This window comes from Dasypus novemcinctus, chromosome 10, assembly GCF_030445035.2.
Source record: "Dasypus novemcinctus isolate mDasNov1 chromosome 10, mDasNov1.1.hap2, whole genome shotgun sequence".
Taxonomy (NCBI): domain Eukaryota; kingdom Metazoa; phylum Chordata; class Mammalia; order Cingulata; family Dasypodidae; genus Dasypus; species Dasypus novemcinctus.
Genome location: NC_080682.1, coordinates 15,804,645 through 15,876,733, shown reverse-complemented (window position 1 = coordinate 15,876,733; position 72,089 = coordinate 15,804,645). Strand labels below are relative to the sequence as shown.

The 72,089-nt window shown below is 38.4% G+C and overlaps 2 protein-coding genes across 2 annotated transcripts; both read left to right on the top strand.

Annotated features, from left to right (window-relative positions):
- The first annotated feature begins 26,300 nt into the window (after positions 1-26,300).
- Positions 26,301-38,949, top strand: LOC101418326 (membrane-spanning 4-domains subfamily A member 3). Its single transcript, XM_023584505.2, has 7 exons — positions 26,301-26,391; positions 29,484-29,640; positions 30,342-30,479; positions 33,148-33,204; positions 35,970-36,125; positions 37,389-37,490; positions 38,019-38,949. The coding sequence occupies exons 2-7, from the start codon at positions 29,500-29,502 to the stop codon at positions 38,115-38,117; spliced, it is 693 nt and encodes a 230-aa protein (XP_023440273.1). The 5' UTR covers positions 26,301-26,391; positions 29,484-29,499; the 3' UTR covers positions 38,118-38,949.
- Positions 38,950-57,255: 18,306 nt separating this feature from the next.
- Positions 57,256-71,274, top strand: LOC101417880 (high affinity immunoglobulin epsilon receptor subunit beta). The gene is made up of 7 exons (XM_058306192.1): positions 57,256-57,446; positions 58,472-58,586; positions 59,149-59,283; positions 61,203-61,259; positions 61,822-61,977; positions 62,269-62,371; positions 71,120-71,274. The coding sequence occupies exons 1-7, from the start codon at positions 57,379-57,381 to the stop codon at positions 71,272-71,274; spliced, it is 789 nt and encodes a 262-aa protein (XP_058162175.1). The 5' UTR covers positions 57,256-57,378.
- The last annotated feature ends 815 nt before the right edge of the window (positions 71,275-72,089 follow it).

Sequence of the window (72,089 nt, the reverse complement as noted above, 5' to 3'; positions counted from 1 at the left end):
ACAAATGAGAAAGCAGACAGGTTAAATCATTTGTCCAGGTCACACAGCTGGTTCGTGTTGTTGCCAAGAATCAAAATCAGGTGTTCTGTCTTCAGCTCTGTCTCTGCCACTAACCCTACACTCTACTGCTCAACTAGCTATGTTCTCTGACTAGAAAACCATTATTATGATGATATGGGCTATGGGTGGGAGGCTCTTTGTCTCTTCGGAGATAACCTAAGCTGTCTGTCCTGACTCGTGGGTGTGGGACGGTAAGAGGCTGCAGTCCTGCCCTTGGTGACCATGGCAATGACTCCAGTCTCAGGAGGCCATTTAGCAATGCAAACTCTATATACATACCAGTCAGTCCGGGGAGCCCGTGATGGTGGTGATGCTGAAACTTAAGGGAACTTGGACTTGGCCTCGAATGGGAAATATAGCCTGTACATAAATTCAAAATCATCTAATTCTGTATCCAAGTGTGCCTAGTCTCTAGAAATCCAGTTAAGTGATATGGGCTTTGAATGTTCAGAAAGGATGTCAGACTGAATGTGTATTCAAAGTTGCATCCAGACAGAATGTGGGCAAGATGCTAATTCAAGCTCACCTGAAATGTGGGTGATATGTTAATTCAAAACCTACCTGGTACTCAGGCAAACACTTAACTAACAAAGAAAGTAGTTTTCTTTGATAAAAGCACCATTTGACTCCCCACCCTGTATAAAAGGCACTTGAAAATCTTGTTCGGGGCTCAGGTTTAAAACAGAAAGCTCCTGAGTCCGGCCAGTGGTCAATAAACCATTTTTCCTTCTCAAAATCATTCCTGAGTGAAAAATGGTTTATTGACCGCCGGCTGGACTCAGGAACTTTCTGTTTCAAACCTGAGCCCGGAAAAAGATTTTTGAGTCCCTTTTATACAGAGAGGAAAGGCCAAATAGTCTTTTTGTGTCAGTTTTCAATAGGCTTGAATTAGCATGTATCTTCCACATCCTAGGTAAGCTTTTAGCATGGACTTCATACATTTTAGATAAGCTTTTAGCACATTTGGTTTGCATTTTCCCTGAATATTTAAAGTTTATAGACTTTGCATTGTTAAACTGTTTCCTGGGACTGGAGTCATTGCCATGGTCACCAAGGGCAGGACTGCAGCCTCTTACCATCCCACTCCCACAAGTCACAGACAGCTTAGGTTATCTACAAAGAGATGAAGAGCCTCTCACCCATAGTCCACATCATTTTCCCCCCTTATGCCGAAGCTTAACTTGCTAAGCTTTGGCATAATTATTGTTGGAGCTATGAGGTGGGTGGCTGTTTGTTGTTTTGATTAATTACTTATCAATTTTTAGTGTAGCATCCAGGATCCTGTTTTTAGAAGTTTAGAAATTTTTATTCTGGACAGCAGAATCCTGGGGCAGGGCCTGCAGTTATCCTGGGGCCACCGGTGCTCACGCAGATTTCTAGTCAGACTCCAGATCCATCTATTAATTTTGTTTTACCCTTAAAGAGTTTACACTTTTAATCTTAAAGGGGTGCTGAAGGGAGATGATCTCTTTTTTTGTAACTGCTTCCTGCTGGCCATGGGCTGTAGTTATTACCTAACAAGGTGTAAAACTTTTATTTTAACTGGAGGAAGATGGATCTGGCATTTTGTATGAAGTTGGATGAAGTTTTCATATGGTTAATAAGATGTTCACTCTGAAAGAAACAAACTTAATTAAAATTTTGGAATACTCATTTTTAAAAGAAGACATTGGATTACAGAGGTAGACAAGGTTAGGTGCTTATAAAGAGGCACCCCTTTTAAAAAGCTGGTGGGAAAAGTATATATATATATATATACTTTTATATATATATAAAAGTATATATATATATATATATTTAAGTTATTTTCAGAGAGAGATTGTAATGGATACTTAGCTTTGTTTTGAAGATGCATTTCAGGCTGCTTAATAATTGGCACTCATGTTCTGTTAGGTGCTCCTGGTGAGCTAGCACTTTTTGGACAGTTAGTTTCATTCAGGATTAGTGCACTAAGATGGAAATTTTCTTAGTTTTTAGCAGTGGGATTGGATCAGAACTACAGAATAAAGTTTTTTTCTTTACATTTTGGTTTTAATTGTACAATTTCTGGTAATTTTGACTGTTTAATAGGTGGCCTATTATTAGCAAGCAAGCCTCATTTTTGCTCCACAGTAGAGTACACTAGAATAGTAAGTTGGCTGAGCCTGGCTAAGACCATTGCCTTATTTTATAGACATGTTTATTAATTATTTAGAAAATAAAGTTACCAGGAATTTAACATGTCTAATATACTTTTGTACCTGATCCAGAATAGAAAAGATAACATTATAATTATTAGGTATATATTTAGTACACGATAATAGCACAGCACTTTAATATTAATTAATGTACCACTTATTGCATAAAGATTCTGAGTTTTAATAGTTTTAAATTTCAGGATTGTAATACTTTACATGTTATATCTCCATGGGAGCAGGCCATAATGCCAATTGTGTTTAAGTTTTACTTACAGTATTTTGGTATCATGGCTCTACTTAGCATGTTTTTCATGCAGTGAGCAAGTTGAAGCATCGTTGATTCTAGAGAGAGTTTCCAGTATTCTACCAGCCTGGTGCATAGTGCTCTCTGGCACTATGGAACAGTGCCAGTCTGGAGGTGATATCCATTGTACACTTGGCTGTACTGAGTCATCATTGGCTGCTGCAGGATCTTGAAACTGCAACAAAGTTTCCATCGACTTCAGGAGCAGAACCAGAGGCTGATATAGCAAATATTTCTAATTGAGGGGCTAGTGACCAGCCTAGCCAATAACTCACATGGAGAGGCAACCTGTAATGTATTCAAGGCCTGGTTTGAATGCACAAAAGAGTTTGACAATGTTAAAGTTTATTCCTTGTTTTTATATATTTTAAACAATTTAATGCAATACATCATATATCAAACTCTTAGTTACAGTTTTTAATTTTTTAACCTTTAGGTGATTGGATACCTTTATTAATTAAGCTACAAGAATTTTATTAGTAACAATTTTGTGAAGTCCTGCCTTTTCTTAGTAATGGAACAAAGTCTCATCTGCAAGTTATGCATTTAATTTACCAGCAAAAGAGTATTGGCATTTAAAGATTCATTTTAAACTACATTTTTACCTTTTTACTGTGAATTTTTGGGCACCAGCAACTGACAAAAGCCAAACATAGATTTCAAAATGGCATTTCATTTTATTTTTTTCTTTTACCTTTGTAGTCTCACAAGCCTGAAGTTCCCAGCCAGATCATTGAAAAGGCTATCAAGTCCCTAAAGAAACAGCAACATTCCCCAAGTGAAACGGCAGAGACCAAAAAAGAATGAAGGTCCAAAAATGAGCCCTTGATATGAACGACTATGCTTGTGAGCCTGTGCACCTGAAATAGGAAAAAGGCCTACAGCTGCAGGATGCCTAAGAGTTACCTCCTGAGAGCCTCCGTGTTGCTCAAATGTGGCCAGTCTCGAAGTCAAACTCAGCATGTAAATGCGTTGCCTTCCCCCCAGTGTGGGACATGACTCCCGGGGATGACCCTCCCTGGCACCGAGGGATTACTACCAAGTACCAGCTGATGATGTAACTAGAAAATGACCTTGAATAAAAGGGTCAACTTGGATCAGCAGAATATCTCAGTATACATATAATACCAGGAATTAAAAATGCTTTTTGACCTGAATAAAGGGAGAAATGGAAAGGACAAATGAGTTTATATGGCTATGAGTCTCCAAAAAAAGCTGGGAGGTTATCAGAGGGGACTCAGTAGAGTCCCAGAGACAGATCAAGTACATAAAACCCTGGGTATTGGTTCTTCTGAGGGCTACAGAGACCCACAGATTCTATGGTCATGGCAGATGGAGTTCAGTGCCATGTCAGTTGGCCCTTCTTTGGAGTTGGTGTTTCTGTGTGATGGAGCTGGACTCAAATGTGATCTTTTTTCACAAGCCTCTCCTGTTACTTTTACCAGAACTGTAGCTGGTGCTGGGGTTTAATATATGCCCAGGGGATCTGAATCTCTGGACTGACCATATGATAGCCAGGCCCTGAGCCTCAACAGTCTTCAGTTCCTACACTCTGATTTATTGGACTTACCCCACTCAGCTAACATGGAGCTGAAGAAGGTCAACCACCACACCAGGGAGCCAAGAGTGCCTACAACTGAAAGCAGGAGAATTGCATCCAGCATCCATGTGGAATCTAAGCCCCCTCTTGATATAGATGTGGAGTGGACACAACCATTCCAAGGTCCAGAGGATGGAGGAATAGAATATGGATTAGAGTGGATTTACTGATATTCTATTCATGAACTATTGTGATTAGTAATCGAAGAAAATGTGGCATTAGTGTGGAGAAAGTGGCCATGGTGGCTGCTGGGGGTGGGGAATGGGAGGAAGAGAGGAGATGTGGAGGCATTTTCGGGACTTGGAGTTGTCCTGGGTGATGCTGCAGGGACAGTTACTGAACATTGCATGTCCTCCCATGGCCCACTGGGAGGAACATGGGAGAGTGTGGGCTATGATGTGGACCACTGACAACATCATAGCCCACTGACCACATCATAGCCCACCACATCTGAGCAGCGGTGCTCAGAGATGTATTTGCCAAATGCAATGAATGTCTCATGATGATGGTTGAGATTGTTGCTATGGGGGGAGGAATGGGGTGAGGGGGATGGAGGGTATATGGGGACCTCATATTTTTTGAATGTAATATTAAAAAAATAAAGACAAAAAAAGAGAAAAGGCTATCAAGTGATTAGAGGTCTATTGTTTCAAGCGATAGCTTCCTTTCTTCAGACAAGTTTACTGTCTTAAAACATTTCAAAGTATTTCTTTAGTCTTACAGAGAGAGATTCTGAAAAATAAAGAGCCTGGGCAGAATGCAAATGTATTTTGACTTTCGACACCCTAGGGAGGGAACTTTACTTCATTTATTTTGATCTTGCTTTTCATCCCCTTTACCTTCCTCCTTCCAGGCAGTAGGGTACACAGTGATCAAACGGGAGTGCGGCTTATGAATAGAAGGTGTGGACTCACTGGAAAGGGGCAAGCTGCTCCCCCCTTTCCAGCTTTCTGCCAAAATGGGTAGACAGAACCTACTCAAATTTGGCACCCCTCTCAGGGACCCAGCCACCTTAAAAGGGCAGCCCCAACAAGCCTAGTTGTGTGGCATGGACACAGATGACCTCTAAGCCCTGGCAAGGGGTGGACTGGAGATGAGACAGCAGAGCATGTGCAAACATCCAGACTCCACAGTTTTGCCCCATAATCAATTCACCCCCTTGCCAATGGCAAGGTAGGGTTCTAGCTCAACTAAATGCCACCACTTTACATAACCACACAACTCCAACACTAGCATTGAACTGACACAGACAGAAGCACAAAGGTCATTAATCTGACTCACAAGTTTTTTATATATATCTTTTTCAGTATGGCTGCCCCCACAGCTATCACAAACCTTAGAGAGAACACTTAAAATTAATATCTGGTATAAAGCAAATTCATTCGCAATTCAGCACCATAACAAAAGATTCCAGCTAGACCTTTTTCACTATTTAACTTTACACCCAGACCAAGCTTCACTAGAAAAGCCAATTCATTTTCCTGTAACCAAGTTTTTAAAAAATCCAGACCAATTTCCAGGACATTAGGACTTGAACCTATAAACAACCCTTCCTCTTATTTTCAAGCTTCCACTCCTTCAGTGGATATAAGACCAGTACCAGATTCCAACATGCAGTTAGACAAACCCAAAACACCAGGCTTTTTCCAGGTTTTTCTCTAGGACGGTAGGACTCAAACCTATAAAGAGCCTTTCCTATTAAAATCAAGCCTCTACTCCTTCAGTGGATATAAAACCAGTACCAGATTCTAACATGCAGTTAGACAAACCCAAAACACCAGGCTTTTTCCTGGTTCTCCTCCTTTTTCCAGACCTAGAGAGAACAGCTTCTCCCAATTTTCTGGGTCTACTAGGGTTCTCTCGGGAGGTGATCAGCCTCCCTTCCTAGCAATTAAAGCTGGGGTTCTCCAGACTGTGCTCACCCGGGGAGTCTTACCTTCTTCCATGTTTGGAGTTCTTTTTTGTTCCCAGAATCTTTCTCTCCAGACCTTCCATTGCCCTCGATTTTTGTCAGGAAGATTCTGGTGGAGCCCACATCTTTTCTGGATTAAATTTAATCCAGGGGTGCCCAGATTTGGGGTTCTCCTGAGTCCTCCCAGCTTCCTCAGGGATTTGGAAGGGGCAGCAAAATGCTACCATCTCTGGCCTTCGTTTGCAATCTCAGACGAGCCCCCAAAAATGTAGAATTTGAGAGAGGTTCAATTATGTGCTTATAGAAAGGCCAGGACTCAGGAATGATTTTGAGAAGGAAAAATGGTTTATTAATGGCTGGCCAGATTCAGGAGCTTTCTGTTTCAAACCTGAGTCCCTTTTATACATAGAGGAAAGGCCAAATGGTCCTTTTGTTTCAGTTTTCAATAGGCTTGAATTAGCATATATCTTCCACATTCTAGGTAAGCTTTTAGTATGGACTTCATACATTTTAGGTAAGCTTTTAGCACATTTGGTTTGCATTTTCCCTGAATATTTAAAGTTTATAGACTTTGCATTGTTAAACTGTTTCCTGGGACTGGAGTCATTGCCATGGTCACTAAGGGCAGGACTGCAGCCTCTTACCATCCCACTCCCACAAGTCACAGACAGCTTAGGTTATCTATGAAGGGATGAAGAGCCTCCTACCCATAGTCCACATCAACATGGCTCTTGGTAAAACTTTAAAAGGTTTAGCAATGGATAGAGTGTTTTTTTATTTTTATTTTCTGAATCTGGACTAAAATGATCTTATACTAACATTTGGAAGGAATATAGAGTAGGATGAATGATTGAGGGCAAAGGAAATAATTGGGTGTCGGGCAACAAGTTTCTTTTCTCAATATTCCTGTGCTACAAGGTGAAGAGGGATGATGTGGTTGCATTTTAGAAGGGTCACCTGAAGAACCTCCTGTCCTGCCACTTCATTTTATAGACAATACCATTGATGTGCAGGAAGGGGAATCAATGTGTCTTAAATTTATACAAACACAATAGTGGAACCAGGAAAAATCCATGCCTACTTTTCATCTCACAAACTCTCCCACCTACCTTAAGTATCATGGATTCAGTTATTTCTAGTTTATCTGTGTATATTAGTTTAGACATATGAAAGTGCTTATTTTGACATGCAAAAAATGTCATTTGATATGGTGCAATCAAAGATCAGTTTAGTTTCCTTCTCTTCCTCCCTAAACAAAGGAAATATATTGAAGATTAAAATGAGTCAGTGGTTAAACATAAATTAACTCTGATAATTTGTAATTATACAAAGTCCCACTTTGCTTCTGGTAAAAATAAAATATCCATTAATCATGAGAATTGCACTAGGTTTTATATATTTTCTTTGAGGAATTTATATTTATCAATAACTTACTAAAGGAAGAAATAGAACACACATGTTCACAGAGACATATTATTATGGAGAACTTCTCCAGGCTACCAACACTGATATAGTTTTTTTTTTTTTAACATGACACTTTCTCTCTAGATTAGGTCATTTTTTTTTTAAGGATTTTATTTTTTAATTTATTTCTCTCCCCTCCCCGGCTCCTGCCCCCAGTTGTCTGCTCTCTGTGTTCATTTGCTGTGTGTTCTTCCATGTCCACTTGATTCTTGCCAATGGCACCAAGAATCTGTGTCTCTTTTTGTTGTGTCATCTTGCTGTGTCATCTCTCTGTGTGTGCAGCCCCATTCCTGGGCAGGCTGCACTTTTTTTGTGTGGGGCGACTCTCCTTACAAGGCATACTCCTTGCGCGTGGGGCTCCCCTATGCGGGGGGTGCCCCTGTATGGCAAGGCACTCCTTGTGTGCATCAGCACTGCACGTGGGCCAGCTTCACCACACAGGTCAGGAGGCCCTGGGTTTGAACCGTGGACCTCCCATGTGGCAAGCAGATGCTCTATCCATTGAGCCAAATCCACTTCCCTGATACAGTTTTTTATCTTAGTGAAATGAGAAGCCATTAAGGCTTTATAATCAGGGGGAGTGAAATCAGCAACTTAATACCTTGGAATTCTTTTATCTACCCTATGAACAATGGATGAGAGCAGTAGCCACAAGTGTACAAAAGACATTTATAAATATTAAGAGCCAGTGTTGCTGGGAAGATTTGAGTTGGTGCAGTCTATATTTCTATAATTAATTCACAAAATATCTGAGTAAGCCCTTTGCCCTGCCACCCTGCTTTTTCTGTTTCTGTTTGTCCATACAAACTTATGTGCTGGTATTTTAAAATTATTTGGGGGTTTTATAATCCCAAGACTGCTCTTGCATAATAGTTTAGGGCAACTGTCTGTTGTTGGGATAATTGGAATCTAGAAGTGAGTGAATTGACATTGGGGTTCTCGTGCTGCCTCTTAGTTAATAAGTTGGAGCAGATCAGTCAAGGTAGGATCCCTGTAGACATGCATCATTTGTGGCTTGAGGCAAACTATATGTTGCTTTTTACTAGGAAGTTCTATTGCCAATGAGAGAGGAGACACAAAGGAAGGGGGCATAGGGGAGGAGATGCAAATGTGGGGGCCTCTCAAGATGCTGAGCAGACCTGGGGATAAGCAGACAACAATATCCAGTTTCTTCAACAGAAGGGACAGGCTCCTCTGAAAAGTACTTTGAGTAAAAGGAAGAGACACATTTTTTTTTTTTACAATAACTTCATCCCAGGTTCAAAGGCAAAGGGCAGGGAGGTTCACTGCAAGCACCTAGTCAATTTTAGCCTCTGTGCAGAGCTCAGGGCTGGTGGAGACCAGAGCTCTCTTCATGGGCAGTGGGGAGACTGAAATGCAGTGGGGAATAACAGTCATGAGTCCTCTCTTAGAAAAGAGCCCATGCTATCCAGTGGTTTCTCACAGCGGGGGGGGGGGGGGGTAAGTCCAAGAAGGAACCCCAAGTCCAGGTGGGTCCTGAGAATGGGCATTTCTGTGACCAGAGTGGCCCCTTCCTTCAGCAGACACGTGTTTGATCAATATTCAGAACTCATTAGGATTTACCACTTCCTTTCCTAATGGGGATATAAATTTGGCAAGATGTAGGGCTAATAAAGGTTCCATATTATCAAAAACACCTAAATGTGTGATTATGGATCTTTTATACTTCTGAATCTTCCATAGTAGTAGAATATCAAAAGCTGGACAGAATCAACAAAATAGAATTAAATGAGGAGCGATTCTGATCCATCTGCAAGTCAGGGGATTCTGTACTAGGTATAAACACCAGAATATTTTAGGGTCTACTAATCATCTTCTTTAGAAAATATTGAACAGGCATATTAGAATTTCAAGCTGTTTCATTGAGAAATAGAATCTATGCTGTAATAGAATCTATGTAATTCTACAATAATTCATAGGAAAGAAAGTCCAAACACTAACAGAGAAATGAAAAATGGAAGAGTAATGCTTATTCTTACATTGTAGCAGTTAAGGTTCAATCAGGGAAGAAAAACCAGTATGGATGAAGTCTATAAAGGATTTCTCATAAATAATACATTTTGGGACCTGGGAAATAAATATTTTTTTTCTGTTTTTTTAAAAAAATTATTTATTTATTTTTAAAAATTACATTAAAAAAATATGAGGTCCCATTTAACCCCACCACCCCCACCCCCCACTCCCCCCACAGCAACTCTTGCTCTCATCATCGTGACATATCCATTGCACCTGGTAAGAACATCTCTGAGCATCACTGCACCCCATAGTCAATGATCCACATCATAGCCCACACTCTCCCACGTTCCATCCAGTGGGCCCTGGGGGGATCTACAATGTCCTGTAGTTGTCCATGAAGCACCACCCAGGACAACTCGACGTCCCGTAACCGGCTTCACCTCTCATCTCTTCCTCCCATTCCCCAAACCCAGCAGCCACCATGGCTACCCTTCCCACACCCATTCCACATTTTCTCTGTGGACATTGGATTGGTTGTGTCCATTGCACATCTATGTCAAGTGGGGGCTTAGATTCCACATGGATACTGGATGCACTCCTCCTGCTTTCAGTTGTAGACACTCTAGGCTCCATGGTGTGGTGGTTGACCTTCTTCAACTCGATGTTAGCTGAGTGGGGTAAGTCCAATAAATCAAAGTGTAGGAGCTGAAGTCTGTTGAGGCTCTGGGCCTGGGTGTCATATTATCAGTCCAGAGATTCAAATCCCCTAAATATATCTTAAACCCCAGCACCTATTACAATTCCTATAAAGTAGCATGGAAGTCTTGTGAAAAGAGATCCCCTCTGAGTCCAATTCCATCACACAGAAACACAGGCTCTGAAGAAGGGCCATCTGCCATGACAGTGAACCCCATCTGCCATGACCATAGAACCCGTGAATCTCTTTATCCCTCAAAAGAACCAATACCTGGGGTTGTATCTACTTTGTTTGTCTCTCAGACTCTGCTCAGTTGTGCATAAGGGGATTCCTTCTGACAACCTCCAGACTCTTTTTTAGAGACTCACAGCCTTATAATCTCATTTCTCCTTTCCATTTCCCCCATACATTAGGTCAATCAGCATTTTGTTTTTTTTTTTTTTTTTTTTTTTTTTTTTTAATTTTTTTATTTTTTATTGACTTTGTAATAATATTACATTAAAAATATATATGTGAGGTCCCATTCAACCCCACCCCCCACCCCCCCTCTCCCCCCCCCCCCAACAACACTCGTTCCCATCATCATGACACATCCATTGGATTTGGTAAGTACATCTTTGGGCACCTCTGCACCTCATATACATTGGTTCACATCATGGCCCATACTCTCCTCTATTCCATCATGTAGGCCCTGTGAGGATTTACAATGTCCGGTGATTACCTCTGAAGCACCATCCAGGGCAGCTCCATGTCCCGAAGATGCCTCCACCTCTCATCTCTTCCTGCCTTTCCCCATACCCTTTGTCCATTATGTCCACTTTTCCCAATCCAATGCCACCTCTTCTATGTGGACACTGGATTGGTTGTGTCCATTGCACCTTTATGTCAAGAGGAGGCTCAGATTCCACCTGGATGCTGGATGCAATCCTCCCATTTTCAGTTGTAATCACTCTAGGCTCCATGGTGTGGTGGTTGTCCTTCTTCACCTCCATCTTAGCTGAGTGTGGTAAGTCCAATAAATCAGATTGTAGGTGCTGGAGTCTGTTGAGGCTCAGGATCTGGCTATCACATTGTCAGTCCAGAGATTCAAATCCCCTAAATATATCTTAAACCCCAACATTAACTGCACCTCCAGCACATTAGCATGAAAGTCTTATGAAGGGAGATCCCATCTGAGTCCAGATTCATCACACATAAACACCATTTCCAAAGAGGGGCCATCTGCCCTGGTAGTTAACCCCATCGGCCATGACCATAACTCCCATGGGTCTCTTTAGCCCTCAAAGGAACCAATATCTGGGGGTTGTATCTGCTTTATCTGTCTCTCTGACTCTGCTCAGTTGTGCATGAGGGCAAACCTTCTGCCAGCCTCCAGACTCTTTTTTAGAAACTCGTAGCCATATAAACTCATTTCTCCTTTCCATTTCCCCCTTACTTTAGGTCAAACAGCATTTTAAAGTCATGGTATTTTATGTAGACATGGATATTCTGCTGATCCGCTCAATCAGCATTTTGAAGTCATGTTATTATATGTAGACAGGGATATTCTGCTGATCCATATTGAACCTTTAATTCAAGGTGATTTTCTAGTTGTATCTTCAGCTGGTATGTGGTAGTGGTCCCTCGGTGCCAGGGAGGCTCATCCCTGGGTGTCATGTCCCTCGCTGGGGGGAATGCACTGCATCTACATGATGAATTTGGCTGTGAGAGTGGCCACATTTGAGTAACATGAAGGCTGTCAGGAGGAAACTCCCAGGCACAGTGCTACTCTAGGCCTTGTTCTTATTACAGGTGTACAGGCTCAAAAGCATAGCCATTAGTATCAGGAGCCCACTGTTGGGCCCTCCTTCCTTCCTGGTTCTTGCCGTTGCACCTGGGGGACTGCCGCTGCTCCTCCAGGGTCCATGACAGTGACCCTCCGGCCAGGGGCACAGTACCCCCCAGCTGTTGTTTTTAATTGTTTCCACTATGAGTATATCTAGACATTACTATATACCCTGGGCATATGCCCTGTATAACTCCCTGTTAACCCTATATATCTTGTCAATAACATCCTATATCAGTATTCCTCCGCTGCCATTGTTGAACCACTCTGTGATCCAAAACTTCCTGTAAAGTCAATCCCAACAAATTGTCAGCTTCACAAGAGTCTTAGATCACTGAAATTCATATATACAATATACAGTACTTCCCCAGATCCACCATAAAACCTTTTCCCTTCTGCAGCGATAATCTTTTAACTTATTCATATCATATTTCCTGAAACTGATGTAGAGATTCCAAGACAATAGCTTTCAAACAAGGTGACAGCTGTACTTACTATGTGGTCCATATTTTAGGTTGTACAGTTTTCTAAATTTTTTAGTTATCCTATGTTTTGCCTTATGGTTTACATTATTAGTCTGTCATCCCCTATATGTTTTTGGTGTAATATTACATGTTTTATATTCATCCTCGTGTACTCTCACAAAACTCCTCTCTTGCCCCCATATTTACCCTGGTTCCATCCATTCCACATCCATTTTCCCCTCCCCTTGGGACCCACAACACCAGCCAATCTCCATTTCCCAAGAAGCCATGTCCAGAGATACTTGCAGCAGTATTCAGGGCCTGACTTTCTCAACTGCCCTGTTGCCCTGGGAGCCATCCTCTCTCACGAGAGATACAGTTCTCTCTATTTGACGGCATTAGTCTACTCCAGGATATGGGTCCACCCCAACTCTCACTTCTTGGGTCTCTTCCCAATGGTACTACCCACCTTGGCATAATGAGCCTTCAGCTATTCCCCTGGAGTCCTTCCCACATCAGACCATACCCCCTGAGCATCCTAAACAGGTAACCCTCCTACTTATACTTTGATACGAGTTTCTCAACATTTTGTTCTCAACAAACACCTGACACTCTCCCATATTCATATGTTGCCCCTCCCTCCCCCCATTTTTTGGATAATATTACCCCTCTGCCCATCCCCAGCCCCCCTCCAACCCACAAAGCCCCATCCGAAGGCAACCCCTTGCCCCCATTTAGTCCCTTATTTGTGCTCATACTTACCGCCAGCTCATCACAGATTCCCCCCTGCAGACGTTAACTCACATCCTTCCTCCACCCCCCGATTTCCTGTAAGCCTCTTTTCCACACTCTAGCTCTCTGAGGCAGTTTGCTTATTTCATATCATTGAGGTCATGTAGTATTTGTCCTTCAATGCCTGGGTTGCTTCACTCAACATAAGATTCTCAAGGTTCATCCATGTTATCACGTGTGATTGTAGTGTATTTGTTCTTACAGCCGAGTAGTATTCCATTGTGTGAATATACCACATTTTATTGATCCACTCGTCTGTTGATGGACATTTGGATTGATTCCAACTTTTGGCGATAGTGAACAATGCTGCTATGAACATTGGTGTACATATATCGGTTTGTGTCCTTGTTTTCAGTTCTGATGGGTATATACCCAGCAGTGGTATTGCTGGGTCATATGGCAAATCTGTGGTTAGTTTTTTGAGAAACTGCCAAACTGTCCTCCAGAATGGTTGGATCCTTCTGCATTCCCACCAGCAGTCAATGAGTGTTCCCCTTTCTTCACATCCTCTCCAGCATTTGTATTCTTCTGTTTTTTTTCATAGCTGCCAATCTTATGGGAGTAAGATGGTATCTCATTGTAGTTTTGATTTGCATTTCCCTGATAGCTAGAGATTTGGAGCATTTTTTCATGTGCTTTTTAGCCATTTGTATTTCTTCTTTGGAGAAGTGTCTGTTTAAATCTTTTTCCCATTTTTTAAATGGGTTGTTTATCTTTTTGTTTTCAAGATATATGAGTTCTTTATATATGCAAGTTATAAGCCTCTTATCAGATATATGGTTGCCAAATATTTTCTCCCATTGTGTGGGTTCCCTTTTTACTTTCTTGACAAACTCCTTTGAGGTGCAGAAGGCTTTAATTTTGAGGAAGTCCCATTTATCTATTTGTTCTTTTGCTGCTCGTGCTTTTGGTGTGATATTCATGAAGCCATTTCCTATTACAAGGTCCTGTAGATGTTTCCCTACACTGCTTTCCAAGATCTTTATGGTCTTGGCTCTTATATTTAGGTCTTTGATCCATCTTGAGTTAATCTTTGTATAAGGTGTGAGATGGTAATCCTCTTTCATTCTTCTACATATGGCTATCCAGTTCTCCAGGCACCATTTGTTGAATAGGCCATTCTCTCCCAGTTGAGAGGGTTTGGTGGCTTTATCGAATATTATATGGCTATATACTTGAGGTTCTATATCTGAACTTTCAATTCGATTCCATTGGTCTGTGTGTCTCTCCTTATGCCAATACCATGCTGTTTTCACTACTGTAGCTTTGTAGTATGTTTTGAAGTCAGGAAGTGTGATTCTTCCTATTTCGTTTTTCTTTTTCAATATGTCTTTGGCTCTTCGGGGCCTCTTTCCTTTCCAAATACATTAAATAGTTAGTTTTTCTAGTTCCTTAAAGAAGGCTGCATTGATTTTTATTGGGATTGCATTGAATGTGTAGATCAGTTTTGGTAGGATAGACATCTTAATAATATTCAGTCTTCCTATCCATGAACAAGGAATATTCCTCCATTTATTTAGGTCTTCTTTGATTTCCTTGAACAGTCTTGTATAGTTCTCGGTGTATAAGTTTTTTACCTCTTTAGTTAAATTTATTCCTAAGTATTTGATTTTTTTATTTACTATTGTAAATGGTATTTGTTTCTTGATTTCCTCCTGATCTTGTTGATTATTGGTGCACAGAAATGCTAATGATTTTTGCGCATTGAACTTATAACTGCGACTTTGCTGAACTCATTTATGAGTTCTAGAAGCTTTGTTGTAGATCTCTCAGGGTTTTCTATGTATAGGATCATGTCATCTGCAAATAATGAAATTTTGACTTCTTCCCTTCCAATTTGAATGCCTTTTATATCTGGTTCTTGCCTCAGTGCTCGAGCAAGTACTTCCAAGACAATGTTAAATAGGACCGGAGACAATGGGCATCCTTGTCTTGTTCCTGAGTTTAGAGGGAAGGATTTCAGGATTTCGCCATTGTAAACAATGTTGGCTGTAGGTTTTTCATATATACTCTTTATCATGTTCAAAAAGTTTCCTTGTATTCAGATCTTTTGGAGTGTTTTAATCAAGAAGGGGTGCTGTATTTTGTCAAATGCCTTTTCTGCATCTATAGATATAATCATGTGATTTTTTTCCTTCAATCTGTTTATATGGTGTATCACATTGATTGATTTTCTTATGTTGAACCATCCTTGCATACCTGGAATAAATCCCACTTGGTCATGGTGTATAATTCGTTTAATGTGTTGTTGCATATGATTAGCAAGTATTTTGTTAAGTATTTTTGCGTCTAGGTTCATTAGAGAAATCGGTCTGTAATTTTCCTTTCTTGTGGTGTCTTTGTTTGGCTTTGGTACTAGGATAATGTTGGCATCGTAAAAGGAGTTCGGCAATGTTCCTTCTGTTTTGATTTTTTGGAATAGTTTCAATAGGATTGGTGTTAGTTCTTTACGAAATGTTTTGTAGAATTCACCTGTGAAGCCATCTGGCCCTGGGCTCTTCTTAGTTGGGATTCTCTTTGCTTGTGATTGGTTTGTTAAGATCATCAATTTCTTCTTTCATCAGTATGGGCTGCTTATATGTTTCTAGGAATTTGTCCATTTCCTCTAAATTGTCATTTTTGTTGGAATATAGTTTTTCAAAGTATCCTCTTATGATAGTCTTTATTTCTGTGGGGTCAGTGGTGATATCGCCTTTCTCATTTCTTATTTTGTGTATTTGCATCTTTTCTCTTTTTTCTTTGTTAGTCTCGCTAAAGGTTTGTCAATTTTGTTGATCTTCTCAAAAAACCAGCTCTTGGTCTTGTTTATTTTTTCAAGTGCTTTCTTATTTTCTATTTCATTTAGTTCTGCTCTTATCTTTGTTATTTCCTTCCTTCTTCTTCCTGTTGGGTTACTTTGTTGTTGTTTTTCTAATTCTGTCAGAAGTGCAGTTAGTTCTCCAATTTTTGCTCTTTCTTCTTTTTTGATATGTGAATTTATGGCTATAAATTTCCCTCTCAGTACCGCTTTTGCTGCATCCCATAAATTTTCGTATGTTGTGTTATCATTATCATTTGTTTCAAGGTAGTCATTGATTTCTTTTGAGATTTCCTCTTTGACCCACTGTTTTTCTAAGAGTGTGCTGTTTAATTTCCAAATCGTGGTGTGAAGTCTGGGTCTCTGTCCCTTGCAAATTTCCATCTTCACTCCACTGTCGTCAGAGATATTGTTTTGTATGATTTTGATCTTTCTGAATTCATTAAGCCTTTCTTTGTGGCCTAGCATATGGTCTATCTTGGAGAATGTTCCATGTGCGCTTGAGAAAAATGTATATCCTGCTGTGTTTGGGTGTAATGATCTATATATGTCTATTAGATCCAGCTCTTCTAATATACTGTTCAAATGTTTTGTTTCTTTAGTGATTCTCTTTTGAGATGTTCTGTCTAGAGTTGATAGTGGAGTATTAAAATCCCCCACTATAATTGTAGATGCATCTATTTTTTCACTTAGCTTATCCCGCGTTTGTCTGACATATTTAGAGACGCCCTTGTTAGGAGCATAAATATTTATGATCGTTCGATCTTCTTGACAGATTGTCCCTTTCACTAAAATATAGTATCCTTCTTTGTCTCTCACAATTGTTTCTCATTTAAAGTCTATTTTGTCTGATATTAATATAGCTACTCCTGCCTTTTTTTGGTTGTTGTTTGCTTGTATGATTGTTTTCCAGCCGTTCACTTTCAACCTCCATGAGTTTCTGGGTCTAAGATGTGTCTCTTGTAGGCAGCTTATAGATGGGTCATATTTCCTTATCCAGTGTCCCAGTCTGAATCTTTTGATAGGTGAGTTTAATCCGTTGACATTCAGTGTTATTACGTTCAGAGAGTTATTTATGGTAGACATATTTTGGTTTGATTTGTGTTTGTTATATTTTGTTTGTATTATTTTATTTTCCCCTTCTATTTTTGTCTTTCTTGTTGCTTTTACACTCTCCTCCATCTCTGACTGTCCTGTTTTTTCCTTTCTTCCTGCAGAACTCCCTTGAGAATTTCTTGAAGGGGAGGTTTCTTGTTGATATACTCTTTCAGTTTCTGTTTATCTGTGAATCATTTGAACTCTCCATTATTTTTGAATGCTAGTTTAGCTGGATAGAGTATTCTTGGTTGGAAATTTTTTTCCTTTAGTACCTTGACTATATCATACCACTGCCTCCTTGCCTCCATGGTTTCAGATGAGAAATCAGCACTTAATCTTATGGAATTTCCCCTGTATGTGATAGTTTTCTTTTCTCTTGCTGCTTTTAGAATTTTTTCTTTGTCTTGAGCATTGGATAATTTGACAAGTATATGTCTTGGGGTGGGCCTGTTGGGGTTTATGACCAGTGGAGTGCGCTGTGCTTCTTGGATATGTACATCTGTCTCTTTCAGTAGATTTGGGAAGTTTTCCGTCATTATTTCCTGCAACACTCCTTCTGACCCCTTTCCCTTCTCTTCTCCTTCTGGAATGCCTATAATACATATGTCTGAGCGTTTTGCGTTATCATTCAGGTCCCTAAGTCCTATCTGGATTTTTTCTACCTTTTTATTGACCACTTCTACTATCTGTTTGATTTCCAATGCACTGTCTTCCACATCACTAATTCTCTGCTCTGCCTCTTCTAGTCTGCTGATATTTGCTGCAAGTGTATTTTTGATTTCTTGAATTGTGGTGTTCATTTCCATCATATCTGTTATTTTTTTGCGCATGTCTGCAATTTCCGCTCCAAGTGTTGTCTTCATGTTGTTAACCTCTTTCATTACTTCATCAAATTTGTCGGTGATAAATGTTCTGAGGTCTTTCATTGCTTGTGCGAAGTCCTGCTCCCCTTCCTGATTTTTAGTTTGTTGATTGGATTCAGCCATGTTTTCCTGATTACTTGTTTGGTTTGTAGATTTTTGTTGCTGTCTTGTCATCATTTTTTCTTGACGGGTTTAATCAGTTCCTTAGCTTCTTTGTCTAGTCTTGGAGATTAATTAGCTGTTGTTTTTGCATAAGTGTTATATCTTCTCTTTGTCACTTTGTTCTTCTTATTCCAATTTCTTATTGCTGGTTAAGCTCACTTTAAAGGAAAGTATTAGTGCTGGGGAAAGGCAATTGTGTAAGGAAGGAAAAAGTGTGAAGTAGTATTGGTGATATATGTTAACAAAGCAAGAATATGTGTTCTGGGAGGATGGAGGTTAGATCATGTAAATTGTGTAGAGTTATAGTAGTAGGAAAGAACCTATAATGAGGTAGACAACTGAGTATGGGAGGAATATGGTACGTACTAAGAAGCTATTGTTTTAGTGAGAGAGGGAAAGAGTAAAGAAAGGTAATAGTTTCAGGGACGAATACCAGATGGAAAACTAAACAAAGGTATTAGAAATTAAGAGTTAGACACTTTGTGGATCAAAGAATGGGAGGTGGAATATAGGAGAGATAGCAGTTGGTGGAGTATACCAAGTTGTAGGGGAAAGGGGATAGTGTAGATAGGCTAAATCTATTCACAGAGAAATGAGGCAGTGGAGGATGAGGAAACCCAGCAAATGTGTGGTGTTTCCTGTAGGACCTATTGTATTGTTAAGATAAAATAGAATAAGAAGAATACTGGGGACAAGAAAGAGAGGATTAAAAAAAAAAAAAAAGAACAGAAACCTCGCCACCGGGCTCGGCTGGGCTCTCCCGGCCGCCGCCTGCCACGGTTCAGCTGGGCTCGGCTGGGCTCGTCTCCCCCGCCCACCACGGCTCGGCTGGGCTCGGCTCCCCCTCCCACCCCGCCGCGGCTCGCCTGGGCTCGGCCGGGCTCGGCCGGGCTCGGCCGGGCTCGGCTCCCCCGCCCGCCGCCTGCCGTGGCTTGGCTGGGCTCAGCTGGGCTCGGCTCCGCCGCCGGCTGCGGCTCGGCTGGGCTCGGCTCCCCCGCCCGCCGCCCACCGCTGCTCGGCTGGGCTCGGTTCCCTCGCATGCTGCCCGCCGCGGCTCGGCTGGGCTTGGCTGGGCTCGGCTCCCCCGCCCGCCACCCGCCGCCCGCCGCGGCTCGGCTGGGCTCGGCTGGGCTCGGCTCCCCCGCTCGGGGCCGCCGCGGCCCGGCTGAGCTCGGCTCCCCCACCCGGGGCCCGCCGCAGCGCGGCGCGGCTCCGCTCCCCCGCCCGCGGCCTGCCGTGGCGCAGCTCCCCGCTCACCGCGGCGCAGCTAGACTACCCTGGCCGCTGCCTGCCGGGCTCGGTGCAGTGCTAGCTGCCTCGGCTCCGCCTACCCAAGGAGGGAATCCTCCACACTCAGCTGGGATCTCCGTGTATATTTCACAGATGGATCCTCTCTGTTATCTTCCCTCCAAATCGATGTCCAGACACCTCCAGACCAGGAAAAATTCCGAAACAGCCCGGTCCCAAAGAGTCTCGAACACCGCCCAGCCGATTCCCCCCAGGAGCTAGTAACCGGGAAGTTCACTCAGCCGCCATCTTGCTCCCTCTCCCGGGAAATAAATATTTTATGATAGGTTTTTGTTTTCACATCTGATGATGGACCTGAAGTTACTGTAGATCAGGAGGGATGGCCATCTGAGTGAAAAGGCTGATATGAAGTTTGGGGGAGCAGGGCAGGTTGGAACCCACATCTTTGTCTCATTGCCCCCAACCTCAGCCATACAGATGACTTGCAAAGGAGGCTGGTGCCTGTGGTCATGGAGTTGCGCAAGAACCTGACCCACGTCTCAGAAAGGCTGAGATCTGGTGATGGCTGGAGAAGCTGCAGTCCAGCTATGGCCTGGCACTAACAAGATGAGGCCATAGATCAGAGACAAGAGACACTGTCTGCATGCTGCAGCAGCACGTGGCACCCTATACCAATGGTAGCACAGTGGCTGTTGCCTTACTTCTACCCTCCAAATCTCATGCAAAGTTCTCAGGTGGCCAACCTTAAACTAGAGTCATTCAGGAAAGGGAATTCTGGTAAACATAGTTTCAGTGCAGTCAAACTGACACAGGACAACTCCTAGGTTGGTAAAAATAGCCAGATAGTACCATGGTTGGCAGAAAAGTGGGGATATTGGAAACCATGTGTACTATACATGTACTCCTCCTACATGGTGCAGGCAGTCTAGAGTTTACTAAATGGTAGTTTGCAGCCATATTACTTATGTCTGTATTCTGTGGTCTAGCAATCAGGGTTTTGGTTATGCATCTCAAAGAAATTCACACCTAGCTTAAGGGAGGACAGGAATGAGGGGGCAGCTCATAGCATTATGGTGGCGAGAGGTGGAATCCATCTAGGTGTTCAGCTCTGGGTTGGTGGCAAGGTAAAAAGTGGTGGATGTTCCATAAGGAAGATGAAGCAGCAGGCTGAGGCACAGACTAAGCACTCACTTGGAATCAATGTAATTGGACATTAGTAACAGAGCTGACTGAACAAAAAGGAAAAATGAGAAACGTGAGTTCTACAACTCAATGGCATTTGTGTAAGTATTAGAACAGAAATATACACTTTGCAAGAACACAATGCACATAAAACACTGCATTTAACATACTAGAATGGTTGCATTTGGGGGGGCTAAAGAACAGTAGATTTTTAAAAATCTTTTTTATAAAAATTTATTGAAGTATAACACTCATACATAAACATACATAAACAATAAGTATATAATAATATTTTGAACTTATAAAGCAAACATATATAACATCATACAGGACTCTCATAACTCACCCTACCACCTATAACTTGCATTGTTGTTGAACCTTTTTAACTAATGATTAAAGAGCATTGTCAAAATATTACTAGTAAACAAAGTATTAGCCCCCAACCAATCCTTTTATTATTACCTTTATATCACTTATATATGAACATATCTAAAAGTTGTGAACTTACAAAGCAAACATGCATAACATCATACAGAAGTCCCATACATTAATCCTCCATCAACACCTTGCATTGTCATGAGACATTTGTTACAAATTATTAAAGAATATTGTCAAAATCTTACTACTAATCATAGTCCTTATCTTACATTTGGTGTGTTTTCCCCCACCCCACCCTATTATGATTTTTAAAATATTTTTTTATGACAGAAGTTGTAAACTTATAAAACAATCATGTACATGTGCAGAATTCCCAAACAACACCCCTCCATCAATGTACCACAATGTGGTGTGTCATTTGCTACAGATAAAAGAATATCATCTGATTGTTGCCATGTTCATAGTGTACATTTGGCTCACATTTTCCAGTATCAACACAGAACATCGTTCACATAGATGCAAGAATATTATATGATTACTAGTAATCACAATCTATAGGTCACTCCAGTTGTATTTTTCCCATGCTTCTCCACATTCGCAACACCCTGCAGGAGTGATATAAATTTGTTCTAGCTAACATTTGTTCTTGCATCTGTACTCATCCACCTCTTGGTTTACTGTGCTCTCCAGTTCCTAGATTATTCTCTAGCATTCTGTCAATTGGCATTTACCTAACTAGACTACTATTTTCATTCATATACCCATTTATAAACTAGCTGTTACTCATTGCATGTTACCATCTACTCTATACATTTCCACACTTTTTCAGTAAAGCTAATTAAAACTTCTACATATATTAAACACAATAGTTCACTCAGTCCTCTTTTTTTTTTTCGAGCTTTCATTTATTTTATTTTTTTCTCTTTATTTTTTTAATGTTACATTCAAAAAATATAAGGTCCCCATATACTCCCCACGCCCCTCACCCCACTCCTTCCCCCATAACAACAACCTTTTCCATCATCATGAGACGTTCATTGGTCTTGGTGAATACATCTCTGAGCACCACTGCACCTCATGGTCAATGGTCCACACCATAGCCCACACTCTCCCATAGTCCACCCAGTGGGCCATGGGAGGACATACAATGTCTGGTAACTGTCCCTGCAGCACCACCCAGGACAACTCCAACCCCCAAAAATGCCCACATCACATCTCTTCCTCCCACTCCCTACCCCCAGCAGCCACCTTGGCCACTTTCTCCACACCAATGCCACATTTTCTTCGATTACTAATCACAATAGTTCATGAATAGAATATCAGTAAGTCCACTCTAATCCATACTCTATTCCTCCATCCTGTGGACCTTAGAATGATTGTGTCCACTCCACATCTATATCAAGAGGGGGCTTAGATTCCACATGAATGCTGGATGCAATTCTCCTGCTTTCAGTTGTAGGCACTCTTGGCTCCCTGGTGTGGTGGTTGACCTTTTTCACCTCCATGTTAGCTGAGTGGGGTAAGTCCAATATACCAAAGTGTAGGGGTTGCAAGTCTAGAACAGTAGATATTGAATTAAGGAAAAGATGATAGAATTAATGGGTTGGAATATTTCATTTGAAGCACATCTTACACCTCAGAAGATATACTTATCAGAATGCATTTCTGATAAAGATATCAGCCAAAGTGTGTAATCTACTCCAAGCTAAGATTAAATTTTCTTTCTTAAAATAATAAAGTCAGTGTCTTAGTTTGCCTGGCTGCTATAATAAAATACTGCACTATGGATTGACTTAAACAATAGGTATTTATTGTCTCCTAGTTTTAGAAACTAGGACTTGCTTCCTTCTGGCATAGTAGTGTTCTGGTGCTGGCTTGCCACAGTCCCTGGGATTCCTTTTCATATCTCTGCCTTCCATTTCATTTTCTTTTGGGTTCCTGCTGACTTCCAGCTTCTTGCTCCTTTCTGTGACTTTTTCTTTACAAGACCTCCAGCAATTAAGTTTAAGACCAACCCTGATTCAGTTCACCACACCTTATCTAAAAATTAACATATACTGAAGATCCTGTTTATAGTGAGTTCATACCCCCCGGGACAAGAATTAATATTAAGAACCTGAGTTTCTTGGGGAACATAATTCACCCTACCATCTCCAACCATCTGGTTTTGAAGGTCTTTCAGCTTAACCCAACTCTGACCACACATTAAAATTACCTTGAAATCTTTTAAAATATGTCTATGCTGGGGCTGCTCCACAGATACTAATATTTTATAAGCTTCCCTTAAGATTCTACTAGGTAACAGGAGGTGAGAACCACCAAATGGATGTTTTTCGATCCAGGATATTTCTGTTTACCAATAAATATTTTTTATGTATCTCCTTATTTTCTGAGGAACAATAAAAAGTATTACGCTCCTTCAAATTATGAGTAGCTTTCTACCAAGTGCATTGGGACAATTTGAAACTGGAGGGGCCCAAGAGTATTATGGTCTTAGAGTTAATCCATTCCTGTGCGGGTAAACCATATTGTAGGTGGGACCTTTTGATTAGATAATTTCAGTTAAGGGCCTTTTGATTAAATTTCTTCAGTAAGGCGTGGCCTGGGGTGGGTATTAATCCTTTTACTGGAGTTCTTTATAAATGGGATGAATTCAGACAGAGAGAGAGAAAGCCACTGAATCCAGAAGCTGAAAGATACAGGACCTGGAAGAGGAGGGAGAGACCAGAGATGCTGCCATGTGCCTTGCCATGTGACAGAGGAGTCCAGGCTCGCCTGCAGCTAGCTGGTCTTCAGGGAGAAAGCATCACCTGATAATGCCTTGATTTGGACATTTTCATGGCCTAAGAACCATAAGCTTGTAAATTACTAAATCCCCATTGTAAAAGCCAACCCATTTCTGGTATTTTGCATTTCAGCAGGCTGGCAAACTAGACGTTTTCCCCTTTATCTAAAAAATAGCATGAAGCCTAAAGAGGATAGAATCACTCTGCCCTATACTGGCTTAATTTTACTTTATGGCTCCCTATATTTCAGAACTCCCGTAACAACAATTCTTCTTCACCTTAACCTTTAAATAGTCTTAAAATGATATTAAATGATAAGTTCTGGCAGGGCATGATTTCAAAGCAGTGATTAAAAAGTTTCAGAGTTGTAAATAAATTAGGAAGCTATGAATTGAACACTTATTCTGAAGTCAAAGACCTTAGGTAGCTAACTGGTTATTTTTTCAACAAGAGTTTATAAATTTATTTAATTACACAAAGGCACAGCCTCAAGTAGAGAATAATTTAAATGAGTATGTACATGGGAATACATGTGTGTATGGCAAAAGGAAGCAATGCAAGCAATATTTAGTAACTAGATTAAGGCAAGTAAGTCTTGAGAAATATATTTTTTCAATAAAATGAGGAACCATGTGCATAAAAGCTAAAATATTAATGTATTCATTCAAATACAGAATATCCTTTTGGAAATTAGCAATTTGAGTTTGAACTTGATTATGCACTAAGGCATTTCAGTACTGAATCTAGTCAGCCTCCCCACAATCAATTTTCTTTGTAATTAGCAGATATTGCAGTCAAGTAGAAAAATGCTCTATGTGTCTTCTCTGGAAAGCAATTTTTTTTGCAATTATTGCCTCTCTAAGGAACTGAAGAGGTTTCTCATTTTGATTGATTAATTTTAATTTTAAAAAGTTATTTAGTAGTTATCTAATTAATAATAGCATTTTTTGAAGTATATTCTCTCCTTTAATCTTCATACTGTTTTCTAAGGTGGGTACTATAGTTTCAATGTTACAGATGAGGTAACTGAAGTCAGAGCTTAAATAATTTCCTTTAATGGTCCTCTCTCCCAATAGCTCTAACTTCAAAACAAGTATGTTGAAAGGATTTTTTTTTTTTAACTTCCTCGTTTTTTTCTACCTTTCCTCTCTGGGTCTCCTTCCACTGCCTTTATGGCACTTTCTTGTTATTCCTTTCTCCTTCAGTATTCCATTTGCATTGGCCATGGCTAAAATGGGGGGGAACATATCTTTTACTACTATCCCTTCAGCTGTTTCCTCATGACTCTGTGAAGGTCTCTGTCATCCAGCCCCTTCCTTCACTCCTACATGACCTGACAGAGCCTCTGATCTGGGCTCTGGTACCAGCCCTGGCTGCACAGCTCCTGTGAATTTGTGTTACATTTTCCTTAGTGCTGGGTCCTGGTCACTTCACTCTCAGTGACTCAGAGTTCACCCGGCCCCAAGCTGTCTTTGGGCAATGGTGACGAACACTATTTCTCCTTCTCATGACCAAGACCCCACCCATGCTCCAGTTCTTCCAGAATTGGAACCTCACTTCGTTCTCCAAACATTCTTCTTTTTCCCACAGCCCACCCCTTAGGTCTGAGTCTTCCTCTCAGGCCCTCCTCTATGACCTCCATAACAACTGTGACTTGAATCTTCGCTTGTCTATTTCCTTACTCCTTGTCATTTGGCTCTGATCTTTACATCACCAACAAGTGACCAAGGACACCTACTTTATTTAGTGTGATTACATAATGTTTTGTCTACACCGGGACCCCTTGGGAAGTAAAGGAGGCATTATTAAAGTTACACTGGGATAAGAGGCATGGCTGGGACTTGACCCTGCACAAAACTTCCATTTTCACATAGCTTTGCCAGGTACTGCGTGACCTTGAGAAAGCTGGTTAACATTTCTAAGCCATAGTTCCTTCTCTTATAAGACTAGATTGATAGTGCCTAGTCCTGGGTTACTGTGAGGATGATATAATACATAGAAAGCATTTAGAATAGTGGCTGGCATATAATAATCATTCAGTTAGTTTAAGTTATAATTATTATTATATCTATGACATTGGGTGAATTCATAAATCTGGCTAAGCCTGTGAGAGCTGAATGTGACAGTGAACATTTGGTACATAGCACCATTGGTGGCAAACAGAATGTACAGGGAGTGCCTGAATGACCACCATTCCTTCTGCACACCCTGCTTGTCCTGTCCAGCTCCAGCTCTTCTTACCATGCAAATAATTCTGTTCTACTTCCACTCCTCAAACCCCTTCCCACTGACCTACCCACATTTTCAGCTCAGACTTCTTGTACAAAGAGGTAAGCAACATCTGAAAGCCAGAAGCCAGTTACTCCTGATGCCAGTTGTCTAATCATTAGGTAGCCTTTAGGAAGCTTAAGCACAGGTCCTTCAGGCTGCCAACCAACTGACTCCACTAAAGTATTATTGCATAAGGCAAATGTACATTAAGTGTGTGGTAGAAGAGGCTGTCTTTTTCCGGAAGGGACATTGCAGCAATCGTCACTAGGTCTCTTAATCGGTGACAAGAGGGACTTGAGAGGAAAGAAGTCTGCCAAGATCTGAAGCTTCCAAGGTAAATCCTATAGATCCCCTCTCCTAAGAAAGCTGCCTTTCTTTTCACTGTCTGCTCAGGCTGCCTCCCACTCCTGGGCCACTAAGGATGCTTTCTCCTTGGTTGACACATAGAGATTTGTAACCCTTAGCTATGAGAATGGCTTCCCTTTAGAATTTGATTGTTACCCTGGTGCAATGGTGAAAAAGGATAGACATAATAATATAGCTATTTCTTTGGAAAAGCATGGGCATGGACACACACATATATATCCACACACACACCCCTTAGTTATATTAAATCCAAGTGGTGCATACAAATTTGGCTGTCATTTAAACTAACAAGGGGTGGTCTTGTACATACCTGAGGTGGGGGTTTGATGAGTATAAGCTCAGAGGGGCAGTAGAGGTTAATGATACACTAGAGCCAGATTACCGGGTTCTGATCCCACTCTTTCAAATGCTGTGTGGCCTTGGGCAAGTTACTTTACCTCTCTGTTCCTCAGCTTCCTCATTTGTAAAAGGGAAAGAATAATAGCAATAGGACCTAGTTCATGTGGATATTGTGAGAACAAAATTAGTTAACATGAATCAAGTACTTAGAGCAAAATCTGGCACAAAAACTGCAAATCTACTCAGATTGAAAAACAAATACAGCATTAAATCAAACAAATTTTAAAAAGCATTGTCTCTTCTACCTGAAGGCTGAAAATTCTGATGTTCACGATTATTTTAAAATGTCAATTAAAAAAATATGTGGTTGGAGTAGATTCCCTATGTTCAGAACTGTACTGGAGTTACTCTGCCTGAGAGATTCCAATCATTGCAAACATAATTTCCTTTATCATCCAAGAGGCATGGCTGCATTGAGCTGAAAAAAAGTTTATTTATTGATTAAACATATATTCACCGAGTGCTCACCACATGACAGGCACTGAGCTAGGTACTGGGGTTACAGTGATGAGCAGATGAACTACAGATAAATATCGAGGCAATTAAAGCTCAGACTGATATGTATTATGAGAAGGAAAGTAGAAGACATTCTGAGAGTACCTACAAGGGGTGTTTCATCCAGACCTGATGAGGCTGAAAAAGGCTTCCTCAATGTATTATATGTGAGCTGCAATCCAGTCTTCAAGAACAGAAATTATTCAGGTTAAGCTTGGGGGGGGAAATGTGTTTCAGGAAGAAAGGAATAATCCTGAGAAAGACTGAAGATTTTAGAGAGCTCTGCACTTCTGATGACTGAAAGAAATCAAACAAGGCTGCGCCAGCTCTGAAATAGGGAGGGGTGAGAGGAGAGGCTGGAGACAGGTAACTATCTGATCATCAAAGAGCAAGGCTCCCACACTACATACATCTTTGCTCATTAGCTACTTCATCTAAAATATATACGTATTTTTTGATAAATTTTAAACCTGGGCTTTGCAAACTCATGCTCAATGTAGATGGGAGAGAGAATTAGGGTATAAAAATAGAATTTGTTGTATGCTTTATTGATCTTCCCTCACTCTCAGATTCTGTGCACAGAATTGAGCTCTAGAGGTCAGGGTTTGTTTCTTGTCATATCACCTTGATGAATGTTTAAATAGAGCATGCACCTCCATGCTAGCATGAAAATCAGTGTTGGTAGGAAATTTTTATGAGTGGTCAAGTAGCAGTTCCCAGTGTGATAAAACTGGAACATGTTCTGACCCTCACCTCCTTTGAAGTTATTGCTTTAATGTTTTTATTTTGTTTTGTTTTTACCAAATCAACACTTGAATAAGCTTGATATATGCCCCCTTAAATAGATTATCTTAAAAGGGAATGGCATGTATTTATTGTGACAAAAAATTATAGAAAAATAGATGTGCTATATAATTTGTAACCAAAAGTAGACTTTAGGATCCTTTTTCTTAATGCAAATTCAATAGTTTTGGCAGTGTTCTGCAGGATTTAATGCAGTATTTAATCTTAGTTGATCCTATTCCATCCCCTTCGTCACTTATAAAGACAAATAAACTTTTTTTTTTGCCATTCTTTTGCCCTGGAATATACTATGTAGTAGGAAGTTATATTAACTCAAGGTTAAACTTTCTGTGTATACTTTGGTGGTATATATATTTTAGCTTTAATGATTACGGTAATTGTTTGGTGAATCTTATATGCACCACTTTAAAACCTTTTTGACACAAGGTAGAGTATGTTAAAAGTCAACATTTACCAACTGTTTAATAGGCTAAGAAATTCATACCTTCATACATTACTAGATTTGGCCCTTGCATATTTATTGGAAATTATAATTAGCCCTGTTTTACAGATGTCAAGGTTGGGATTCCCACTACTACGCCATGCAACTAGTAAGTGGCCAAATTCAAATTTGAACCTGGTTCCGTGGGTTCCATAGTACTTAAAACCTTTCCATTAGGCTATATTGCTACCCAGAAATGTATCTTCCATATAGTGCAATACAAGGTAATGACTGAAAAATGTGGTACCTTACGGTAAAATGCCTCTAGTAGAATCTGAACTCACTTATGAGCAATATGAATTTGGATAAGTTGCTTAACCTCTCTGTGCCTCTATTTTCTTATCTATAAAGTGGAAATAATAATATTATTATAATATTATAACATTACAACTACAATTATATTATAGTTTTTAGGAGGATCAAATATGCTAATACATTAAAATTATACAGTGCCTGACACATACTAGTGGTAGTTGAAAAGATTACCTATTTACTTGTACTGGAATATCACAAATGCCATCTCTTCCTCACATAAAAGATCACTGCTCAGGGAATTCAAAATCTGGTTGTTCAGGGTTTACTGGAAGAGGGAAAGGGACTGTATAATCTATCAGTGGATATGAAAATGGGAAAGGGATTCCTCTTTTGTGTTCCAAAGAGAAATACACAGCTCTCCTACAGTGGTCTGATGATGTCCATTACTGCAATGCAAAATGGAACCCAATATGGTACAAACATTATTATTCTTCCCCTCTCTACTTCATTTGTGAAGCGTCATTTTGATGAACAGAGAGAATTGAACCCTTCAACTACACTTAAAAATATTATCTGCTAGTGGTAAAGAGAAACCAACAGGCCTTCAAATTTCTTTTTCATGATAGCCAACAGCAACCTGAAATGGCTTCCCAAGAAACAGACAAAGCCTCTGCAGGTGGTGCACAAGGCAGCCAGGTGGAACCACAATTGGTGAATTCTTATGTCTACCAGCCCATTGAGAAATCACAAAATTGCCTGCAGGGGGAGCTACAAGCCCTTGGGGTAAGTCAGTCCTAATTAAAAATGGGTTTAAGAGGGGAGAAAATAAGTATTATGTGGGAAACCTGTTATGCCAATGAAAGGTAATTTCTAAGTTATTCATTGCTGAGTTGATCATGTTGTTCCTGTAAGAAAAGACTGAGTCATATTTTAGACTTGGGAAGTAGAAATGGAGAAACATCCTCTTACAGCAGAATAGTCACTAAGATCCTTTATTCTTTTTTGTGCCTTCTGGCCATCTAATGTCAGGAGATTCAGCTCTAAGAAGCTCATATTCAGTATTTTAAATAGAAGAATTGGGTTGAGAGAAAAGGTTGAATAGAGTGCTACTTAACCTCTGGCCCCAAAGCAAGCTGAGAAGATATTTTGACTCTATCTTATCAAGCAATTCTCCTTTACTCTTCTGGCACTTTCTGAGAGGAGTTTGTGAGAGGGAATGGAGGTGAGAGAGGGGTGAATGGGAAAGGTAACCTGGGAATTGGTGGGAATGTGTGGAGGGAAAACTTACTACTAGGATAAGCTCTTGACCAACTAATTTAGATTTGACTCTTTAACATTTTAAGCACTGACTTCTCCTTTCTGAGGAAAATTAAAATGGTTTCTTCTCAATGTACACTTAAATAGATGACCATTATTTTTTTGCTTATTTTATTATTTTATATTTAATTTAATTTAATTTTTGTTGTTGTTGTTCTCTTCTACAGGCCATCCAGATCTTGAATGGAGTAATGATTCTGGCCCTGGGTGGTTTTCTGGGTTCCTTACAATCCTGGTCCCACCCCGTCAGGCACCCCTATTTCTTTACCTTCTACACAGGTTATCCACTATTGGGCGGTGTGTTTGTGAGTATGCAGATTCCCATGGCCTTAGATTATTTCTTCAGTACACAGCTAGAAATGTGTTTGATTTTGAATGCTTTCTATTAAAAGACTCCTCATAGGTTATTTGATGATTGCACACAGTTGGTTTGATTTGTGGTTCTTAACATATAAAAGTTAAAAAACCCCTCTCCCTCTCTTTCTGATTAAAAACAAACAAAAACAGCAAAAATAAACACAACTCACATGGAGTACAAATTGCATCCAAAATATTTACCAGATACCCATGTGTTAAATATAAGAATTCTAAGAATTTCATTGAAAAATAAGTATTGGTGAATTGTCTTGTGCAGCAAAGACAGTCTTGACTTGGGAGAACTTTGCCTATTGATTCCTGACTGAAAATAAGGAAGTCATTTCCACTATCTGGGCCAAAATTTAATTAGTAAAAATAGGCTCTAAAGTCTAAGTGATCTTTAAAACTTATTCAGTTTTGTTATTCAATTATTACCCGCCTGGTAATTCTTTTTTTTTTTTTTTAATGACTATTTGTTAATGGCTATTTGTTAATCAGCCACTATGATTTTGTTCCTCTATTCTGGTACTAGACATTTGAAAATTTACACATGCTCAGACCTAGACTGTACATGAACACAAAGATGTTGCCATGAAATCTAAGATAGGAAAGTCAAGTTGAAAACAGTGAATGGGACACGCCATTGACAAATGAAGAAATAAGAAATTTATACCAAGTCTTGGGCTCTAATTTATTCATAGTTTAAAATTTTCAAAATAATAATGTGGTAGAAATTTCCTGACTAAAATCATACCTCATAATCTGACAAAAGACTATGTGGCGAGGAGCAGATGTAGCTCAAGCAATTGAGCGTCTACTTCCCACGCAGTACCTCCTAAGAAATAAACAAACACACAGACAATCAAAAAAACCAACTCTCACTGGGGAGCAGATATGGCTCAGTGGTTGAGTGCCTGTTTCCTATTTATGAGGTCCTGGGTTCAATCCTCAGTACCTCATAAAGAAAAATTATGTAGTTTTTTGGGTATAGGCTAAAACACATAATTTGGATTTTAATATTTCTGGAATATTCAGAGAGTTAGCACTATCATTGTGATGGAATAATTAGAATCTGACTTTTTCTAGAAGACTGGAGGTATACATTTGCTTTGCATAAGGGAACCTGACTATCTAAGCAGCAACTTTCCCTATTGCAGAAAAGAAAATAATAAATGAAGCATTTCAATTGTTTGATCACAAAGGAGTTTTCTCAGGAAAGAGTCCATTTTGTGGAAAAATAAGTCACAGTCAGGGAGCCAGAGTCGAGCTCTCTTTAGCATCCTTAAAACTAACATTCAAATCTGACAATTGGATTGTCATTGGTGCCAGCGTCACTCTGGCTCTCCATCAAATACAGAACTTGGCATCATGCACAAGGACCTCTGTGACTTGTCTTTCCCAAGACTATTACCTAATTTCCCTCTCCTTCCACTGTAACCTGCCCTGCTATATCTTCCATATGTGACTCTCCTATTTGCCCCATCTTTTTCTTATTAATCCTTTTACACTGCGACTTTGGAAAAAACATATTTGAAAAGTTGTCTTTCAGTTTCCTCTCTCAGATGATAGAGATAAGATGAGGACCTTCTCTTTGGGTCACTGTGAAACTAAATGGAAAACAAAGTATATCAAACTTTACTATTGTAAATAACTTTTGTGAGTGCCTTTTGCATAGTGGACACATATCTAAGTCCTTCATAAATCATTTTTATCCCTATATAGATATGATAGGTAATAGTATCATAGGGGTATGACCATCCTCATTTTACAGAAAAAGAAACTAAGGTAAAGAGGAGGTTTAGTAATTTGTCCAAGGGTACAGAATGAGAAAGTGATGAATCTGGGATCAGACACAGACTTTATGCTATTAATCACAAAGCTAAGGTGACTCAGGAAGTTCCTGTGAAGGACCTTTTCATGCTGGAAACAAAATTCCAAGTCTGTTCCTTCATGTTCAGCAAGAATTCAGTAATTGCATATCATGTTCAAGTCTTTGCTCTCCAACATTTTGGCATCTTTGCTCTCAATCCACAGGAATGACTTAATAAAGAGTTATGAGATTTATGATGTAAAATACAGGATAAAGTTTTGAGAAAATCATAAATGTGAAGAGAATACACTTTATCAAAATTCAAGTCTATTGAAGTAATACTCTAGTAGAGAGTCTATAAATATAGACACTTAGATTTGTAAAAACTCTTTTAGAACATCTAGCCTAAATAGATGCTTATCTGAAGCTTATATGAAAATGACATATACATGTATATGTAATATTTATATTTAATATAAACATAAGCATAAAGATAGTTATATCACATTCAAATAGGTTTAAATATATGTATAAATGATCTGTTTTTAAAGTATGTATGTTCACATAAACTTGCAAAAGACCAGACCTTAAAAAAAATGATTATAAATTTACTCAAAATGTAACTGAAAGTTTTAGTTATGTAAAAAAGATGAGCAACATCAAGTATAATTTTGTATTTTAGAATGTGAATAAAAAAATGAGGTATTGTATGACTATTGCTAAATATTTGCTAATCAAGGGTGGGACAAGAAGAAAATGGTTGAGAAAATATCCCTTTAACTGCTTTACTTCCTATTTTCAAACAGTTTATTAGTTCGGGATCCTTGTCTGTTGCAGCAGGGAGAAAATCCACAAGAAAGTTGGTAAGTAGAAGGTCTTCCTCTCTTTCCCTGACCATGATTCTGGAAATAAACTATCCATTAATAGTAGTAGAGTACACATTGGTGACTCCAAGTGAGACACTGAGTCTCATGTAAGGTATAAGGAAATTAATTTTATTTTATTAGGGCATTAAGATAGCAGGTAGAGAAAATATGGAGAACATCAGAAAACTATCTTAATTATGAATATGCAAGCCTGAGATGGTCACTCTCCATAATCGATGGATCTGAAGCCTAGACAAAGGTTTTTTGATCTTTGTGTATTATGAAGTTTGTCTAATCCTAATTATTTTGAGAAAAGGTTCTCCCAAACTAGTTCCATAAATGAAAACCAAAAATTCTATTTTTTTAATCATTTGTTAAACAACTACTAAGTCCCTACTTTGTGCCAGGTATTCTGTGCCCACTAAATGATTCAACCATTATACTCTACTTACATAGTACATTCACTCTGCCTCCTCCAAAGAGGACAATTTCACACTTATTTTATCTCAAACACCAATCTCTTTTTTCTCATCATTACTCTCTATTGATGATCTTCCTTGCTACTCTGAGAAAACTGAAGCCATCTGTATTAGTCAGGGTTCTCTAGGGAAACAGAATCAACAACAGATATGTGTCAATAGTAAGAGATTTTATCAGTCTCTCATGCAGCCGTGGTGATGCACAAGTCCAGGTTCCGCAGGCTGGCTGCAGATCCTTGATGAGTTCAGGGAGACATTGGCTGTCCAAAGACGAGCTGGAAAAATTTCACTCAATACCGGAATCATTTCCCCTTTTAAGGCAATCAACTGATTGGACAAAGGGTCACTCATTGCTGATGGCAATCTACCTGATTGATGTAATTGTAGTCAGCTATCTATGATTTACCACTGCAGTAAAGTCAATGGTGACTAAAGTCCATAAATGCCCTTATATTACAATTAGCCCAGTACATGCTTGACCAAACAGCCGGGCACAATTACCTGCCCAAGCTGATACATTAGCCTAACCATCACACCATCAGAAGAGAATTTTCAGACCTCCACTATAACATCTTCTCAATGACTAGATCTGTACCAATATATTTTTCTTTCTAGCTGCTTACAGTAGATGACCTCTGTAATTCCCTTTAAAGCCAATCTCTCTATTTGTATACTAGAATCCACTCCCTATTTCCCACAGCACTCCTATTTGTTTCTCTCTACTAGATCATTTTAATCAGCATGTAAGCATTCAGTTACTGTTCTCACCTTAAAGAAGGTATCTTTTAACCTTGACCTTATTTTCCCCTGCTAGCTCCAGGCACACTTCATTTTTCCTTTTGCAGAAATACTTCTTAAAAAGAGTTGTTCACATTTACTCAGATTCTTCTCTTTCCATTGTTTCTATGAATCTACTCAGATCAAGCTTTATTTTCCTCTCTGCCAGACTGCTGTAACTGCTCTCTAAGATTGCTGATGGATTCTGCAATACTAACATGGTGGTCAATTCTTGATCCTTATCTAACCTGTCCTAGAAGCAGCACTGAGCTCAGTTAATCACTCACTTCTTCCAAACATTCTTCACTTGGCTTCCAGGCCACTTCAGTTAATTGCGTTTCATCATGTATTTCTAGTTTCTCCTTCTCAGTCTCCTTTCCTAATGACTCTTCTCCCTGATCTTTTAATGCTGGTGTGTCCAAGAGTTCAGTTCTTTGCCTCCTGCTATGCTCAAGCTATACTTCAGTGATGTCATGCATTCTCATGGCTTCAAATAACCTTGATATGCCCACAACTCTGAAAAGAATATTTCCAGCCTAGCTCTGTACACTAAGAATCAGACTGGCATATCGAATTGCTTCTGCTTGGATGTGTAAAGATCTAAAACAAATTAATCCTTCCAGATTAAAACCAAACAAAACAAAGAAAAAACTTACAACTATAATCCTGCATCCAATTTGTCACCAAATCCTATTGCCTCTACCTTCAAGGATATCTGAATTTGACCTTTTCTCATCTCCACTGAAAACCGACAACCCCCTCATCCAGTCTACCATCATCTTTTCTAATCGAGTGCTTTGATTTCATCCTGGCCCTCTCAAGAAAGGTTTGAATGGAGACATAAGAGTGATCCCTCTAAAACATAAATCTAATTATGTTAACCCCTTGTTAAAAATCCCCTGGTGCTTCAGCATTTTCCTCAGAGTAAGAACCAAAGGACTTTTCATGACCCAGAGGACACACATGATTTGGATCTTTGTCAACTCTGCCTTTATCTCCTGATATTGCCCACTTTGGCCTCTTCCCTCCAGACACCTTGGCTCCCAGGCTTTTCCTAAAATATACCTGGGACACTCTGGCTTTGAGACTTTGAGCTGAGTGTTTCTTAGACCACAGGGAATTTTCCTTAGATGTTTACATGGCTACCCCCTCAATTCTTTTTTGTTTCTTCCAAAATGTCATGCCTGTTAAATACCACAAACTTCTATTCCTCTCCAGGTTTCCAGATCTTCTTTGCTTCACTCTATTATCCCATAGAACTTAATAATTTTTAAAAATACTATATGTATTTAACTTATTATTGTTTTTACTGTGTCTTTGCCTTTGCTGCTAGAAAGTAAGCTCCATGAGGGTGGGTTCTTGGTTTGTTCATCAATGTTTGCCCAGCATCTAGAATGTTGATAGGTCTGTAAACAACATTCAATTGTTATTTGTTTAAATGAATTGTAGCAGAGGGAATGAAGTATTTGCTACATACAGTAATTGAAAATTCTTACTTTTTTTTAGATGCAAAACAGTTTTGGGATGAACATTGCCAGTGCTATAATTGCACTAGTTGGGATTATTTTTACCATAATAAATTTAGTAATTAATAACATGTCACTCAAGCATTGTTCCTCACAATCACCAGACTTATGCATTTACATGGGCTCCTCATCAATGGTAAGTTTCAAAATATCATGTTTAACTGTAAAATATGTCAATAAATCCAAAACATACAGAAAAAATGATAGATATTAATAACATGCTGTCTTGATTTGACTCTTGGCTTTGCCATTTATTAGCTATGTGACCTTGGGCAAATTAGGAACTTCTGTGTTTCAATTTTCTCATCTTTGAAATAAGAATAACAATGTACCCATCTCACAGGGTTGGTGTAAGATTAAATAAATTATTGTTTTTTAAGCAATCAAAACAGTGCTTAGCACTTCATGTTAAATTATTATTACTATAGTAACTGGGGAGATTAAACTTTATTTTTCCTTTTCTTACATCTCATTGCTTAATAAAACTAACTTGGGAGCTTTACAACTTTCTCTGTGGTCTGGAAATTTCAAGTAATAGCTTACTGAAGTTTGAGTGATTTCACATTTGAATTTATGGTGTTTTTAAAATGCACCTCTTTAAGTATGCTCCCCCACTTTACTTTTTTGTTTATTTGTGTTTAGTTTTTTACCTCTTTTGAGTAGAATACCTCTTTTGGGATAGAGTCAGAAATTAATATTTCCCTTCAAAGTTGCCTGGTTCACCCACAATTACTGACTTGTGACTAATCCTTCTGTTCGCTAACTCTTCTCATAGATGATAGTTTCCTCATTTTCTGTATTATATTCTTAGCTATCTAAGTTTACTTTTATCTGGGTTTAATTTTTCTATGGAGTTTGTGGTATTTTCCCTCCAGAAAAATTTTGTATTTGCTTCTGGGTGCCCCAATGATAATAGAAGGATCACTAGTCCAGCAATAATTTTTTTTGCCTGTTTAATTTTTTGGCCTGAGGATTTTAGAGTGCAAACGTCTAAATATCTATGAAGTACTAAAAACAAAGTGGTGGAGTAGTACTTTTTTTTTCTTCCCATTTCCTTGGTCTGCCCACTCATCTGCTTAGTTTACTGCTCTTCAAATTGGGGGATATTCGTGATGGTCCTAGAGTTTTGGCTCTTCAACTCCTTCCTTCAATAGCTACTTCACATGGGTTGATAAAGAAATACCATGGTTTTTTTTTCTCTCTGTAGGGAAAATCTTTCCATGTTGTTAGTCTAGGATTGTGTCCCTTCTAGAGTGTTGTAGTGTGTTTGTGTCGTACACTTATGTTTTTATTCACTTCATCAGGTTTTATGGGAGGGAGATATTGTTGCCTGGCTTTCTGCTTATATGTATTTTTTCCCTGATCCGCTGGTTTTGATATGATGTCTTATATCCCCAAGGGCCTTGTGTCTCTAATGCTGATCCTCACCCTGCTGGAATTGTGCGTAAGCCTCTCTATCTCAGTCCTGTTGTGCAAAGCAAACTGCTGCAATTTAAGAGAGGTGAGTTAATTAAAATAACAAATAATTCATACGGCCTGCAAACTTCATTCTGGGTTTGGCTTGTTTCCTGACTCATGGAAGTGGAAGGAAACTTTTATGTGGTAATGAGTTGTGAAGTTCCTGGAGTTAGAGATTGTATGACTGCTAGAGTTGGAATGAAGACTGGAAAAGAATTCCCACATGATAATGTAAGAGGAAATAGTGCCCTTAATATTTTGAGCATAAATTTTGGATACAGAAATAATTACGTTTCATTATTTTCTCATAAATGTTCTAGCTGTGTGACCCAGGAAAATCACAAATTCTTTCTAGATTTTAGGGATCGCACCTGAAAATGAGGGTAATAATCATATACGACTCTCTTCTGATGTTTTTTGTGTGCTTGTGTGTGTATAATGCTTGTATGTGTATATGTTGTTTAGCACATTAATCAGTCGGTTCATATTATTAGTAAGGATAATGAGGATAACAGGAAGAAAAGGGAGGAGAGGGTCTCTGCTTGGAAATTTATTTTGTTGTACTTTCTAGGAAATTTCCTCGCCTCCCAATTCTGTGGAACAGGGAATGCCTCCTGGTGAAAGTAATTCTGAGAGGAAGGAAGGATATTCAACCTCATATTTCCAGTGAATGCGGGCTTCGTCCAGGAACTCAGGAGAATAAATGCCCATGAAACACAATCCCTATATTGTGGCACCAGTCACGGGAAACCTGCGCATTTGACTCCATCCTCTAACTACAAATCCTATCAGTGTGCTCTTTTGGGTTTGGATGACAATTATGTTTTTTTAGGCATTCTTGCTTTTTGTAACCTATGTCACCACTATTCGAAATTTGTTCCCTAAATTGGTTCTCTTTCTTCTTACCCACCTATTGAGGGTTGAGGGAAGGCAGGTAATATAATCCCCATTTCAAGTATTCTCTTTAAGGTGCAATGCTGAGCCACACAGTGGGAAAAAAATGATTCAGATAATTTTGTTCTTTCATTATAGGAAAACGTTTTTGACTTTAGCTAACATCGGCACTGAAAAAACTGAAATAAAAACCATCATCCTCGTAGAGATAAAATATCACTATATTTGAGGTGAAAGGGTTGTACCTCAGTTTTTATTTCAATCCCAGCTGCTCTATGCATACTCTAAAGCATACATAGGGATTTAGGTGGGGACTTAGTGAGAAAGATTAACACTTATTTTTCAAGGGACAATGAGAAACTATAAAGCAGAAGAGTTAAGAATGCAGGCTTTGGAATCCAGCTGAGCTTGTTCAAATTCTAATGTGGTTATTTATCACCATGGTGAAGGTGGACGTGTTACTTAATCTCTCTGACCTATTTTTTCCTCCTCTGTAGCAAGGTATAATAATAGCAACGACTTCATCAGTTGTTATGAGCATAAAATGAAAATAAAGTCAATGTGAAATAGCATCATAAATTATCATGATGCTGGTAGTCTTGTGCTGTTATTAAAGCGGAGGTGGGGTCATGGTCAGATGCACTGAAAGATATGGCAGAATCTCACACTTCCACTTATACCTTCCAATGACTTCAGTGGTCATCTTTTCAAGGTAATAATTTGCTGCTAAAACACCTGATATATCTCAGTTCCTAATTTACAAATCTCCTGCTAAAGTACTTAGATTTCTGATATACAGATTAATTTCCCCCATCTTCAGCCGCAATAATCCTTGCTTAGCACATGTGCAAAAATTCCTGTCCCCTCTCATTCAGAATATGTTTTGAGCACCACTTATCACCAGATGCATTCTCTAACAATATTAGTTCCATCATATGTTTATTTATTTCAAAATTCATTGAATAGTCATTCAAAGAGGGACTCCTAAAGCCTGTACTGTGCAGGAAGCTCGGCGTGCACTGGAGAATGCTGCTGGGTCTCTGCCCTCAGTTGCTCCAAGTGAGCAATATAGACCTCGAGAAACAGAATAAAAACATGGTGTAATAAAACACTGCAGTAGGAGGAGTATAGAAAATTTGGGAAGGGCACACAGTTAAAGTTTTTAATCCGAGTTTAAAGAGAAGGTCAGTTTTAGTTTCTCAGAAGGCTTTTTCTCTAAATAGAGGTCTTAAAGACAACTGGGAGTTAGCATGACAAAAGGAAAAAGAAGGACTGGGGCCACAGGTAAAACCTCTACAGTAGGGAGAACTGGGATATTCAGGACACTACCAAGAGAATTTAGCGTGTCTAACTTTGGTTTGGGGCGGGGGCAGATGGCAAGGCATCATTTAGAGAGGGATGAAGGGTATATATCATAGAAATTACAAAACAGGGTAAATTGTGAGTCTAAGTAAGGAGCAGTTGAAAGCAAATACTGTGATGTGTGGAGTGGTCTTGCATTGGCTTGTTAGAGCTGACTGGTATATTTTCAGGAATCTTGTGTGCAAGGCACCATCATTTTGGTAGCTTAAAACTGGCCATAGTAACAAAAATTGGCAAAAGCCAGACATTTGATTCTACATACTGTGTATAAGCACACCATTAGATAAGTATGGACAGGACATGTACTTATTTACCATTTAGAGATATTGTGATAGCAATGTAGAGTGCATTGGAAGGAGGAAATGGAGAGAAGAAGGCTGATTGGGAAGCTGATGCATTAACCAAGCAAAGGATGGATGTTTATAGACTTTAACAGAAGGAAAGGTATTTATATTAATCTTTTTTCTCACTACTTTTGCTTATTTAATTCTACTTTCTCCTCCTATTATGCTATACATTAAAAGAAAATCTTTCTTTGTACTTCTCCAAGGTATCTACTAACAAATTTTCATCAAACACATTACCCTGTTGTGGACATTGTGATTGTCTCTCTAATATCCCCTAATTTATTGCAACTTTAAGATTTGGGAGGATTTCGCCTCACCCTGAGCTCCAGGCAAATGCCCTAGAGGTCTAGATCCATCTGGAAAATGCTGTTTGTGATTGTGTTATCCCATGCGGTTGGACCCGGATCCCTGGACCTGGCCTTCATTCACTTGTAGAAACATCCTCAAGGTGGGGACTCTTTTTGGACAAATGTGAAATATGACCTTCCCTCTCATCATATTTATAGTCAGATACAACTAGTAGTAGTAGATACTAGTGGTCTTGAGAGAAGCCAGCCTAAGTACTAAGCTGAACGTAACACAAGCTGTTTTTAGAAAATAGAAACGAAACCCTAATCTAATCACACCTGAAATTTAAACTATATATGGAATTTGATGTCTCAAGAACACATGAAGTTTAATTATATCATTTAAAATGATATTTGCTGCAAATATCTTTTTCCATTCCATTTTTGCTTTAACATTTGTTGTGGTCATATTTATTAATTTTTTCATTATGATTTATGTATTTTGTGTTTTTTACAAGAAAACTTCCTTACTCATGGCCATTGAGACATTATTGTAGCTTATTAAAGTTTAGCATTTTGATTTTTATAAAATGAGCATTCATGTGTCTATAATTTATTTCTTCTATAAAACGTGACATTATTAGTATCATCATCATCAACATCATTATTATTTTTATCCTTTTGGAAAGCTAAAAATTCCAGAATTTTTCATTGAACATCCCATCATTTACCATATTAAAGTTCAAATCTATGCATGCATTTTGGGGGCCTTCCTGATCCAGTAATATTTTTTCTTTTTCTGTTGTTGTAGAATATGTGAGAGGTTCAATTATTTGCGCATAGAGAGGCCAGGACTCAGGAATGATTTTGAGAAAGAAAAATGGTTTATTGACGGCTGGCCAGACTCGGGAGCTTTCTGTTTCAATCCCGAGCCACGAACAAGATTTTTGAATCCTTTTTATACAGAGAGGAAAGGCCAAATGGTCCTTTTGTTTCAGTTCTCAATAGGCTTGAATTAGCATATATATCTTCCACATCATAGGTAAGCTTTTGGCATGGACTTCATACATTCTAGATAAGCTTTTAGCCCATTTGGTTTGCATTTTCCCTGAATATTTAAAGTTTATAGACTTTGCATTGTTTAACTGTTTCCTGGGACTGGAGTCGTTGCCATGGTCACCAAGGGCAAGACTGCAGTCTCTTATCGTCTCACACCCACAAGTTAGGACAGACAGCTTAGGTTAAGGTTATCTCTGAAAAGACAAAGAGCCTCCCACCCATAACCCACATCACTGTGAAATTCCACTTTTGTTTTAAATGTATAATATAACTTTACAATTATTTTATAATCACCTAGGACAAATTCCTCTACCAAGGGATTGTTCCATAATTTCTTTTTTATACTTGTATTTTTGTTTCTAATTATTTTTTAATGTGCTAGTTCCAAAAATATTTTGTCATTTTGCCTTAAAATCATAGGTTAATTTTATGATAATTGACACATTATTTAAAATGCAATATGGTGTGATGAATCTGGACTCAGATGGGATCTCCCTTCATAAGACTTTCATGCTAATGTGCTGGAGGTGCAGTTAATGTTGGGGTTTAAGATATATTTAGGGGATTTGAATCTCTGGACTGACAATGTGATAGCCAGATCCTGAGCCTCAACAGACTCCAGCACCTACAATCTGATTTATTGGACTTACCACACTCAGCTAAGATGGAGGTGAAGAAGGACAACCACCACACCATGGAGCCTAGAGTGATTACAACTGAAAATGGGAGGATTGCATCCAGCATCCAGGTGGAATCTGAGCCTCCTCTTGACATAAAGGTGCAATGGACACAACCAATCCAGTGTCCACATAGAAGAGGTGGCATTGGATTGGGAAAAGTGGACATAATGGACAAAGGGTATGGGGAAAGGCAGGAAGAGATGAGAGGTGGAGGCGTCTTCGGGACATGGAGCTGCCCTGGATGGTGCTTCAGAGGTAAAATGCAATATGTATATATTTTTCTTTTTTTGCTTTTCTTTTATGCCCTTTAATCATATTATTTTTTTTCTTTTGAGATCTTTCTCATCATTTGTTATATTTACATCTAAAAATGAAGGCAACTTTCTTTCCTCTTGAAAAATCAGTATAAATCCCTAAATATTTTTGTCTCATTGAATGGGCCAGGATAACCTCTATAGTGTTAAAAAGAGGAAGGATTTGCTGTTTTTCCTTTATGTGCTGTGCATGTGTATGTACGTGGAGTTCATATTGTAGCTATTTGATGGAAAATGGTTAAGGAGACAGATCTATATCAAACATCTTATTACCAATTAATTTTTTTAACTTTATATTTCATATAATATTTCAATTACAGGATAGTTGTAAAGATAGTACAGAACGTTCTCAATACCCTTCACCCAGCTTTTTAAAAAATGCTGATCTCTTACATAAACATGGTATCTTTATCAAAATGAAGGAATTATCAGTTGTGCAACACTATTAGGGTATCACCAGTTTTTGCACTAATGTCCTTTTTTTGTTCCAGGATCCAGTGCAGTTAGTTACCATATCTCTTTACCTTCCTTTAACCTGTGACAATTTCTCTGACAAATCTTGTTTCGTACAACCTTGATATTTTTCAAAATCACTTTTCATGTATTTTGTAGAATGTCTTCTCAGATTTGGTTTATCTGTTATTTACTCATGAATAGGTTAGGTTTTTAGGTTTGGGGGAAGAATACTGCATAGTAAGTGCCCTCCTCATCAAATCCTACAAGGACACATGTAATATTAACACGTCAATATTGGTAAAGTGAGCTATGATCACTTGACTGAGGTGCTATCTGTAAAATTGCTGTTATTTTTCCACCCTCTGTGTGTGAGTCCAGTTCATGAACATGGGGAGAAGAAACAAGCTCCACCTGCTGGAGGGAGGAATATCAAAGAATTTGTTAGCATTTGTTAAAACCACCACAGTAATAAATATTTTGCAGAAGATATTTTGAGGCTATGCGAATATTTCTTTCTCTTTAAAATTTTGTGCACTAATATTAGCATTCACCTTGATTTTGTCATCAGCAATTTTTACTGTGATATTCTGAAGATTTTATTTACTATTTTCCTCACTTTTTTTCATTTGCCATTTGAAATTCTTCTTAAGAAAGATTTGTCCCTTCTCTTCCAATTATTTATTCAATTATTTGTTTCTATCAGAATGGACTCATAGATATTCATATTTTTCTTTGGATTATAACCAACATTTAATTTGTTGCCAAAATTGTTCCAGCTTTAGCCATGGGCTAATATTTATACAAGATTCTTTTCTTAGTAAGGTGACTTAATCTGAAGTAGAATGTGCTGTAACTGTCCTCAGGCCAAGAGGTGGCACACTCACTGAAAGGTGTGGGAAATGGTATCAATTACCATCTACACTAAAGGTTTTCAAGAAAAACTACTTCAGAAATAATAAATTTTTCAACAGACTGCGTAGGACAACATACCCCCGGTATCTGAGATCAAAACCGAACTGTTCATGTCTGCTATCCCAGACTTTCATTAAATACTGCTATATGGCACCCAAAGTTTAGTTTTAAGACGTGTATTCAATTTGTCCAAAAGACCGCTACAAGTATAGGCAGGATATGTGTGACAGTTGACTCACCCATGTATCCTGCATGTTGTGAAACATTTGTTACAAACTATGAAAGAGCATAGTTGAAATATTACTACTAACTTTATAGCCCATATCTTTTATTTGTTATATTTCCCCTGAACCCACCTGATTGTTAACACCCTGACTTGGTATTATATATTTACTATAGTTCATGAGAGAATGTTCTCCAATTTGTCCGGTTAATTACAGTCCTTCTCATGAGGACTTCTGAAGCAGGTGAAGGGAGGAAGACACAAAGTGGTGGGTATTATCTGTTTCTACTGTTTCGACCATTCCTCTTTCCTTTCAGCAACTGCTTTTTGTTTTCTTTTTTCTTTCATTGTTTATTCTACTTATCATTTATTTTTTTTAAATATCCTTTAAATTTTTTTTAAAAGAAACTTAGATTACATAAATGTTACATAAAAAATCCAGGGGATTCCCATATACCCCGCTCCCTAGCCCGCCCACATTTTCCAACATTAACAACATCCTTCATTAGTATGTGGTACATTTACCACAATTGAGGAACACATCTTGGAATATTGCCACTAAGCATGGATTATAATTTACATTGTATTTTACACTCTCTCCCACAGACTTTTGTAAATTATTGCATGATATACAATGGCTTGTATCTGTCTTTGCAATGTCTTTCAGGACAATTCCCAAGTCCCAATAATGCCCCCAAATTACACCTATTTTTCCCTCTCCCTCCCCTCAGAATCTTCAGTGGCCACTGCCTCCATATCAACGCTAGGATCACAATAAATCTATAGTAGAATAATAGTAAGTCTACTCTAGTCCATCGTCCATTCCCCAATCCTGAGGATTTGGGGATGGCAATACCCACTCCTCCTCTAATGGAGAGGGGGCTTAGATCCCATGGAGCAGATGGATGGGACTATCTTGCCCTCAGTTGCAGACATTCTCGTTGTCAATCATCATCTCCTTGTTAGTTGTCCTGGGTGTAGTTTTAAGTGCACCCAATCCTCCTCTCCAATTTTTAGCATTTCTTAATTTCAAGAACTAAAAGATTCTGTAGACTTATTTCTCTGCCTTTGATGTAGAATTTTTCATTTTTCTGGGGAACTCTGGCTCCTTCTTTGGAGAATTATGTTTAGAAAATCCTTTGGGGGGATATGTGTGCTTATTGGTAGTAGGTGACTCTCCTTTTAGGCCCTCTAGTGGACAGAGTTAAGAAATACATGCATATATACTAACATGCACTCCTCTATATTTATTGCTTTATCCGAATAAATACTAAATTAAACATGAGTTCATACTGAAATGAATTCATACTAAAATCCAGCCTCATAAGATTTATTCTAGGATGCCCCCCTTGCTTATTTGTAAGAAGTCTAATGTAATGTAAGAAATCAGCAACAAGTTTTTACACTTTATTTACTAATTTGTTTAAACCAACTGTGATGGTTAATTTTATGTGCCCACTTGCTAAGCCATAGTATCCAGTATTTAATCAAATACCAATCTAGATGTTGCCATGAAGATATTTCGTAAATGTGGTTAACATTTTCAATCAGTTGTGGGCAGTACTGCTCCAATCAATCAAAGGCCTTAACATCAAAACCTGAGGTTTCCCAGAGAAGAATAAATTCTGCCTCTAAGACTGCAGCATAAATCCCTGCTTGGGTTTCCTTTTTGCTGGCCTGCCCTATAAATTTTGGACTTGCCATTCCCCACAATTGTTTGAACCTATTCCTTAAAAAAAAAAAATTATATATAAATATATATTTATAGGTTATGTTTCCCTGAAGAGCCCTGTCTGATACACCTAGTATGCATGTAAAGTTGATTTAGAATTGCTAAACAGTATCCCTCTGAGAAGTATTTCGGGTGCAGTGATTATGTACAATTTTTTTTTCTATAATATTTAATTAGCGTTATAGTGTGCAGTCAAGCACTGCTTTCAAAGGTTATTTAGGTCAGCACTTGTTTCGAATGATTTAAGCTGGGTTTTAAATTCGAGTCCAGATGGAGGTCAGGTGTGACCCAATGGGAATGTGAGGCCTTAATGTAATCGAAAAGACAATTTGTTACTTAACGAGTCCCGGAGAGTGGGGTACCAGGAACGATGGATGGGAAACGCGATCGACTCAGGTGGCTCAACCAGCAGGCGGGGGGCTCACAAGCAGGGCAAGGGGGACCCGTGGGCGTGTGCCTTTCTTGTGGTCCAGGGGTGGAGGGTAGATTTCCCGTGGGAGTCCAGGATTGGTTAAAGCAAATGTGCGCGAACAGGAAGGAGAGGCGGAGACGCAGAAACTGGTCATCTTCTCATTTGGGACCAGCCCTGGGTTTGGGATGAGGCATGTGGGTGGTGTGGGTGGTGTGGGTGGTGGTTGTATTTGAAGTTTGGGCCCTGGGGAAGTTTATACTGCTTATTAACTAGGCCAAAGGTCAGCGTTGAGGCAAGAGGCCTAGCCAAAATGAGATGTGTGCTAGAAGCAGCAAGATTTTGATAATTACAACAGCTGCCTTACAGCCCTGCGCCTTTCAGGGAGGCGATGCCATGCATTTGTAAAAAGGATTTGATTTATTTTTCACAGTCTCCATTCCATCCGGAGTTCCACTGACATCCTGGTTGGGTTTTTTTTTTTTTTTTTTCTAATTGTGTACTGTATAATTCATTCTTGCCATATGCATATGAATAAAGTTGCTATAAACATGAGTGTTCAGGTTTTGTATGAATATAGGTTTTAATTACATAAAAGTAAAATTGCTGAGTCGTGTGGTAAATCAATGTCTCACTTTGTAAGAAACTGCTAACCTATTTTCCAAAGTGGCTGTAACATTTTTCATTTCTATTAGCATTGTATGAGAGTTCTTGCTGTTATTCATCCTTATCAGTACCTGGCATTTTCAGGCTGTTGGTTTCTGTCTATCTATATCTATCTATCTATCTATCTATCTATCCATCCATCCACCCACTTACCTACCTACCTGTTAGCCATCCATTCATCCATTCATCCATCCATCCATCCATCCATCTATCCATCCAGTTATTTAAATTGTATACATTCTTAGGTGTGCAGTGCTATATCATTGTACTTTTAATGTGCATTTCCTTAAAGATTAATGATATTGAGCATATTTTCATAAGATTATTTCCCTTCTGTATATTATCATTGTTAAAGTGTCTTTTCAGATATTTTGGCCATTTTTTTTTTTTTTTAAAGATTTATTTATTTATTTAATTTCCCTCCCTCCCCTGGTTGTCTGTTCTTGGTGTCTATTCGCTGCATCTTATTTCTTTGTCCGCTTCTGTTGTCGTCAGTGGCACGGGAAGTGTGGGCGGCGCCATTCCTGGGCAGGCTGCTCTTTCTTTTCACGCTGGGCCATTTTTCACGCTTGGCCATTTTTAATGAGCTACCCGTATTCATTTTGTTAAATTTTAAGATTATCTGCAATCAGATATGTGATTTGCATATATTTGTCCCAGATATATGCATATATTTGTCCCAGATATATGCATATATTTGTCCCAGACTGTGGTTTAAATTTCTTAAAAACATTTAACACCTTTATTGAGATATAATTCAGTCATCACCTCAACTTAATTGTAGAGTATTTTCATCACCCCCAAAACAAACCCTGTACCCATTAGCAATCGCTCCATGTTTCCCCCAGTTCTCCCAGCTCCACTTTCTGTTTCCCTTTAGAGATTTGCCTATTTTGGACATTTCATATAAAGGGATCACTCAATATGTGTCTTTTGTGTCTGGTTTCTTTCCTCTAGCATATTGCTTTTAGGAGTCATCCATGTCGTAACTTGTACAGTAATTCATTCCATTTTATTGTTGAAAAATATTCCCCTGTATGGATATACCACATTTTGTTCATCCATGTATCAATTGATGAATATTTGGGTTGTTTCCACTCTTAGCTATTAAGAATAATATTACTATGAACATTCATGCACAAGTATTTGTGCAGACATATGTTCTCTTGTGTATATGCCTAGGACTGGAAATGCTGGATTATCTAGTAACTCTATGTTTGACCTTTTGAGGAATTGTCATATTGTTTTCAAAAGCAGCTATATCATTTTACATTCCTACTTGCAATTTATGAGGGCCTCAATATCTTCACATACTCACCAACACTTGTAATTATCTGACTTTTTGATTCTAGCTATTCTAGCGGGTGTGAAGTGGTATCTCATTGTGGTTTTGATTTATATTTCCTTGATGGATAATGATAGCAAACATCTTTTCTTGAATTTATTGACTATTTGTATATCTTCTTTGAGGAAATGTATATTTACATCCTTTATCCTTGGGTTTTTTTTCTAATTATTGAGTTGTAAGGAGTTTTTTTATAGTTGGTCAGATATTGTTTTCATACTCTATGCTAATTCTTTAGATATGGTTTCCTTAAGTTCTTTGAACATATGTATAATAGCTGAGCTAAAGTCTTTAGTAAGTCCAGTATATGTGCTTCCTCTCAGGCAGTTTCTATGAACTAGTTGGTTTTCTTTTGTATAGGACATACTTTTTGGTTTCTATGTATGTCTTTTTTTCCATTTTTTTAATTAAATAAATTGTGGGTTTACAGAAAAATCATATATAAAATAGAAGGTTCCTGTGTACCACCCTATCATTAATGCCTTGCATTGGTGGGGTACATTTGTTGTAACTGATTAAAGTACAATTTTACAATTGTACATTAACTATAGTCCATGTTTTAACTTAGAGTTCACTGGTTGTGTCATGCAGTACCATGGATTTTTAAAAATATTATTCTACTGCCATATAGATAACCTAAAATTTTCCCTTTTAATAACATTTAAATATGTTTCAGTGCTGTTAATTACATTCACAATGATATTCCACCATCACCATTATCTATTACCTGAGGGATGAAATGGGGTCCCTGTTAAGGGACGAGCGGGGTCCCTGTTGCGGGACGAATGGGGTCCCGTTGTGGGACGAGCGGGGTCCCTGTTAAGGGACGAGTGGGGTCCTGTTGTGGGACGAGAGGGGTCCCTGGCGTGGGGAAGAAAGCCTCGTACGGCCGCTGAGGCTTCCCTCGGGGGCTTCAAAGGCGTGGAGGGCGCACGACCCAGGAAGAAGTCGCGGAGACAGGCTGATGGCACAAGTCTGGTTTATTGTGGAGGGGATGCAGATTTATAGGATTGGGGAGTGGTGTGGCAGGTTCTGATTGGCTAGGGCAAATGCTGTTTCCATATAAGGCAATGTTCTGGCATTGGGCTAGTGATTGGCCAGTAGAGTATGTGCTAACTCTTGATAGGCTGAAGCTGTTGCTGGGCAAACAGCGTACTAAGAGATTAGGTTTAAGGGAGGGGGGAGGGGAAGTGAGAGCTGGGCTAAGCGGGAGATAGGAAGGGGGAGGACGGTGCCGGCTAGCCGCTAGCAGCAAAGGCCTAGTCAGGCGTGGCCACCTTGTCTAGGCCCAGTGGGCAGAGGCGGTGTCACCTCTTGCCGCACTGTTTGCCACTGAGGCAAGCCGGGTGCCCCTCCTCCCACAATTACCCACACTTTTCATTGTCCCAAATAGAAATTGTACATTTTAGCTTTACATTCTTATTCCCTGTTCTACCCTGTTCCCTTGTAAGGTATATTATAGATTCTGACTCTATGAGTTTGCTATTTCTAATTATGTCATATCAATAAGATCATAAAATATTTGTCCTTTTTTGTTTGGCTTATTTTACATTTCATGATGCCCTCAAGGTTCATCCACGTTGTTGCATGTGTCATAATTTCTTTCCTTTTCACAACTGAATAATATTTTATTGCATGAGTATACCACATTTTGTTTATCCATTCATCAGTTCATGGATATTTACTTCCCTCTTTTGGCAATTATGAATAATGTTGCTCTGAATGTTGGTGTACAAATATCTGATCAAGTCCCTGTTTTCAATTCTTTTGGGTATATACCTGGAGGTGAAATTGCTAAGTGATTTAGTCATTCTATGCTAAACTATCTGAGTAACTTCAAAATTGTCATCCACAGTGGCTGTACCATTTTACATTGCTACCAGTAATGAATGGGTGTTCCTATTTCCCCACATCCTCTCCAACACTTGTAAGTTCTGTTTTTTACTTTTAATATAGACATTCTAGTGGGTGTGCAATGGTATTTCATTGTGGTTATGAGTTGCATTTCCCTAATGGCTAAGGATGTGGAAAATCTTTTAATAGACTTTTTGGCTATTTGTATATCTTCTTTTGAGAAATATCTATTCAGTTCTTTTGCCCATTTTTAAATTGGGTTGTTTATTTTTTTGTTGTTGAATTAAATATTTCTTTATATATTATTTATATATTTTTAATATTAAATACTTATCAGATATCCCATTGTGTAGATTGTCATTTTCATGATAAAGTCCTTTGAGGAATAAAAGTTTGAAATTTTGATCACATTCCATGTATCTGTTTTTTTCTTAGCTTGTCACATGGCAAAGCACCTAGCAGCATCTCCTGGTCTCTCCCTTCTTTTCTGGGGTCTGTTGATGTTCAACTTCTGACTGTTCCCTCTGTGGTTCTCTCTCTCTTTCTCTCTGCTGAAACTTCTCTTATAAGGGACTCCAGTAAAAGGATTAAGACCCATCCTGATTGAGGTATGCCACACCTTTACTGAAGTAACCTCATCAATAGCTCCTACTTACAATGTTTTCACACCCACAGGAATGGATTAAGTTTAAGAACATATCTTTCAGGCGTACATACAGCTCCAAACCAACACAATCAGTTTGTGACAGGACATATTTTCCTTCAAGTTTATCCTGTCTGGTGTTCTCTGGCATCTTGGATGTACATACTTTCATCTTTTGCTAAGTTTGGGATGTTTTCTGTCATCATTTCTTGGAATATTCTTTCTGTCACTTTTTCTCTGTGTTCTCTCTCTGGGACTCTGATAATGAGTATATTGGTATGCTTGATGGTATCCCAGAGGTCTCTTAGGTTATTTTCATTTTTTATGATTCTTTATCCTTCTGCTTCTCAGCCTAATTTCAGTTGTCTTGTATTTGAGTTCACTGATTCTTTCTTCTGCCAGCTTCATTCTGTTTTCAAAACCTTCCTGGGAATTTTTCATTTTAGTTTCTGTTGTCTTCAACTCCAGGTGTTCTGTTTGATTTCTTTTAAAAATTTTATTTCTTTTTTGAAATTTTCATATTCTTCATTCATTGTTTTCCTGAATCCTTTAATTCTTTCACTGTATTTTCTTTTATCTCCTTGAACATATTGACTATTTTCTGATATCTTTTAGCTCTTTCTCAATATTTTCCTTCATGTCCTTGAGCATATTAAAGATCATTTTTAAAATTCTTTGTTTTGTATGTCTCCAGTTTGATCATCTTCATTGATATTTTCTTTATTTTTTATCCTCTTCCTTTGGATGGGCCATCATTTCCTCTTTGTCTTATAAACTTTATTGCACACTGTACATTTTAGTATTTTAATGTGCTAACTCTGGAATTTTTCCCAATTCCTACCTCCCTCCCCCATCACCCAGTCTTGGAGAACTGGATTTTTATGTTCCTTTCTGGTAGCAGCAAGCTTCTCCAGGGATTGGAGCCCACCTGCTGCCAGCCAGGAGAGTGGGGTATGGGCAACAGTAACCATCAAGCAGAGAGAGCAATTTACTAGTTTTTACCATAAATGATCTTCCTCTTGTACTTCCCTGGATGCTGTAGAGTGTTTCTCTGGACTCATGAGTTTGAAATAGTTGATTCAAGACAGCTCCTGCCTATATAATAATTGTTATGGTAGAGGGACTAATTCCTGCAGCTTCCAAATCTGCTGGCTTGCCACAATTCCCCTTACCTCTAAATTTTTAAACGAAAACTAGATATTTTATACACTTTAATATGTCAGTTTTGGGAATCTGATCCACCCCCACCCCCAGGCTTGTTGTTGTTACTTTTTGTTATTATTATTGTTGCTTTTGTTTTTGTTTCTTTGATTCCCTTCCTATACTAATTACATAAAGTCTGTATTCTTTGTCCTGTGGACTGAAGTCTCTGCTCAGTTAGGTTAGTCATCAGTGAGTGACTGCACAGATATTTCCTTAAATGGGCTGAAACAATATGTTTCCCAGCTTTTGTCAAAGGGCTCTGTGTGTGCTGGGGCAAGCCTTCCAAACTCTGGTAGGTAATTTATTGCTTTGCATTAGATATCAGTTCCTGCTTGTGAAAACCACAAGGTTAGCCAGAGGTGAGAGTTTAGGACCTTCTCAGTTTTCTCTTGGACATACATGTGTTCTTCTAGATGCCTAGGAATATGTGAGAGATTTTCAAAATCTTTTATGCCCATGTCATTTCCTGAGAATTTTGGTCAGCTTCTTATTAGTCTCAACTGGTATTGATGCCTAAGGCAGCTATTATCATTACCAATTGCCATTGATATTTTTCCCCAAAAAGCCTTAGGGATAAGGTTGTTTGTATAGAGAAAGCTGTGAATAAGTTCAAATAAAGACAAGTCTCAAAATGGAGATTTTCCAGGGACTTGTTAGAAAAGTTAAATAATGACAATTCTCTGGGATGGTGCTGTGGGAGAGCTCCACACCCATTCTTCCCACTACTGTGGTTGCTATGCTGCTGGTTGGCACCGCTATGGAAACTTCAAGGCTGTAGATTTTCAAAGTTATTGCAGAAATGAAAGAGGGGAATGGGATGCTGGTTAAGTTAAAATGTGACAGTTCACCGTTCTTGTAAGCTGATGACAAATTTCAAGAGTTCTGAAAACGTTGATTTTGACAATTTTTGCCAGCAATCTCATTGCTTTTAGGGATGACAGAATTTTCAGATATTCTTACTCTGTCATTCCAGAAGTTCTTTTTTTTTCTTAATTTGGCAGATTCTCATGTTTTAGAATTATATACTCTTATCAACTGAAATTTAAAAAAATTGAAAATCTGAATGTCAGAATTTGTAATGGCATAACCAAAATTTTACCTGGAGATAATTTTGAGTAAGTATGAGTATTACATCATGGGCAATTTTCTAGGGATATCTAGAAAAACAAATGGAGGATCACCTGCCAACTCAAATAAACATATTTGACTTGCACTTGTAGCTTAAATTCAGGAGAGTTACACTTATCTTTCTATATTATAGATTGGTTTTTAAACCTATACCTTATATTTTTAGGCTATAAGGATAAAATTCTTACCTGAGATAGATATTTTAGACAGTGTTGAGTCTGTTTATTTTCTACTCTCCCAAATTAGACTAACTAGAATAAGAGTTTAAAGATACAAAGATGCAGTTAGAGAGCTTCTGAATATAAAAGCAGTTGCTACCTGAAAATCTTTTGAATAAATATTCTAATGGATGTTTTGTGAAGGACTTCATTATTTCATCTCATAAATATTATTGATTCATATTCAAGTTAGTTTCGAAAGTCCCGTCATTAGGCAATTATTTACATCTTGATTTGATATGCCCATCCTTAGGTGATAAAGACTATGACATATTTAGCTTATCTAGTCCACATAAAAAATAGGCTTTAGTAAGTTTTATATTTCAAATTTACAAAAACTAAAATTAAAAAAATGATAAATCCATGTGGGACCCATATAAATCCAATACTAGGATAAATTTGAGAATGCATTTTCAAGTAGTGGCACATAAACAAAACCAAAAATAAGTAAACAAGCCAAAAAGAACAAAAGCAAACAAACAAACTAGATATAATATTCCAAAGTAAAAGCTAAACATATGACAAGTACCTAAGAGATTTAAAGATTAATTACTAGGTGTAGTAAAACAGAATAGGCCTCAGACATGTACCAAATAGGAAGGAGCTAAACCTAAGGCACTTGAATAAATATAGTATCTTTAAATTGCTTTATCTAATTTAAGGGGCAGTCTATGAAAAATCCTTTTGTGGCAAGTGCGGTCCACAGGACGTGTATTTGTCTTTTCTGAATACTGAGGTGGAGAATGCAAGAATGATATTAAAATAATAATCTCCATGGAAAAATTTCAACTATAGGTCTGCTGGTCTGCTCTCAATATATGTTTTAGGCTTAAATTTATATCTATATGACTGGGGAAACTGAGACCAAAAAAAAAAAAACAAGGACAAAGTAGTCTTAGTTTGGAAGAACTCTCTGGTCCTCGGGCAAAGCAAATGAAATCTCCTTTGGAGGAAAGCATTTCAATTTCTCAATTTAGACCATTCGATTAAGTTCAGAAATAAAAGATGAAATAGATGAAATGAGCAAAGCATAAGTGGCTATTAAAAGTGAGCAGGCAGACTAAAAAGTGCTTGGGAACTGAAGTGTATTTGTATTTCAAGTAGAAAAAACTGAACACAGATTTACCTGCAAGCCCCTCCTGCATGCACCCTAGCCAGAATCCTGGGCATAGCAGAACATAACATCTGTACTGGAAAGGGAAGAAAACCGATATTGGCTGAGAAACATTGAGGAGTGCCTAGAAGAATAAAAGCAGTCAAATTACAAGGACCTATGGATATCTGAAAGTCCAGTTAGCTGGGATATGTTTTATTATAAGTTAACAGATGTTAATATCTGAAATTCGTGAGTGAATGTATTTATTGGGTGCTACTTGCCAAGAGTAAACACTCAAGAAATGCTGTTCAGCTAATATTATTGCTATAGTCAATGACTCATGTCCTGAAATCAACAAGTCGCCCTCTCTTCTCCAATGGCAGGGAAGCGAATGTTGAAATAAAAATAATGAAAACATCGAGATGTCTTAAAAAGGCAAGGGCAAACTAAAGAAATAATTAGGACTATTAAATTTTGGTAATAATCAAGAATATATCAAAAAGGAATAAGTAGATAAATAGAAGCAAGTTATATAATAAAATTAAGAACCAAGGAAGGTAAATTTAGAAATGCCAGATTCTAGTGTTGTTTCATATAAAGAGAACAGAGAGAATGGAAGAAGCAATATTTCAAGAAACAATATAAGTACTTCCCATAAGTTAAAAAATTATGCAAGTGTCTTCAAATTCAAAGACCTGAATGCTGAGAAGGATTTTGTACACATGCATATTTACAGACACAGCCATCCCTATATAATCATAATAGAATTTAACAGCAAGGATAAATAGAAAAATCCAGAAAGATGAGAGAAAGAGAGACAGAGAGACAGACAGAGAAAGCTGTGATCCCTTTGAGAATATCAGAAAATACCACCTAAGAGATACTGTACCTTTCAACTTGTAAAATGCAAATCTGTGAATATTTATATTTTGTGAAATAAGCCTTCAGTATGAGAGAACTGCTCAGGTGGGATCTGAAAGGAAATTTCTTTTGAGTTTGGGGAAACTCATCTGGTGTGTGACGGAGAGAAGTAGCCTTGCTTGTCAAAGAAAAGGTAGCAAGAAAAGATGGAGGATGGGTGAAAAGCATATATGAAGGCACTGCCAGAAAGAGGAAATATATGTGGTGGGTGAGGAATGTTCTGTTATCGCTTCCTTTCAGGCAGAGTTATGGTTAAAATTCATCTTGATAATTTTGACCACACCAAAAAAACACAAAATTTCATTTTGTTATATGGTTCAGTACTCAGTATTGTGAATGATCAAAGAGCATGGGTGGAGGGAGCCAAAATGTGGATACAGTCAATTTTAAGGATTTCAGAATCGAGTATTAAGGATTTCAGAATCAAGTATGAAGAAGGTACTGGTGAAAATTAAGAAATGAAACAATTTGGAGGTCATTGGTACATGCCAGTTTCTGATTTGTATTTTGCAAACATCTGTTGCAAAGTTTTACAAAATAGCATTGTGTCCAAACACCATGCTCTAAACTGAGGCCATCCTCAGTCTGTTTCCTGTCCAAGTCTCATGTTTGATTTCCAGTTATTTCTTGTACATCCCTGTTAATTCAGGTCTATTTTTTTCATCGGATGTGGGGTAATTTCACTGAGGGAGAGGAAAGCAAATGAAAACTCATGTGTTATCTTCTCTGGGAATACCTTCTCTGAACTCTACCTACCCCTTTTCAGGTGGAATTGTTATACCCTCCCATGTGTTCCAGCAGCCTACAACATACTGGGTCATATCATATTATTTATCTTTGCTTTACTCTGCTAGATGGTGAGCTGGACAGGGCTGGGAGCAGGGTGTTCCTCTCTGCATATCATGGGCAAAAGCAACCCCTGGAATTGATGTGTTCATAAGTGAATGAAGTTTAGTTCTTAATTCCAGTAGTGCATTGATTAGATCCACCAATTCCTGAAGACACAATGGGCAGATGGTGCCTGGGTTAATGAATGTTTGTTATGAAAATTGTGCTATGTTAAAGCAAACATCTTTGTTTCCTAAAGAACTGAAGGAAATTCTGTCACTTCCCAGGAAGATAAAACAAGTGATTAGAGGTATAATGTGTAGTAGCTTGAGGTTAATTGAGGCATTCAAAGTTATGTCTGTAGTTAACTTGAAATAATAAGAGGACAAAACCTGTGAGTCTCATGTGTAATCCTTTTTACTATGTTCTTGCTGGCCATAGTATTGGAATGATCACATTAGTTTGTTCCTAACCCTAATTTAGGCATACTGCTCAGTCCAAAGCAGTTTAGACTTGCTAATGGGGTTTTTCATTGAGCTCACACCCCTTGGTGTTTTCATCATACCAGCCTTGCCATTATAAGAGGATTCTGAGCCCTTTCCACAACAATTAGGAATAGCACAGAGTCAGTCGAATGTTTTAGCATGTTTGGAGTCTGTGTGAAAACTTCTCAGCTTTCACATTCTGTCAGGGTTGCATCACAGTGAGAATCTTGCCTGGCCCAATTTCACAGACCATCTGATAGAGTGAGCCATATATATAGTGTCCAAAAGAAAGGAAGAGAGAGAAAGCCAAAAGGCATTAACATCAGACATAGAACCAGGAATTCAGAGAGACAAGCACACTCATGCGTGTAAACAATGCTTCAAACTTGGGTCTGTGCGTGAAGCCAAGTATGCTTAACTCAGGCAAGATGGGCTTTTCGAGGTACAGAACTTAAGGCACAGAAGTGGCTAGAATGGGACACAAGTAGAGAAAGTTTCAGAAGACAGCCACAGCTCTTTATGTTCTGTTGTTCTCTTGCTTTCTCAACCCCCACTAAAATATTTCACTTTTAGGTTCTGCAAGTTCTGTCCATCTCAGGCAGAATTATGCTCCAGGAGTCTCAAAATTCATGATTTTATATTTGTCTCTATTCAGTAGCCTATTCAGTTTTGTTATTCGTTTCTAACAAGGAACACCCTATTGATCTTAATCAGTTAGGATGCATAACTGCCTGACAAATGGCTCATGTGTGAAGATAGTCATCATTGTCTTGAGTCACCCCATCTTAACTGCCCATCTGGACCACACTGTGAGAGGAGCCCACCCAGTCCTAATGTAACAATATTCTTCCCCATGAGTAGTCTAGTTAATGAAATTGGAGATGGAAAGTACAAGCAGAGCAGACCTTGCTCTCCCAAGCCCACAACAGGCCTCCAGGTAGGTACAGGTCATTATTTCTTTTTTTTCTGTTCTCATGCTGGGCAGATGCCAATTCATGGTCTCAGACAGAGACCCATTTGGCTTAATTAATATATTGGGTATAAGGAAGCTATTTGCTATAATATCCTTGAGAAGCAATGGTTCTGTTTGTCTCTTGGGGACAAAGGTTTTACTCAGTGTATGTACTGGGAATAACAGATTTTTCTAGGAGTAGGGGCTCACATTGTGAGTATGAGGCAGGAGAGACCCTAATAGCCATAGATCTCTCACATCTGGGTTTGATATATGCTAAGGGCCAGAAGTTTTACAAAGTGACCTTGGTCTTCACCCTGGTCGGTCCTCCTAAGTCTCAATGGTGGGGTCCTGCCCTACCGTTTAGAAGAAATATGTTCCTGGAGTAAAGGGTTGATAGATGTGCATAATTTAATTTTCCTTTTCACGGATGAAGAAAACATATTGAGGCTTTCTATTAAAAGTTTTAAAAGAGGGTAAAGACAGAGCTCTTGAGAATCAATATGGGATTGAAAATGTTATAAAATTAAGTATATTCCAAAGCTTTAGAGGGAACACTATCTCTAGTTAGCCCCTTCTGAGGATGAAAATAGGGACAGAGATCCAAATAACACTTCAGAGCCATTCCTTTACTGTCCCTTGTGCATATGAAAGTGGGTGTACCCTTGACAAAATATATTCAAATACATTTCTATGCTAAAAGGTCTGTGAGATGCATTGGTGAAAGTATTGGATTATTTTCATTTTTGTTCATCAGCATAGATTAATGGGACTTGGCAATAACACTGGTTGGAGAATCAGAAGACTTGGTGTGTTTTGTCCCATTTAATCACTGAACAGATAATGATCTTGGGCAATTTATTGGGCCCTCTGAGTCCTTACAATGAAGGTTTTAATTTCAGGATTGATTTGAAAGCAAGTAAACAAAATTCCCCCTTCTGTCAGCCTAGGACTTCACACAACAGTTAGAAAAGTTTATTACTGAATTTCGTTTTTTTTTTCCTTCAAAGTATTGAGCTCTCAGAAACAGCTTTCCATGGTGATATCCCAAAGAGGAAGGCTGTGCTGTCCCCACCACAACGTACATGGCTGACATTTTTGAAGAATGAACTGGAATTTCTGGGGGTGAGTGAGAGTCCTCCAACCTCACATGGAGTAGTGCTGGCTCTAGGAAAGAATATTTGGTTTTATCAGCAAATTTCCCCTCTTGGGTTCAAGAGGGAGTGAAAGTCCTCTAAAAGAAACTGATAGATGAAGAGTTACACTAACTGGGTTCTGTTGGAAAGAGAGAAGCATTTCCTCATGAAGCCTTTAGATTACTAGGACAAGAATGACAAACGGAACTTACCAACTCTGGTCATTTGCTGGTGGGTGCGTGTAATACTTTACTATGAAGGATTCAGTATATATATCTTCACTTAGATGAAAAGAACAGCTACTGATATCTTCCATGATTATAGCTATAAGGGCACATAAGAAATGCATTGATCAGCCATACATTAGGTAATGGCTATATCAATTTTTACAGTGGCCAGGGGATACTAGAAAAATCTCATGTTTGGATTTTTTCATAAGTACTGCCTAAGACTCCAAAATTTCCTCATATTTGGCCTCAATTGTAAGGACATTGATGCAATATTGGGGAGTATATCTTCTTATTCCACAAGGCCTTTGTGTTTTTCTATAGGTAACACAGATTCTGATTGGTTCAATATGCCTTTGTTTTGGAACAATTGTCTGCTCTATGCTTAATACTTCGGAATTTGAACCAGCCATTTTTTTATCATTTGATGCAGGCTACCCATTCTGGGGAGCATTATTTGTGAGTATATATATCTATAAATTATTTCTGAAATAACAGTGCACATAGCTTTTCTCTTACCCAGATCTAACCAACAGTTTAATCTCCAGTATTAAAATAACATTTATCTATAGACACAGTTACAGTTTATTAAGTATTTTTTCTTATATTTACTCATTAGCAACAACAAAAGAGCCTTACTATAGTTACTATTGGTTAAACATGTTAGTCACATTTTTATAACCACAATTTATCAGATAAGAAACTTGAGACTAATAGATGCTAAATGAGCTGCTCAAAGGATATTTAGCTAATAAAAATCAAATCTAAAGTGTCAGAATCAATTTCTTGTGAACTGTCCCTAACACTATCAATAAACTTATCTTAGTGAAGGGAGAAGAAGGAGATTGCTAGGTAAGGAGAACAAGGTCATTAGGCATTTTGTTGAATGTCTCCTGATTCCTAGAAACTCAGAAGCTTTCTCATGGTATCTCTTTTAATCTTTATGCTGTCTGGAAAATAAATGTCTGAATGAGATCACAAATATATGTAGCTTTATTGAGGCTTAGTCAGCATGCAGTATTTTGTACATATTTAAGGTGTTCAGTTTTGATATATGTACACACCTGTGAAACCATCACTACATCCATGTAATGAACATATTGATCACCCCCAAAAGTTTCATTGTGCCCCTATGTAACACCCTCCTTCCTCCACTCCCTGTTTCCCCACCTCTCAGCAACTGCTAATCCATTTTCTGTCACTATGGATTAGTTTGAATTTTCTAGGTTTTATATGAATGGAATTGTATACTGTGTGCTCTTTTCTTTCTGGTTTCCCTCACTCAGCACATTTATTTTGTGATTAATCCATGTTGTTTGTGTATCAATACTTCATTCACAAGGATAGACATTAACTCTTAAAAAACTGTGCTTTGGGCTGGCACTCTACTAAATACTTAGTACTTAGATCACTTGTTCAGGACTTTCCTTGAACCTTTGCCGTATTATATTTGAAATTTCTCTCTACTGGCTCTTTAGTCCAAACACTTTTCCAATCTATTTTAGTTGGAAGGATTTTTGTATCAGAAATTAGATAAAATCACTAAAAGCAGAAATTGAATATAGTCATTTAAAGTGTTTGTGTTGTAAGTTTCCTAGCTGCTAAAATAAATAGCATTTAATGTGTTGGCTTAAACAATGGGAATTTATTGGCTCATGGTTTTGATCTAGGAGAAGTCCAAAATTGAGGGCATCAGCAAGGAGATGCTTTCTCTGAGAACTCTTTGGCATTCTTGGGCTTGCTGCCAGTGATCCTTGTTTTTTTTTTTGTCACATGGCAATATACAAGGCAGCATCCTCTCCTTTCTCTTTCAGGTTCCATTGACTTCTAGCTTCTGGCTACTCCCCATGGCTTCTCTCTCTTTCTGACTTTCCACTCTGCTTATAAAAGACTCTAGTAATTTGGATTAAAGCCCAACCTGATTCAGTTTGGCCATGTCTTACCTGAAGCAACATCTTGGACAGATCTTATTTACAAGGGGTCCACATCCACCAGAAGGAGGACCAAGACCAAGACCATGTCTAAACTTAGTTGCACAATTCAATCCATCACAGCTTGTTAGGTGTCTCTCAACCCATCAAACACTCTGAGTCTTTAGACAATTATTTGAGATTGTATTTTAATTTATCTTTTCACTAAACCTTTTACTATGTAAAATTTCATAATTACTGTATGTATACATGATATATACTCTGGAGATTTATATGCCAAAACCATATGATTCTTGCCCAAAGCATTTAACAGTCTAAGGCAGAGGATGTGCTTACAAACAAATAATAAATATTGGGCTCACTAGGAAGTATAATGGGTAGCTTTAGAGAGGACTCAAAATTTTACTAATGTTTGAATATTCACTTTTCCCCCTCCCTTTTGGACAGTTTGCTATTTCTGGATTTTTGTCAATTATATCTGAAAAGAGAAATATAACTTATCTGGTGAGTTGTAATTTTGACTTTGCCCATCATTGAGAAGGTAAGAAACGGTGAATTTTGGGAGACTTGGTGGAAACATGTCTTCATCTCTATGTTATTAGTGAATATGAATATATTTTTTTTCTAATCTATTTTCAGTTGGAACGATTTTTGCATCAGAAATTAGATAAAATCACTAAAAGCAGAAATTGAATATAATCATTTAAAGAACAGAAAAGTAACATTACCTTGCCAATTGTTTACAAAAATACAAACAAGTCCCCACACCTTTCTTGTCCTTGAGACTTATTCATATGCTCAAATGAACGATAACGTTCCAATCAAGGGGACTATGTGAAGAGAGCCCACATGTGTCAGCATGCCAGTGTGATTCTTCCTGAAAAAAGGTAGCAAGAAAGTGACAGATGCTTATTAGACAATGGGAATATTTTCAAGATTTCCCTTTTAAACCTGTATGTTGAACCATTGCAGAGTTGGCTGTATGCGTGCAGCCCTGAAATGCGGATGGGTTTACCAAATGCCCTGGCAGGTTGCAGGCCTGGGTCCGAGTGTCATTTACCAACAGGCATATGGAAGATTGGGAGCAAACACTGTCAGCAGCATAGTGGGAGCAATGGGCATTGCCATGCTGATCCTCAACCTACAGGAAAGCGCCAAGTCTATCCACGATTGCCCAGAAACTGATGAGGATGACTTTTGCTTGTTAACCTTTTTTTCCATGGTACGTACTTCATGTGGGAAGGCTAAGATCCTGGGTCTTAATCTAAGTAAGACAACCTCCCTTCCTTTGCCATGAACATGATCACACACGTTGGTGTTCTGAAGGCTCCTCTGTCCTAGGCCACGTTGGGCAAGGTTATCCCTGGTAAACTTCTCCAGGTTTTCCCGAGTATGTGCCACTTTATAGGAACTGATCATGTGGGAAGTGATGAAAGCAGTGGCAGTGGTAAGGGGACACTCTTTGGGGCATCTACCTTGTGGCTTAATTGTCCTTTCTGTTATTTTTCAACAGGAAATTGTGATGATCATCCTGTTTCTCACTATTCTGGGGTTTTGTGGTGCGGTGTCAATCATAGTCTATGGAGTCGGAGAAATTCTCAAAAGAGCTAAGTTAAGTAGGGGCAGGATACTCCATCCCCATTGTCAGCCTAAGGGATCTGAGTTTTATCCTTTAAAAATAAGGCCCAGATTTTTCTGGAACATTTTTTTCCCAGAACATTGTTTCTCCAAGTTTCTATATTTTGGTTTCCAACTCTAATATTTCCAGCCACATTTTATACCCATAAGAACCACAATCTTACAGTAAAGTCCCCTGATTAGGGGTTAGGAAAATAAGATCTCCGTAACTTTAGAAAATGCAGATGCCTTGAAGTGTTTTGAGCATGAGAGAAGAATGTGCAGGTGACATGTGATGGAACCACTCAGGTATCTGGGCTGCTATTCTGTGCCAAGATAGCTCCCTTATACTCCTTCTTGCTCACTCCCATTTTTTATTATTTTATTTATTTATGTATTCTTTTTACCTTCCCACTCTTTCCCATCTTTCAAGTTTCCATCCTCCCTAACTCATTACTACCACCTGAGCTTCCAATTGTGTCCCTATCCATTCCACCTTTGACATGAGAAAAAGAATCCCGCTGATTTGCCTTCCTCCTTTGGTTTTTCTTCTCTAAAACAAGTATACATGTTTTCTACACATGATATTGCTGATGAGAACAGAAAAAGAGTCAGAGCCCCATTCATTTTGTCATTCATCTAATATTTACCAAGTAGGTGCAACAAGACAAATACTGCTCTTGTACTCTTCACCAAAAGTTTAAAAATGAGCACAAGAGACCCAGTGTTTGTTGTCTTAGTGTTTTTAGAAGAGAGGGGGAACACATAACCAGCAATAACAATAACAGTTAGTAAATGGTAAGGCATTAGTACACGGAGGGAATTAGAGTAGAACTGGCAAATAAACTGAGTCCTGAAGAAGAGAGGAAAGAAAAGGTGGAAAACAAAGTTATGCAAAGAAATAAAAAAAGTAGAAGATTAAAAGAAACAAAAGAAGTTCAGTATAGTTAACAAACATTAGGAAGTTAAAAATTACCACAAATTTTACAAAGCAGCACTCATCTTAGATTTTTCTGGAAAATTGTCTGCCCTTTTGTTATGGCACCTTATTCCTAAGAGTGATGTTTATCAACTTATCCCTCTCCTAGTTCCTCAATGACTCCTTGTTTTTTAAAGAGTATTTCAAAATCAGTAAGCCCTTCTCAGATGGATTATATAAAGGAAAGAAAGCCTAAAGCCAGGCCAACAATAAAAGAGAGAAACTATTTTTACAGTCAGTTACCTTTGTGATTCAGGTGCTCTCAGTTCCATTGTGGAGTAGAGAATCATTCCCATACTAGACTCACACCTGACAGTGGGAACTTTAGCCTGTCAGATAAAATGCATGCTCTGTTCTCTGCAGAAAAATAAAAGAGCTCACGAGTTATATTTGCATGAGTCATCCAAAGATACTACAAGAGTTACGAAAAGAGTTGTAATGCATTGAAAAAGCAATAGAATAGTATCTAGGTTCTCTAATGCAAGGTCCACAAACTTGCTATGAAATTCTGACTGTATAATATTGGACCTGCTCTAGGACTGTATACCAAGTTTTCATAGTGCCAGTTTTCACAGAGTTTCAGAAGACAAGAATAACAAATAACTAAAAAAACCCAGTACAATGTGGTATAACTCAAATACAGACTCTATTTCCCATAATACAAGATAATTGTGAAAAGAATAAAGGACATAAAATATTGCTGTCACTCTCAAAGGTGTGTGTATGTACTGAATTGCAATGACACATGTGAAAATGACTCCGCAAATATATGAGTTGAATCTGAGTTTTAAAAAATTACCTATGTCATCCCCTAAGTCAACCAATATGTAATGAACATACACTTATCCAAATCTGACAGATGAAACATTCTATCTGTCCCCTTTTCCTGAAGCATTCATATCTGGCTGCCTTTTTTGATAACTTTCTTCCAAAGATAAGATAGCAGGTACAACTTCTTCCCAAAGATGCACATGATTATAGACATGCCTCAGTATAATACTGTACATATTTGCAAAGTAGTAATTTCTCCAGAAATTCTCATAATTGGACTCTGTTCTCTATTCAAGATAACTGCCTCAGAGATTGGCTCTCAATCCATTCCAGACTCATCAGATTCCTTCCTGGGAAATGTGGAATTATATGAAGAGATTTGAGTTGCAGTCTAGATATTATTTGATAGGAGAGGTAGAAATTCAAAAGTTGCTGCAGCTGAGTTCTGTAATATGGGTTGAAAAGCAAAATTATCACTTTTCAGGGTAAGATAAAATAGTATTGGATATTCAGAAAGAATCATAAATGAGACATGGAGAGAAATGATTTCCCAGTCTCCCTACAGTGTATCAGCCCTTAGTTGTAGTTCATTCCTGAAGCCCTACTAATATCTCAATTTTAAAAGTACTTGAAATGATCTTATATGTTCATAATAAATTTACATTTTTACCAAAAAAAAAAGATAGTACATATACCAAAGTGCAGATACATAATTGTCTCACCAACTTGTCTGTCACAGATGTGTGGACAATCTGGCTTGATTTATTGGTGATAGAGGAAATAATTAGATTGTAATGAGAGAATATGTGAGATTTGGAAAGAGGATAAGCTCCTAGAACAAGTTTTCAGGTGATGGAAAATAATTGGTGATTGATATCAAATGATATTTCCCCCATCAGGTTCCAGAAGATCGTCTTTATGAAGAACTAAACATCTATTCCCCGATTTACAGTGAATTGCAAGAGGGTCCGGAAACTTCTCCTCCCACAGAGTAATAAGAATCTTGTGTCTAGAACATTCTGATTTACAGTAAAGGGTCCAGAAAGTCAAGGTCTTTGTTTAAGGGGTTACTGTCAAAAGTCCTATTCTTTCCATGATCTGCCAATTTTACATTAGGATTTATTACTCAAAATAGCAATATTTTGTTTTCGTTGTTTCTGTTTATATAAATATCACCCTCTATTTCTAGTAACTATGGACTCCTATTTTTATTGTTTTCTATGGCCATCTCTCACTCCTGCTTTCTGGGAAGTCAACATGTACTAAGTAAGCATTTGTTGTATGCCTAATTGTGCACATAGAGAATACAAGGGAAAGACTGGTTGAGAAATAAATTAAACTTTGAGAGATTGCTAATATTTGGTTCTTAGTCCTTTTTAGAGTTCACAATATCTTGCAGATGTGCACAATATTTGCCCCCCACTAGACTGTAAGCTCTTTAAGAGCAGGATCCATTCGACAAATATTTTCTGAAACCTGATTGTTTTGAGTTTATCTACCCTTGTCTCCTCTTTGTGTAGCTCAGTATTTCACACACAGTGGGTACTCTATATATTTAAGTAGTGGATGAATGAACTTCGGTGGCGAGGGGGGTTTCCACCAGGCCAGGTCAGAAGCAGACTAGAAAGAATAAAAAGAAGGATTGTAAAGTGAATTTGAAGGTAATAGTGAGACCAAATGGGGTAATATTAGGAATATAGTTAGGGGAATAGTCAGATGGAGATTTGAATACAGAATATACAGACATGTATTGAACAATTTTGGTTGGTCCATATCATATTAGGAGTGAATGTTCCTTGCTCGCTCTTAATTTTATTATATGAAAAAAAACAATATGGTATGGCAGAAAGATAACTGAACTTATGAAATGCAGGGAGTCTGAGTTTGAATCCCACCCTCATTGTTTATTAACTACATGAGTCATGGCAAAGCATTTAAGCTTTTACTTAAGATAGGGTTTCTCATCTGTAAAATTAACATATTAGGAATAATTTCCCTGTCATAATTAAAGACTTTCTGTGGGAAGCACACACATATAGACACACACACACACATTATAAATTGAGGCTGTACTAAAAAAATATTATCATATAAAGTTATAATTTATATATATACATATGCTATCTTCAAATATTAGTGATTCTTAATAGTATGAATTTCAAATCCATTTTATCCTCTTTAAAGGTCTCCACTCTTTAATCCCACTACAACATTCTCTTTAATATGCTTTGTGCTTGATCTCACACCAGCTCTCTGGGTTGAAATGTTCTGCCCTCTCTGTTGTGCTTGCTTGAATTTCTTCTTTATTCAACATATATCTTGAAGTACTGAATTTTTAAGTTTTTCTAGTCAAGAACATTCCCCTTTCTAGATGATGAGTTTTTTCAGATGAAGTATTATGGTTTATATGTTTTATATAATGTATATAATATATATCCAACATGCATGTCAATAAATAAATATATGTATTACACAAGTATTACTTATTTTTTAAAAAGATTTATTTGTTTTTTTAAATTTATTTCTCTCCCCTTCCCCCCTCCACCCCAGTTGTCTGTTCTCTGTGTCTATTTGCTGCATCTTCTTTGTCCGCTTCTGTTGTCATCAGCGGCATGGGAATCTGTGTTTCTTTCTGTTGCTTCATCTTGCTGTGTCAGCTCTCCGTGTGGGCGGTGCCATTCTTAGGCAGGCTGCATTTTCTTTCCCGCTGGGTGGTTCTCCTTATGGGGTGCACTCCTTGCGCGTGGGGCTCCCTTACGCGGGGGCACACCGTGTGGTGTGGCAGGGCAGTCCTTGTGTGCATCAGCACTGCGCATGGGCCAGCTCCACACAGGTCAAGGAGGCCCGGGGTTTGAACCACGGACTTCCCATGTGATAGACGGATGCCCTAACCACTGGGCCAAGTCTGCCGCCAAGTATTACTTATAATACATGAATTTTTTTGTATACAAATATTTCACCTCCCTTCAATGATAAGAAATTTTGCAAAGATATGAGCAAAGTCTCACCATATCTATATTGCCTAAGTCACCAGCACATTGCTCATCAGCATTGTTCAATAATATTTGCAGATTGATGAGTAGGCAGTAGGGAATTTTATTGTTACCCAGTATCTGGTGAGATGGGTAGGTGAAAACAAAGAGATTGTAAGTGGAGAGATCTTTTAACTGAAACATTTGAGGTAAAAGAATCATAAGTTGATGAAGACCTGAACTAAAGTGAAGTCAGTGAGAATAGAGAAAAATCATCTTATATAATTAGTAGATCATGTTAACCAGTTGAATTAACAAGAGCAATTGGTTGAGTGACTACATTATGTGGTTGAGTCCAAGATTAAAGGAGAAAGCGTGATAATGTTAAAAAAAGTGATAGGAAGTCAGAAATATTAATTGGTTGGAGTAGAACACAGACCTACATTTAGATCAGTTTTAGACTTGGTTTGGGTTAGACCAAAAGGACATGCAATTTGGAAGAGTCTGAGGGCATTTAATATAGAGCCCTGGTAAAGATGAAATTTTGTGATAAGGTCATTATTGGAGAGAAAATTACTAATGAAGGAGATTAACATTTTAACATCTTAAAATAGAAATGAAGCCAAGTTGATCTTTGCTTGTACATAATCAGGGGAATAAATGAAAGGAAAATAATCTAGATGGAAGATATAAAAATTAGTAAAGTGCATTGTAAAAGAGTAGACTGTAGGTAGCACACAGTAGGAAGTTTCAACAAAGAGAATATAATGAACTAGTATTATCAATCAACATCTGTTGGCTTAGACAAGGGCAAAGTCCATGGTGATAAATGAGCTCCAGGAAAGACATGGTGATGAGACAGAAAATAGCAATGAATGCAAAAGGTGTAGAGGAATTCAACACAGGGGTATGATGGTGAGTAAAAGAATAAATGTGCAGAGACATTCACAAAGAGAGAAAGGGAGTATAGGTGATATGAGAAATATGATGGTAGATAGTGCAGAATAATTAATCAAAGTAAAATGAACTTGCTACCATTGTGTTTTTGTTGTTAAGAAAATAAAAAGTAGTTCACAACTTTAGCCTAAGTAGAAGAGGGATGGTGAACCAGTTTGGGAATATTCAACACAATTAATAAGATAATTAATTATTATAATTAGTTAATAATTATAATAATTATATAATACCAAAATTCAGAAGTGACAGGTAGATGTTAATTTCTCTTGAGAGAGAAAGTGACATGAAAACCACACAAATATTTTCATATTTTCTGAAATAAAATTTTCTGAAAATCTGACAGAAGAGTGAAAGAAAACCTATTTTTATTATGTAACTGCTAAGCTGCATCTCCATTTTTGATAATCTGTAAGTAGTAATCATAACACTCCCATGGCATATACACACACCCAGGCTCCTGAGCCTGGTTTACCAGGACCTTTAGAAGAGGATCCAGTCTAGTTCTACTGCTGCTTAGTCTATTACACTCATCTTTCTCCCATTTGATGCAGATTTTAAGCACATGAGTGTACTATAACTTCCTATATATATCACACACTTTTTTTTCTCTCAAGATCATGCTGATAGCTCCTGACTCTGCCTACTTTTCATCATACACATACCTTAAGTATATATATAACATGTTCCTGGAATATTCTTTGCACTTTCATTGTCCCTGATTTATTTTCTAATGTTCAAAATAAAGTTAATTTTCTCCATGAAGACTCCTTAGGACATACCGATTCATTCAGCCTTAATTTCATGTGCCATAATCACTTTACCCTTTGATGCAATATATTATCCTTTATTGTTAGTGTACCTGCAATTTCCTTACTGTATCCTCATTTATTAGTATTGTGCAATAAATTCAAGTCATTAAAGTTGATTTCTTTTCTGCACTTGTTTTGTATATGAGGGTGAAGGATTGTCCAAGAATGATGGGGATTCAATGATTCTATGGATCAGAACAGTTTCTAGAGTCCTTTTTTTATCAACCCTTCACATCTGAATTAAAAAGCCTCCACATATAAAGCATTATCCTTGATACTTGAGGAAATTTAATAGTTATTTCTACCTCTGGGTACTTTTGACCTAAAGCAGATACCAAATAAGACAATCTATAAACAATCACATAGACAGAAAATAGACTGTGAGGACAATTACCGCCAACTCTTGTCAATAAATAGTAGGATAAAGTTGAAAGAAAACTGGATTGGCATTCAGGTCATACAAATTAGTCCTAACCTTAATGTAATTGTTATGAGAACTTGGAAAAGTCTTTTTCCTTTGTGGACCTTAGGTTTTCCACCTGAAAATGAGCAGTTTGGAACAAAAGTTTCCCAACTGTTCTTCTTCTTTCCATATTTAGTATTTTAGATACTAAATATAATCAGTAATCAAAATTACTAAGTTAATGGCTGGAGTATCCATCAGAGCTAATTAACAAATTAAATCAAATGCACCTTCAAAGGAGCAACCCTTCATCTTGGGTAAAGATTTGTGGGGTCCAGCTGAATACCTGGGACAATCATACTGATTCTGACCTACCTGATAGAGGCAGATAAAGGACTCTTTCTGAAAATTGTCTTAGAAATAAAATTTTATAAATCACTCCCATTCTAGGAGGTATGTATCTACCTACAGAAATCACTAATAAAACTGGATACCAGTTCATAATTTTCTCCTTTTTTAGAGTTTTGTGGTAAATTTATATATGCAAAAGTGTGAGAGTCCATTGGTAGTAGCCTTCTCTGCTACATCTCTTTTTTTAAGGCCATAAGCTAATTTATACAAGAATAAATGCAATTTCCCAAGGTCATGTAGCCAGTACGTTACAGAGTGGGGTTGCAGACCCAGACTAGACTGAATTCAGTGCCCATACTTTTTCACTCATCTTTATTACTTCTCTTAGTCTTGGGAGGTGTGTAATAAATGGGTCCTATCTCCCAGGTGATTGTTCATTTTTGGGATAACATGGAGTGTTAAGTGGTGAGATAGTTCCTATGTAATTATCTCTATGTAACCACTGTTTAAAACCTGGATATGGGAACTTCTTCCATGAACTCTGCCATCTGGCACCTGGAATCATCTATTTCTAAGCCTCTATCATCATTTGTTATTTTAGATCCTGTCTCAACTAGAATGGATGAGACCTATATGAGTCTGGTAAAGATAAATATCCTCTCTTCTTTGTGAGATAAACTCCCCTGAATCAGATAGGAGGGAATCATTTCCCCTAGACTTCTTCTCAGAAATGAGGGCAGTGCTCAATAGACGCTGGGTATAGCCTTGCTTCTCTGAGGGATTTGTTACAGAATAAATGAGACTCTTTTTTTTTTAAAGAATTATTTATTTATTTCTCTCCCCTTCCCCCCCTCCAGTTGTCTGCTTTCTGTGTCCATTCGCTGTGTTCTTCTGTGACCGCTTCTCTCCATATCAGAGGCCCAAGGAATCTGTGTTTCTTTTTGTTGCATTATCTTGTTGCGTCAGCTCTCTGTGTGTGCGGCACCATTCCTGGGCAGGCTGCACTTTCTTTCACACTGGGCAGCTCTCCTTACGAGGTGCACTCCTTGCACATGGGGCTCCCCTACGCGGGGGACACCCCTGCGTGGCAGGGCACTCCTTGCGCGCATCAGCACCGCACATAGGCCAGCTCCACACAGGTCAAGGAGGCCTGGGGTTTGAACCGCGGAACTCCCATGTTGTAGGGGGACACCCTATCCATTGGGCCAAGTCCGCTTCCCTAAATGAGACTCTTACCTCGAATGGGATGGAAATTGGTAGTCCAAGCAGCACCAATAGTACTACTTAAAAATACCCAGGCTTTTGGAATTATTTTGTCTCCTCAGAGCAAACTGCAGCAATTTATCAAGGAAATTAAAAAGCCCTGCGGATAAATGAGCCACAGACCTATAGGTCCCTCTCCTCTTCAGAAAAGTCTAAAGAGATTATGAGCAATTGTGCAACCTGATGGCAATTTGCAGGCCCTATGAGTGTACAGCTGTGACTCTCTGGTGTCTGATGATTAGCTCAACTGAGCAAACAAATAGTGTGTTTGCACTTCAGCTCTAACATGCTGCCTGAGAGAATGAACAGAGATAGCCATATGCTGGTGTCACCTGATCTGGAATTTACCAGGTTGGAGCAGCAGCTGAAAAATGGAGCAGAGCAGGACCCAAGTTGACCATAGCTGTCTTGGTTGAAAGACAGTGACTAAGACAAAGAACACAGCCCTGACATGAGTAGCAGTGAATTGAAAGGGCCCTGATAGATTAGGGATGAACAGATGCCAGGTGACAAGTTCATCTCTATTCTGGCTCCAGTGAATCATCTGACATGCTCTGTTTACTTGTTTATTTTTCCCCAAGTCTGTAATAGGGATAATAAAGATAGCAACAGAAGAACACTCACAGTAGTTCTCTGGCTTGGATGTAATCAGTGTCAACAATTCTATTGTGGTAGGAAAGGCAAAGTTGAAGCTCTGAAAACTACCCTAACGTCTGGCAATTCTTATAAGTCTGGCGAATGACAGTTTGGGAACATCCTTAGATTCTTTTTTTAAAACTTTGTTTTTAAAGAAGTTTTAGATTACAAAAAAGTTACATAAAAAATATAGGGGATTCTCACAGTTCTCCCCCTCTCTCCTCACATTTCCCCCTATTAATAACATCTTACATCAGTATGGTATATTTGTTAAAATTGATGAACAAAAATTGAAGCATTGTTGCTAGCCATGGTCTATAATTTACATTATGGTTTACACTTTGCACCGCACAATGGTATAGATTTTGACAAAATGTATAATGGCCTGCATCTGTTACTGCAAAATCATGCAGAACAATTCTAATGCCCTAAAAATGCCTTATGTTCCACCTATTCTTAAATGATGCTGGGTTGTGGTGGTTGCATTCCCATTTAGATTAACAATTTGGCCCCTGCCAAAAATAAATGGATAGACCACCCTCAGTGGTATGCTAGTAAACTGACTATCTGGGCAAA

Excerpts from the sequence above, each read along its gene's own strand:
- LOC101418326 (XM_023584505.2), top strand. The coding sequence starts at position 29,500 with ATGGCTTCCCAAGAAACAGACAAAGCCTCTGCAGGTGGTGCACAAGGC. Across the intron at positions 30,480-33,147 it reads CACTATTGGGCGGTGTGTTT|TTTATTAGTTCGGGATCCTT; the intron begins GTGAGTATGCAG and ends ATTTTCAAACAG. Across the intron at positions 36,126-37,388 it reads ACATGGGCTCCTCATCAATG|GGCCTTGTGTCTCTAATGCT; the intron begins GTAAGTTTCAAA and ends TATATCCCCAAG.
- LOC101417880 (XM_058306192.1), top strand. The coding sequence starts at position 57,379 with ATGAAATTGGAGATGGAAAGTACAAGCAGAGCAGACCTTGCTCTCCCA. Across the intron at positions 58,587-59,148 it reads ATGAACTGGAATTTCTGGGG|GTAACACAGATTCTGATTGG; the intron begins GTGAGTGAGAGT and ends GTTTTTCTATAG. Across the intron at positions 59,284-61,202 it reads CATTCTGGGGAGCATTATTT|TTTGCTATTTCTGGATTTTT; the intron begins GTGAGTATATAT and ends CCTTTTGGACAG.